At 43.7% G+C, this 71,091-nt stretch overlaps 6 protein-coding genes across 7 annotated transcripts in view; 3 read left to right on the plus strand and 3 right to left on the minus strand.

Annotated features, from left to right (window-relative positions):
* Nucleotides 1-4,067: 4,067 nt before the first annotated feature.
* Nucleotides 4,068-5,979, minus strand: LOC131286260 (amyloid protein-binding protein 2). Its single transcript, XM_058315192.1, has one exon. It carries the CDS (start codon nt 5,737-5,739, stop codon nt 4,327-4,329), a length of 1,413 nt encoding a protein of 470 aa, XP_058171175.1. The 5' UTR covers nt 5,740-5,979; the 3' UTR covers nt 4,068-4,326.
* A 5,749-nt stretch (nt 5,980-11,728) lies between these two features.
* LOC131285385 (Ig-like and fibronectin type-III domain-containing protein 1) lies at nt 11,729-37,377 on the plus strand. The gene is made up of 11 exons (XM_058314239.1): nt 11,729-11,834; nt 21,519-21,692; nt 27,862-27,996; nt 28,589-29,464; nt 32,583-33,673; nt 33,754-34,212; nt 34,723-34,969; nt 35,032-35,210; nt 35,285-35,781; nt 35,856-36,303; nt 37,177-37,377. The coding sequence occupies exons 1-11, from the start codon at nt 11,729-11,731 to the stop codon at nt 37,375-37,377; spliced, it is 4,413 nt and encodes a 1,470-aa protein (XP_058170222.1).
* Nucleotides 37,378-59,346: 21,969 nt separating this feature from the next.
* Nucleotides 59,347-65,628, minus strand: LOC131285386 (uncharacterized). Its single transcript, XM_058314240.1, has 6 exons — nt 65,503-65,628; nt 65,390-65,428; nt 65,040-65,315; nt 64,797-64,943; nt 64,692-64,723; nt 59,347-59,350 (listed from the first exon to the last, which is right to left on the minus strand). The coding sequence occupies exons 1-6, from the start codon at nt 65,551-65,553 to the stop codon at nt 59,347-59,349; spliced, it is 549 nt and encodes a 182-aa protein (XP_058170223.1). The 5' UTR covers nt 65,554-65,628.
* A 1,829-nt stretch (nt 65,629-67,457) lies between these two features.
* LOC131286987 (signal peptidase complex subunit 3) lies at nt 67,458-68,704 on the plus strand. Of its 2 annotated transcripts, none has more exons than XM_058315998.1 (4): nt 67,458-67,573; nt 67,630-67,841; nt 67,940-68,206; nt 68,268-68,702. In XM_058315998.1, the coding sequence occupies exons 2-4, from the start codon at nt 67,699-67,701 to the stop codon at nt 68,395-68,397; spliced, it is 540 nt and encodes a 179-aa protein (XP_058171981.1). In that variant the 5' UTR covers nt 67,458-67,573; nt 67,630-67,698; the 3' UTR covers nt 68,398-68,702. The 2 variants fall into 2 exon arrangements, with proteins under 2 accessions (XP_058171981.1, XP_058171982.1); XM_058315999.1 differs by having other exon boundaries at nt 67,487-67,573; nt 67,648-67,841; nt 68,268-68,704.
* A 226-nt stretch (nt 68,705-68,930) lies between these two features.
* LOC131289954 (methylglutaconyl-CoA hydratase, mitochondrial) lies at nt 68,931-70,267 on the plus strand. The gene has a single exon (XM_058319307.1). The coding sequence runs from the start codon at nt 69,082-69,084 to the stop codon at nt 70,024-70,026; it is 945 nt and encodes a 314-aa protein (XP_058175290.1). The 5' UTR covers nt 68,931-69,081; the 3' UTR covers nt 70,027-70,267.
* Nucleotides 70,268-70,305: 38 nt separating this feature from the next.
* The window catches only part of LOC131289956 (phosphomannomutase), an 847-nt gene continuing 61 nt past the window's right edge, over nt 70,306-71,091 (minus strand). Inside the window, exon 1 of the mRNA XM_058319308.1 lies at nt 70,306-71,091. This exon is cut by the window's right edge and continues 61 nt beyond it. Within this exon, the coding sequence (XP_058175291.1) occupies nt 70,313-71,071 (759 nt within the window). The 5' untranslated portion in view covers nt 71,072-71,091 and the 3' untranslated portion in view covers nt 70,306-70,312.

The raw sequence follows: 71,091 nt of genomic DNA on the forward strand, positions 1-71,091 counted from the left end.
ATATGCATCCTGGGCTTCGACTATCCGTTTGAACGGTCAACCTTAAGGCATCATGGTTTGCGAGGAGGCGCGGGGTATTGGTCCTAGCCCTCACCTGATATCAGTTTTGTGATAAATGGAACATGAATCAGCAACAACAAGTGGACTTTAGCCTCAAATTACGTCAGTATTTCCAAGGATACATTTGTAAAGTGGTAACATTGTAATGTTCTTACATTCGCCATTGTCAGCAAAGTTGAAGTTGAAGTCAATCAAGGGTTGATTGCATCAAACCGATGTATGAAGTTTGTCAAACCGATTCTACTGGCTTGACATGCCACCTCGCAAGCAATCCGCAGTGTTGCCGTGATGTATGCAACATCGCACCATTAGATAATCCACGTCATAATTAACGCCTAAATGTAGGCAACACGCAACATTTTCACTTTGTATGTGCAGCTCGTGGAGCCGTGGAGTTTCAATTTTAATTTACAACAACGGTTGGTTGTTAAATGGTTTGGGACCCGGTGCAACCTGAGGTCCCATGTCGATCTTTGATAGTGGTCATGCAACCGGGATACGAGTAATCTTTGTGAAGATCAGGTAACCAACCCTAGCGGGAACTTGGGCCGTATGCTGGCAGGGATCACAGAGGTCGCCTACAGAGCATGGTTCTCCAATAAGGGCTCGGAACAGCGTCGGATTTCCAGTGGAGCGGCTGAAGCTGAAATGTGGAACCTCGTCAGCTATATCGAAGGTGGCAATCCCATCACGAGATGTAGGCTGCACATCCTTAGCAAGGAAGCCAGCCGAATCAACACCTATTACGAATGAACAACTAAGGCAAATTACGTATCGGAACAACGGATCAAGAACCAGACTTCGTTCAAGTCTTGTAGCATCGATTTTTTGTTTTACTTAATCTTCAAAAACCTAAGCCATTTGTTTGCTTACGCTGTTGTTTACCTTCATATGATGACTTTAAGATGCCGTGGAAAAGAACTGTCTTGTACTTTTTCAAGCAGGGTGTCTGCAACGCGGAACCACATGCGTTTCTCCAATCAAAGAAACGTAGTAAATTTTTAATCAAATCGATAACGCTCTGATTTCCTTGAGCAGATCCAATCAACTTCTCTAATGTACTTCAGTTGTCGTTAGTATGGCGTTCCGACTGGCTCTCTGCACGTTCAGTCGGTCTCGGCGCACTGCTGTACGGTGTCGGGAAAACCCACCACCAGCTAACCAGCTGCAGCACTATCGTTGGCTATAACAATTGATCCTGTCTTGCGAAAAGGAACAGGATACAGAAACCGTGCCTTCGCCAGCTAATTCCTTCCTTGCTTGTGGTCAACCCTCTCGTACTCCATGGCGATGTGGAAGCTCCACGGCGAGGCAAACATCGGTGAGAAAACAGGAAACTTATAGCACACACTCACACACGGGTTCTTATTCTGCGGGCGAACACAAACCGATGATTGCGCAATCGAATCGGGGATCGATCTGTACTCCCATATTCCCAGGCCCAGGAAAGACGGTTGAATGGGATTAAATTATTCAGAGGAAGGGACGACGCCACCAACGTCTGCTCCAACGGTATGCTACGACCCGTTCCCCTTGCATCGCCCCATGCTCGCCAGTTTAGCCCATTCCCGGGTGTAAGCGGGAGCAGGAGTGCATCCGGTGGTTCGGTTTCCCGTACGATCCACGTTGCAGTTTCCCATCGTCTGATGCAACTTTCGATCATTATTAGAGCATTTTGTTTGTCTGGAAAACATCGAACCCGGCGGAGTGCATTCCACGGTGAGGATATGGGGCACACGTGCTGACGCTCATTTGCGCACATAGCGCTTCAAACTCCCTGGCAGACGGTGTTCCACGTGTTTGCCGAGTTATGAGGGTTTATTAGATTGTTCCACGTAGAAACCTAATCATGTATTTATCTAAGCTGACTATGATTGATTTTTCCTCCTCAATTAAAATATTGAATGTAAACATAATAAAATGTACTCATCAGTCTACGTTTTGAAAGTAGCTTTTTCCGAGAACTTTGCGTAGTTCAACTACGCCACAGTTTGCTGAAGCCAATCTGTGGACAACATCAATGTCGATGAAAGCAACTACCCCTTTGGCACGAGATTAAATGCTCCACTTTCATCGTAATAATTACCCTACGAAGTCAACATAGCCATAACCGCTCAAATTACCATCGACCCATCAGTTTAACTGCGTCAGACTATCACCACTTGCAACACCGGGTCCGGGTCAAGTTTAGGTCGGCTGCAACCGCAACGCTGCAGGTCACTTCGTCCCGCTTCGATTAGCCTAATTGTTAATCAATTTAATCCTCCGACGCCCTTAGGAATCCTCCCCTGGAATCACAATTCGAGAGTGTTTACCAAGCGCCTGCCATAACGTTTATCGCCCAGTTCCGACAAACGTTAAATGGTGATTTTTGGGGAGTTTTTGTGACGTTGTACTCCTACACCATCGAGTACAAGTGGCGCGATAAGTTTCATCTAGTGGTGAACTATATTTTTCTCATGATAACCGATGAAACCCACAGTCAATGAATGATGGGTGACACCTGGTTTGGCGTTTAATTTGCATAAACAGTGTCACCCCGGGTGCAACCATTTGTGTCAGTGGATACCCACCGGGGATCGGGAAGCTACCGCTATTTAACTAAATCCACACGGCCAATCAGGTCCATCATTGCTAAAAGTGTATGGAAACCACGAGGAAACACCGGAAATGGGGCGAGATAACCAAGTACACGAACCTGAGTACGCTCCGGGCGGGATTGTACAAATCATTTCAACGCCAAACAGCAACCAGCTATTGTTTCACATCTGTTTGCCCTAAACATACACCGAGTCCCGGGGTTTAGTACATAAGGCTCGTATGGATTTATGATGCTTCAAGCGAGAGAAGAATTGGAGAGCATAATTTCAGTGCAATCTACCGGACTCAGCCGTTGCAGTTGTACCAACAAAAACCTATATCGCCACCGTATTCCGGTTTCGACCACGAACCGCCGGCGACACCATCACCACCGGACACTTCATTGGGAAGGAAATTGAATTATTAACTCCCGTTCGACCGTAAACGGTGGCCGTAATTAAAATGATACCACTCTGGCCCCTGTTGGTTGGCAAGAACAAGTTTGTGCGCACGTTTTTAGAGAAGTTCCGTTTCCGGGTGAATGCGTTCTCGGCTCGTGCGTCCTTCCGGACCGGTGTGTGTATTGTGTGCCCTCGCCGAAGGCCGGAACGGATACATCTGTGTAGCCTCTAAAGCGGACGGAGCCAGTTGCTGGAGGTATCCGTCACCCAGCACAGCGACTAGTTTTGCGGCCATTTTTGCAACGAACTGTGGGGAGAAAAGTTTTGCGAGTCTCCTAGTGACAGGGAGCACATTCTGTCGATGATGGAGCTGAACGGACAGCATGGTTTGTCTGCAAAAAAAGAAGTTGTAAAATTTCCCCTAGAGGAAACTACACGGAAGAGAAAGTTTGTCAGCATCCTGCCTGACTTGTTCACATCCTAATGCGACAGCCAACTAACCGGATGGTTTTTGAATGGCCTCGACATCAGTTCATCCTCCTGTCAACGGTAAACAGTATACAATTGAATTTATATCCATCAAATTACCATACTTGTTGTTCATAAGTTTACATGAACGATATGTCTCATCATCTCACTGTTCTTTTTATAGAAACTTAATAATTTTTAATTAAATACTGTACTTGACACGCATGATTTTTAAACACAATCATAAATCTAAATTTAAATAACTTCTTATGAAATTTGCTATTTCACTGTGTCCATTGGAGAGGGACATACCGGTTGTTGAAACCTTGACCATTCGCTCGCCAAACGAGCGTCACATAAAAATAAAGGCAAAAAGCAGAAATCTTGTTAAACGTCTTGCACCAAACAAGGAGTTTGCGTTGTTGAGGTGGCTTGCGAATTCTAGCTCGCAAACTGCTCCCACCATCATCGAATGACGTCGTACCGTCGGGATGATTTATGACCGGACAAAAGGGAAGAGGGTGCTTTGAAAATAAAGTAAACAAATAATCGTTGTGTAATGTTGATATAATGAAAACACGTTTTTTATTGTATATTGCTATCCTAAGCTATATCTCTCGACGGGTGGGCACCACCACTGTTAGTCTGTCTGACCTTTCCGCGCGCACGCCCTGGAAGGCGTTAATGACTTCGCGGAACTCTTAGGTGGTACGTACTGCAAACTAAAAACAAAACACGGAAACCTTACGCAACTTAGTCTTGGATGGCTTATGGTGGTATGGTTTAGTTCGACGGAACCGATGCTGGTTCGCTTCCCTTATCCGCTGCAGGCGAGCCCGTCACGCTCAAAGGACGAGTCCAGCTCGAAGAACTTCTCTTTGATTTCGTGCAGCGAGAAGGCACCGTAGTCGCGCTCGCGCGGCGGTTGGCACTCTTTGGTTGACCGGCGACTGTCCGGGCCGCGTAGGATCAGGTCGCGGGTGCGCTCCAGCTGCTGGCGCACCTGCCGGCTGCCGGGCATGAGCTGGTGGGCGAGGTCGAGGGCGGCCTCGGCATGCCGGAGCGCCATATCGAAGCGTCCGGTCGTGTGGGATCGCAGGTAGAGACAGTGCGCCAGGTAACCTTCCAGGACGACCGCATGCGGGCTGAGCATGCCGTACACGCGCCCGGTGATGTCGAGACACTCGGTGAACGCGGTGATGGCGGGCAGGATGGCGTTGGTGCGCAGCAGCACAAAGCCGTACTGCTGCAGCACGTCGGCGTACCGGCGGTGCAGACTTCCGTACTCGGTGCGCGCCCGGCGCACCGCCTGACTGATCAGCATATTGCCAAGGTCGTGGCGCTCCTTCGCGATGCAGAAGAGGGCGATCAGCTGCAACACGTCGATGACGTCACCGGTGGAGCTCTCCGCCGACTCCCCGCCGACCGCGGTGAGCGCTCGCAGCGCCCAGAAATGGCACCGGTCGTAGTCTTGCACGTGGTAGTAGTAGCTCCCGAGCTGCAGGTAGGCCTTGACTAGTGGGGAACCTGAATCCGGGCCGCCCGTTCGTTGGCTCGACGCGTCGACGAAGGTCAACAACTTTTCGACAGTGCCCGCCGCCTTCGAGGTCAGGCAGGCTCCGATTTGGGCGCGCAGCAGCTGCACGAGGCACTCCAGCTCAAGATGCGGTCGTGGAAGCTGCCCCTGCTGCACGGCGAGCGGCGAGATCAGTTCTTGGGTAAGACTTAGGACGTCCGCCCCGCACCGGCACCAGCCCGCTTCGTACAGGTAGTCGCCAAACTTGAGCGACTCCAGCACGCGGGCCCTGATGTGCGATGGGGCGTTTTCTTTGCGCAACTCGGCGCGCAGCATATCACAGTAGTTACTGGCCAGGTCCTTGAGGACCTGCGGACGCCCGCTGAGGGCCGCTTCCCGCAAACACTTCTCCAGGGTGCCATAGTCCGGTGCGTAGCCGTTGAACAGCTTCATGAACTGAACCGGATCGGTCAGCTCGGCACGCAGCAGCGGACGTAGCTGCGGATATCTGCACATGCGGTCCAGGGTAGCGGTCAGCAGCGACGCCGGCAGGAACTGCAGCTGCACGATCCGCTCGTTGCAGTCCTTCGCCTCCACCACACTCTCGACGAACGCACGCACACAAGACGCCTGCAGGGATGGCGAGTTTTCTGGCACAATGCGAATGCCGCTAAAGCGTGCCTTGTGCATCGTGTTGAACAGTTCCGAAATCATCTTGTAGCGTGTGTGTGTCTTTCACTTTTCCTGCACAACTTTTCCACTCTCTCAACGTTGCGGCATAAACACTTTTTCCTCGCTTTCTTCACAGCAGACTTATCGCAAATAAATCAAAAAAGTTTCCGTTTATCCAGTGGCGCTCTTGCACAAAACACTCGCGTCTTGCTTTGTTATTCACGATCAACTGACCTCTGCTGGGCCTCCGGTACTACGCTTTATATTGATGCTTTGTGGCGATCCCTCGCGCACACCAGCACATCGCACTTCTGCTGCGTCTCGTTCGCACCCACACCACGCTAACCGGAATCGTGAGGTCCAGTGTACACATAGCAGTTGTTGTTTACAAGATAACTTACACCGTCCGGGCAAGATCTTGACGACGGTGACGCGCCTTCCTTTTCGCTCCATCTCTCTCCCTCCACGGGTATCGATCGCTCGTGCCTCGTCTCGCAGCCACCGGTCCGGCACGTTTTGTTTTGTTCGCGAGCTTCTTGGAAAGCTCCTACCTGCGGGTTGAAGATCATCATCGTCGTGATCTCGGCGAAGCTCCTCCAAGTAAACATCCGCGCGAACGCACACTGGCGCGCACCCGTCTTGGCACGCACATTGCCGTAGTGCTGCCACGATCGAACGTCCTCCTTTTCACCTCCTCTCCTCCGGCCCGCCCGAGCCCCAAGGACCGGTCAATGTGAAGTGGACGGCTTTTTTTTGTTCCTCCTGCTTTCGGTCAGGTTTATAAGAATATAGTTTTCTACGAATTTTACTCCTTTTCTTATTTCTCTTTCTCGTGGTATTTTGGGAAGGATCGTAAACATCATGCCATCGTGTCCTGCGAAGGTCAGTTACCGTGCATGATTTGCACTTTTTTGGGTCGCGTCCAACAGACGAACCATAAATCTGTGCACAGTGGTCAGTATACTTTTTTTATCGGCAAACAATTGCTGCACAGTGTGCCAGCTAGTGGGGCTACAATGTACCTGCAGTTCTGGTATATATTCTGTAAAATATATTAAAACAACAAGACTACGTTAGAGGATCTAGCGGTCTATCCAGATTTCTGTATTATTAAAAATGCTAAAAAATAGTCTTTTCTATATTGCATCCGTTCTGGTGGTGACTGGTTTTCAGGAATCTTTAAAACATGTCAACCGATCCACTGTACGCCACCGGAGTGCATATTTTGCATGCTGAAAGTTCACCTTCGTAAAGTTTGTTCACCTATAAGACACCAACTTGGAAAGAGAAAGTGAAGTCGAAAAGCGGGATTGCCAATGACAAATGTTATCTACGACGATAAATATATTGTTAAATATGGTACGCAAAGATTTGTTAATGTTAATTTTTTTAAACTCCCAAACTTTAACGTATAATATATTTAAATCCCAATGTCCAGTCCTTATTTTTATAATTTAAATATTTTTTTTCCTCATAAAAGAAGCACGATAAGTGATGATTCACGAGGTTGAAATGTTTACGATACACGCAGTTCACATTTTTGTTTTTAATTTAATCCGCATGGAAGTGTCCAATGTCTCCGTTTTGGGTCACTTTCACATCGTGCAGTAAAACATCTGACATTGAAATGCTCGCGGTAACCCTGGACCCAACCCCGTGGCGGAGCGTAGCTTTCTCGTGAATTGAATAAATCAATAAAAAAGGAGCGGATACTGTTGCAATGGCAAAATATTTGTTTCAATGGCAAGTTTCTGGTTGTATTCGAAAAAAAACGACGTTAAAGTTTATCATACCAAAAGTACACAAACAAGGTTTGTTTACTCTCTAGTTCGTATGCCACGACGCGTTTTGTTTTGAATCATCGTTGTGTTTTTGCGCATCGTGCCAGATAGAAGTCCGACTCCATTTGGTCCCTTCACTTAGTTCCGGTCGCAAGGAGTTGGTAAACACCCGCGCACGGCTATTATTGGAATGTTCGGCAGAAAGAAGGAAAAAAATGTAAACAAACAAAGTAAGGCAGGGAAATAAAAAATAAAAAGTCGCGCCTATAATTACCAAAGACACGAGGCAACGCAAAAAGCGAACCAGTTCGAGCCGGTTTGACAGTTGTTGCGTACGGCGCCGCTTTTTGACGCGTTCCACACCAATCCATCTCGCCGTGCCGCCGCCACGTGGGATCGTGATTAATTTGATCGGAAATCGTGTTACCCCGTGCTCCCGCCGCCTAACCGCCCAGTCAATCATGCTTTAAACTAGCTGGCGTCAGGCTGAGCGGTGTGGGTTTGAAAAACAATGAGCCAAGATTTACCAGAGACCCCGTTGACGTTACCCTCACCGATCGCGTAGCTGTTAGCCTAGGGCCCTAGGCGCCTCCAGTCGAGATCCAGCGCGTGTTTCTGTCTCTGTTCACCGCGTGGAACTATAGTTCGCGTCGGGGTTCGAACACTTTCCGGTTCTTGGTGCTCCATTTATCCGCACGAGGCGGGGGATTTTCCCCGATAGTGGAACCGATAGTGCGGCGATGGCAAAACAAATGACGACACTTCTGTAGACCGTGGCATCAGCGATCAGCTCCTGGGACGCAACAACCAGAATTAACGCGATAGGGCAGATAGTCCCTCTACCGTCGCAGTATGACCAAAGATAGCGCCAGCGCCATCGAGAATGCACTTTAACTGGACTTTGTTGCCCATGTCTAATGGTCGAAGGAGGAAACATGTCAGGCGTCCACCGCAACCGACCGGTTTCACTGGACCAGAGCTCATTTATCAAACGATGATAGACATCACGATCGTTAGTACGATCCAGTAGGCTCTGTGTGACGTTTGCTGAGGTATGAAACTTGCAAATGCAAGCTACTGGTGCTAAGAAACGAACACGAACACCAACCAACCGGCAAATCGTGTACGGATCAATGTCGTCATCGAACGGTTAATTCTATCGAGTCTCTTCATGCAAAGTGTACTTGGATGCATTTTTGCTACCAGTCGCAGTAACGGTAAATGGACCTACTTTACTCCGACAGTAGCTTTGCTCCTTTGATCCTATGCAATCGGAAAGCTGTTATAATCTGTTATGTTCCATACTGTTGTTGAACTATTTTGTACTTGTCTATAGAATGTAAATTTATTCTACCGATGAACGTGTCAATAATCAGATAATAAGAACGTTTTAAACAAGTCTTACCCGCATAAATTGACTGTCTAATGGATTGAAAGCTACCGTAAAGCTTACATTGTTAATTAAGAAGGATTGCTTGGAATAAGGATTGCTTGGATATTTCAATAACATCTATAAAAAGTGATACCAGGAATAATTGTAATGTTCTCAGGAAATTATGTTTTAGTTTAATTTAAGTTTTTAATCTAAGCTCAGCTACCTTAGCACAGTTCTGAAGTATTTTATTACTTGTTTATCTGAATTCCACGCGATCGTACCTAAAACATCGTTTATACATAAGCTAGCCTGATTTATTGACCTGTGTGTGTAAATCTACAATATTGAACTATGTTTGTAAAACGATGACATCTTTAAACTTTAACTTTTACAAAGTATACCTCATAAATATACCTCAATATTGTAATGCTACTGTTCTGATGATATCTCTGTATGTTTTTACAGGTAATTGAAGTAAAACGCACGATGCAGGTAGAACCATAATTCATACTTGTACAAACAAGATTTTAAAATATACCCCACAGGTTAGAAATAAGAAGAAAACGATCTTTGTGGTAGGGGTTTTACTGAATAGCTAAAAAAGCAAGACTTTTGATCGTTCGCAGAGATAAGCACAGAATTAATCCCTGACGTATTTTTCGACTGGCTTGACGCGAAAATACGTCATATGTTAAGAAGACAAGCCTCTGCACAGCAGACACTTCAGAAAAAAGTTTTTTTCACGCTACAACGATTCAAAGTTGTTGGAGTCCGCCGATCACGATGCCTGTCCATTTATGGGAGCAACGTCTATGCGGTGGATTAGGTTCAATGCTCGCGTCGGAAATTGTGAACACGTCTCGATCAGCTAACGATGACGCATTAGAGTGCACGAATAGCGGTGACAATAGACGCAATGGCCGCAATGGTGATCGTGTTAGTCTACGAGTAACAACATGGCCGACGAAGGTCAAAGAAGGCACCGCAATGCATCCCGTTTGCGAGAGGACGTGGTAGTGACGTGAGATCACAAGATCGTCGGCGACCTATCCACCAACCGACGTTGGATTATCGCGATGGCCTTCGTCGGTGCTGTGATGCGAAAACCAGGAATTAGAACTTTAGGCATCGGTGTACGCTCGTGAGTGGAATATTAAAACTCGTTGTGTTTGTCCCCAACAGGCTCCACGACGTTTAATAGACACGACGTGGGAGCTACTGTGAGGAGGTGTGCCGCCTCCAATTATTCCGTGTGGCGTCAGGTTTTGTTTTCTACCCCGGGCCCTCCCCGGCTAGACCCGTCCAGGAGGAGCACGATAACTTATTCCCGAATCGTAAATTTATCCACTAACGTGTCAAATTCCACGTGGCCAGCAGTGGGGGACCGTAACTAATCGCGCACCAAAACAGGTTTCCGGTACTAGCAATTGAGAAAAGAAATTACATCAGCCAATCGGGCAGGATTCAACCGGTTCGCCTAACCAAGGGGGATGTGTGGACACAACCCACGGCTTCAGGAAGAAAAAAGGGTAAAATTCTGTGGCACGGCGAAGTGCGCCATGAATTTAAATGTGCCTGATCACACCAAAAGCCTGCGACGGATTATAAGGTTAGTTTACACTCACTTCAAACTGGGCGGTGTAACTTGGATAAATTGTAGGTTGCGCATGATGGAGGGGTCGGGACGGTTTTACTGGATAATAAACAAGCTAATGTAAATAGGATCGGTGGCATCGATGATTAAAATGCGGTTCATTAAAATGCACTATCGTTCGAAAACCAATAATTTGTATCATTGAAATAGTAATTTACCGCACAAACTGGTTGTTGGTGTAAACGCTCCTGACCTTTCAGAAGATATTGCTAGAAATTGTTTATACAGATTGCGCATATTGCTATTCGTTAAAATTTGGTCCAATGTTCAAACACTCGAATGTTTTTTTTTTGTTCGTTACAAAAACTCGTACTCACCGAACTCTGGACATTGGTACGGAAAATGGTTTTACTACCAAGAACCAGATTCGGAAAGCCGGCCCGCGGGGCTCACGGAAGCAGTTCGGTTTTGCGCCCCGAACATTTGCAACAATTTGGCGAGCCTAATTCACCCGAATCCCGTTTTTCGGCCTGCAAAAACCGGCCTGCGAAATCATTGACCTTTACCGGTCCCGGGATCCTCGGGAGTAGATAAAAGTGCAAACCCAAAGCGAGGCCTACGTGCCATCGTACACACCGACACTACCGCCAAAAGGGACCCAGGTCACGTAATTGGTGTCCGGGTACACATCTCGGAACCAGTTCTCCCGGTCACTTCCCGCTTCCTGGCGGCTAATATGGCCGCCAGACTAGACGCAAGCAAACAGCAAACGCGCTCGGCACATTGCAAATCAATTAGCCGCGGCGGACGGTACGTTAGGGAACTCACGCGCACCCACACGTCCCGAAACCGTTTGCCAATTGTCTCGTAATCGAATTGGGCCGCGGCTTGGGTGGAAAATTTTTGGCAAATTTCCTACAACCCATGCGCATGTGGGACGCTAATTCGAATTTAAATTTCATACCGCGGCGAACCGGTTGAGAAAAAGTAACGTTTCCTTCAAATCCCCAAAATGTCATCCCTTTTTGACGTGTGACGATTTCGTTCTGTTTTCTTTTAGGCACTCGAGCGTTGAATGAATTACCACGGGATTGATCCTCGGTCACCGCAGCCCACCGTCCCTCGGAAACGTGTTCCGCTTGCCGTCGCTTGATTCCGACGCTCCAGGCACCCCCCCGACTCGCACGCACATCAACACACGAGCTGTGCAACACAAACGGAATCGCACCGAAACGGCGGCTCGCAGTTCGTCCTGCCGAAGGACTCGCAGTGGAACCGGCGATGGCGTCCGACCGGGCACGTTTCTCCCTGCTGCTGGCAGCCCTACTCCACGTTCACCTTCTGCTGGCCCTTGGTGGCGGTCGGGTCGATGCCGCTGACCCCGTCGGTAAGTCAATTGCTTACTTCGTTAAATATTTATTATACGCGATCCGCGATCCGGCGTGCTTTTGCCGACCGGTGTGAAGTTATGCTTTTCCCGCCGGCAACGACCAGTTTTTCCAACAACGCGCCTCCCTGGGGCAAATCAACTTAAAATTAGCAATTTCCGTCCAATCCCGGCATGGCGGAACTTTCGCCAAACGCGACCGAAATCGCCCTATCACGAGTTTTCCAGCTTCCAGCGCGAAAATCCTGCGCTATCTTCTAATCGCCGCCGGTATCGAAAAATGCCTGTTGTCAAACGGCTGATTGATGGACGAGCGCTTCCCAAGACACACTTCCACTTGACACCGTGGCTAATGAGATGAGAAAGTCAATTTGCTCACTTCCTACAGCAGAAATTGAGCCTGCGGTCAGTGAGAAGTCCCGCGCGATAAAGCAATAACCGTCGCCTGGTTTGGGGATTTCAATCACTTGTTCGGCCCCAATTTGTCATGCTAATTTATTCACGCGAATCACATTATCGCCCTTTGACCTTGTCGTTGTATGTTTCCGCTGAAACCACGCGATACGGAAGGGGATTTTAAAATGTTTACCGCACGTGTTGAACGGCACGATACAACTGAACGCTTGGTCGTCGTCATGTGCGCTGGCCTGGGAAAAATCCAAACCGACATTTTGCGATTTTTAAGTGCACACTAACACATACTGGTGCAGTATGGATGCTGTTGGCACTGACACTGGTAGAACAATCTGCACTTTGGGATAAACTTGAAACCCAAAGATATGCTATTTGTCGTAGATTCTGCTTACTTTACTGATTAGTTCGCAGTTCAAGAGAAGAGAACTTGAACCTCTCTAGAACTCTTGAAGAACTTTCGATGAAAATATTTCATTTCAAAATGTTTAAGCAAATTAACTCATTTTTGAACTACGAGTTTTTGTTTCATTTTAAATAATGCTCAGTACAACGTGCGTTAGATCATTGAATGTGAATTATATTGTTCATTTTCTTCGCAATTTATCTTATGTCTGTTCCACTTCATCAAATTTTACAGAATTAGATTCTTTCGGTACTTCTACAATATCTCCAACAACTCAGGTTAATTCTTTTATGTGTTTTTTTTTGTTCTTGATAGTACGGTTAAAATATATTTAATTCTTGATTAAGTTTTGTCACAATATTTTGAAAGTTTGCTTAAAGCAGCATTTTAAAATTCAATTCTCTTGTAAAATAGGGATAACGGTAATCTGCACGCTAATATTAACCGAAGTATTGTCATTGTTAGCTATTTGGCAATGAAAATTTCTAAGTAGTCAACCAAAATAGTTTAAATTTTATTAACTCATTAAAACAAATTTTAACAGACTTAAATGATGCTTATTTACAAATAACTCAAATTATTATTCGAGATGGTTCCAGATCGAAGTGTATCAATCCATGATTTTTAAGACAGAATCACGGCAAGTCGTTTTGAATCGACTTCATACATTTTCTATATGACTTTATCACGATTCAAACTACACCCAACGTGATAAACTAGCCCCTATGCATTAATTAATGCTTTGTTTTAAACCCCATAGTTGCAAGCTTTAACTTTCCTAATCAGTAGACAATGCTTCACTTCTGCAGCATTAAACGTCTAAAGTTGTACTAACTACCATCATCCAGAATGAGGCACGAAGCTTCGTGGTAACATTTCCCTAATCTCTGAGCTCGAGCGCCCGCCGCAACTCGTTAGCAACACGAGTAACTCAACATTCGCGGAACATTCCCAACCACTGCGTCGATCCTATCCCAGGAAGGAGGCCAGTTTGCCAATCAAAAAGTCGCTCAACTCTGCGGTTGAAGTCCTCGATTTAAAGGCCTGACCCAGGGCCAGACCAAAGGGTGCACAATAAAACGGGCCTCCTTTAACCCCGAGGCGTTCCCCCCGATGCTCGATATCCGGATGAATATACACCTGAAGGGATGTACCTCACGAACGTGCATCGCCAGCAGGAAGAAAAGTTCGTCGTTTTACAGCACAATAATTAAGCTGGTTACCGAAACCAGCTGGGTGGAACCGAGAAAAGGATACGGTTTAAGCGAGAACACACCCACCGTCGGCACACACTTTACGATCATTCGGGAATCGGCCCGTTTTGTTGCCACGAAATTAAAAAAGTTTCATCGCCATCGCCAAAGTTAAACACAGCTGCCGGTACGGCATCTCGGCCGATGCACAATCGTGTGTCGTGTTAAATGTACAAGCAGTGAGTTTTCCCACACACACATACACACACACACACGCAGCACCGGGCGCGACGGAAGTACATGAATCGATTTTTACGAATTCCGGAAAACATGCACCAGGACACACGGTGTTGGTAGGATTTTATTAACTCCCACCCTCTCGTGTCAGTATTGCCGAACGATCTCCCCCTCTCCCTTTCCGCACGTGGACAAGATTGTCTTGTCGCAACACAAACTGACACCGGATTATTACATCGGTTTAAAATGTTCCAAATGAACCCGAACACTTTCCCTTCCCACGCGCCAACTGGAAATAGTTTTTAAACGTTCGGCATTAAAATACGCCCATTCGTTTTCCGTTGTCAGGTTGTGATACGTGTCCACCCACGTGAGGGGAGGGCTTTTGCTAAATGACAGCATTTGGCACAAAATCTCTGTGTGTGCCATAGGAGGAGTGTTTTAAGCGGTAGCTTAATCCCGAACAGGCGAAGCGGCCGGGAAACATGGGTACCAAATCACCGGGAGTGTAAAGTGTTGACTTTGCGAAAACCCTAATTTCCCCGTCGAGTGCGGCGAACAAATCGACCCTTGTCAGCAAAAGCACGCCGAGCATGTTCCGTTCCACCGGGTCCGGTTCAACTCCCCGTCCGAGTGTTCCTTTCCTATCACAATTCGAGGTTTAATTGAATGTGGTGGAAGAATCTTTTGGAGAGAATTTTAATGCCTGGTTTTTTCCTCATTAGATCTCGGTCACAATTACATAAGAAAAAGGATTGGGATACTAGATTCTGATCGTGCTGGATGTCTGACAGTAGTTTCCCATCCTCCAATGCGCCCAACTCACCTAGACTTAGAGACTCCGGTACTCGACTCCCTTCAACGCCTTCTTTGAGATACAGGATGAGGATTTTCAGACAATTCCTAGTTAGTCCTTTTAAAAAAATTACAAACAAAAACGGTGACAGCATAAATCCTACAGGAAGATTCCCCGTTGCGACGGATGAAGGGTTCGTGTTCTCCGGATTTGTTTCCTCTCACTTCCCGGGAGGCGCTCAGAAGCCAAACGGAAGCCAGAATCCCGCCGGGAAACAGTAGAATCCACCCTTGGGGGGGAAGAGTAAACCGGGATTTCGAGGGGAAATAATTCCTCCGGCGCGATAAGAGCCGAAGATATTTATGTAAATTGGATTGCTCACGGGTCGGGAGGAAAGCGGTCAGGTTTTGGGGAAAATCCCGTGGGATATACTCATCGCCGCCGTGAATGCCGATGTCTTTCCGCCTTCGTCCTTCTTGTCGAGTGCCGTGCCTGCGTATGCTTTTATGTGTGCGTGTGTGGGTCTATAGTTATTTTAGGTCGAGGGTTTATGAAATAGTAATTTGTACTTGTTACCACTCGAATCCCGGGGCACGTTCGCCGAGAACGAGAAAGGCCCTTTGCAAGATTACACCCGCCGCCATATTGGACGGTCCCGTACGTAAGCGGCATGTAAACTACTAAAGTGTAGTTAAAAAATGATCGCAATTTCCGAAAGCAGACTTCCCCTTGCCGCGCCCAACCTTTCCATTCAGAAAGCCACTGAACAGACAGTGCTCTCCGAATTCCCGGGGGGAGGCGTCTGGAGGATTTAACGGCGCAGGTACAACCGTTAAGGGTCGTTACTTCGATCAGGTTTGGCTTATTATGGGTCGTGCCAGGGGTTGTAAAGCTAATTACAGTGTGAGAACCAATCCTGATGGTTTTGTAGTTTGAACAAACGTACAGATAACAGACGAAAAAAAAAATTCTTTGAAAGTAGGTAAGTGCCGGGGTAGAAAAACAGAGTAAGAAGAAAAGGGTAAAAGTAATAAAAGCTAGCTTTCTTTTACCTGTCCTATTTTGGCAATACATGCGGAAAGCTATCGCAAAAGTATTATAGTTCTCAGGTACCCAAAGGGGCATTGCAAGCGTCATACAATGGGAATCGAGGGCGTTAGCTTAACAAATATTTGCAGACGGGTTATTGTTTTTTTCCTTGCCAACTTATTATCATAAACATAGTTTTTATTTTCAGTTGTGACTGCAATTTTCACCTCTACAATAATGTGCTATTGTTAGGTATACAGGAATGGATTGTTGAGTAAATATAATGTAAAGAAAGTATCCATAATGTCTTATTAAAAAGTGTAATATATCTTATTATATTTCTAACTTTTATTTGCTGCCGTTTCCTAATTTCTTTTCGCTTTAAAATGATGTTAACCCCTTCACAGTAACAGTGTTTTTTTGAGATTTTTTGTGATTTAGATCAGTACTGTGTTAAATGTTGTTCCATTTCATCGATTAGTATCGCATAAATGAGTTAAAATGTACAAACATGTAATGACGTGTTTTTGAAGCAGGTGCACTTAACGTCGCACAACGAAAATAGAAACAAAACAGGCGACAAAAACTGCCAGGCTCGGGAAAAACTGTAAAGGGGTTAATATTGTTCCTTTGCAATCGATTGTAAAACAAACTATGTGATCTTATATAATAATAACAATAACCAGGAAAATATTAATTTTAGTTATCTTCATATTAAGTTTCCTTCGTGAAACTACCCTTACGGAGACTATTTAATTCGTTTGAACAATTACTTATGGAGTAGAAGAAAATTGCGTTTTCTAAATAATTTTGGAGGTCCACTGTGTAAGAAAATTATTCGATAGAGCAATATGCCTCATCATTTGTTCACTTTTTGGTATGGTTGTGTTGTAAATTTTAAGTGGTATTTTATGAAATTTTTATCTATACTCTATCTAACTTTGGCTGTAACTAAAACAAAACGAACAAGCCTAAAAGCGCTCGTGTTATTACAAAGAAATGTCATATATCAGCATGAAAATCTCTGTTAAACGTCATCTCAATACTGAATTGAATAGTCCATTCAGACGTTCCCACCTCATCTTGTGTTATCACCTTGCCCATTTCATTAACGTCTTATTCGCTGCGGATGAGTAAACCGCTCTTCAGCGCATTATTCTTGCTAATCGTCGGTGAATGTTCCCCCCACCCTTCCCCCAGCGCTCCCTCGTGTGACCCCGAACTTTTGAAATCTCGTTTGTAAGCGGAACCCGAATTGAGAAAAATCGTTTTCCGGCTCCCCATCTTAGGATGAGCTTCTCCTTCCCAACGATTTTGCGGCTAATGGGTGGAAATGGATTGGAAAGTGGAAAAGAACGAGAAGGATCAGTAATAAGCACGCCCCGAACGAATCATTGACGCCATTGATTGGATCGTTTGATTCGTTTCCGTAATTAGAATGATTGAAAATAACAATTTTCTCTCGGCCGGGCGGAAAAGCGCGTGAGCTCGCCCGCGGGATGAGCCAGGAGCGGGGACACGACGTACCGTGGAAGGAAATTAGCTGTATTTTCACTCCATTTCCGGGACTTCCGGCCGGGGCTCGTCAGGGATCGTCCGAGTTTGGCGTGTCACATCCGGGCCGCTCGCCTGCCGGAAGCTTGGAATCAGTTCCCCCACAGGCCCATCCGTTCGGCTGGATATTATTTATGTTCACTCATTTTTCAGCCTGTGCAAAGCGATAAGATTTAATTTGTTATGCCACTCCAGCATCCAGTATCACGCTCGCTTTGTTAATGGTACCCATGGCGTGTCCTTATTTTCTTTGCCTTTTTTGTTCCTCTTCACGGTATCCTTTTTCCTTCCTCCTTGAAGATGCACGACCGACAAGATTGACAATTTTCGGTCCGTAGCACACTCCCTCACGTACCGCAAAGCACCCACAAACAAAAGGAGGCAAAAGCTCCGACGAGCAGAGCAGAGGAAGATTGTGGAACATGTTGAAGCACGACAAAAAAAAAAGAAGCAAAACCCCCGATGGAAATAAAACATTTGACACGCCGGGAAAAACCGACGGCACAGGGAAAGGAATGCAAAATATATATCAAATGGAAAAGTTGTTCATCATCCGGCTCCTTCCGTTCCCGCCACGACTTTGTTCGCAACAAACGAACAAGTCGGCCAATCTTATGCTAATGTTGGGTTTTCTCGCGCGCTGAAAAATCATTATTATTGAAAAACAAAACAAAACACCGCCACAACAACAGGTACAGCAACATCAGCTCGCGGCGGCTCAAATTGTGGTTCTTTGAACGCCTTGCGGTACAACGAAAACTCCCTAATCGTTTTCGGTTCCCTCGAGCGATCGAGCTCCATATTTTATGATGTGTGATTAGACGGCTTTTCCGATGCTTTGTGCAGTCAAGCAGCTTGACAAATTTGATGCCATGTGACGTTTAACGTTTTGGGCGAAGCGTTTCCTTTTTCAGCTTTTTGAGACTGAACAATAAAATGAATTAATGTTTCGGGATTCAAAGAAAAAAGGTTCAGCTATTTTTGAAACAAATTGCTTGAAATCGTAAAAAAAATTGGGCTTACTACTTATTTTACAAAGATAAAAAGTGATTCAAAGTTTAAAATTTGCTTTAAGTTATGTTAGAAAATTCAATTAAATGCTTAATTTTTCCAATGCAAGATAGCATGAAAATGCATTTAACACTTTATATTTGCCGTTTATTTAACTATATTTGATGATTATTCAACTACCGTACAGCAATAAGTCAAGTTTCGTTTGCAATCGAAGAAAGGTAAATATTAACGCGAACAAAGTGTGACATCGAAGAAAAATGACAAACGTCATCCAGCATCCAGCTCGAAGATTTATGTACTCGTCACGGAAACAGGTTGTTTCGTCACAGTTGCTTGCCCTCACGCGCACACACACACACACCCACCAACACTAAGTACTTTTACGCATCAACTCGTTTAGTGCCTCCGTTCGGAGTAAACTTTCACGGTTGGGAAATCAACTTCGCTGCTGCTGTTAGTGAAGCAATTTCGTTTTCTTGTGCCCTTCGGTTTCGCTCGACCGCGGGAAAACGTACGTACGTGCAGCAGCACCTTACCGGCCTGGGAAATAACATACATAGCGAACGGTTATATGTTTGAAATAAAAATACAAGCTGCTCGTGCGGCTTTTCCGACACCGACATTCCAGCAATCAGTGCTTCGGTAAGCTAGGGCCGGTTTTTTCTTTTCTTCCTTTCACTACATCGTTACACACACACACACACACAGTTGACACGGAAAGGCGTCGAAAGATCCGACATGCGGCTAACGGATGGCATGCCGATGGTTTCCTCCGCCGCCACCGAAAAAAAACACTTCGCCAATAGCAAAGTCTACACTCTTTCCGTAGGCTTTTCATCCGTAGGAGTTACAGCCGTCGAAACGTCAGCGAGGTTTTATTATTCGCCTCTTCTTTTCCCTTTCTGTCGCTCCATTTATTTTCCCTTACCGGGAAAATAATAATCCTATCAAAGGACACCATGGCATTTGGCCCGGTTGGCGCAAGACGTTACCGATCGCACCGCACTCGGAAAGCGGAACACCGAGAACCGATTCGAATCGCAACGGACTAAAAACAGACTTCCGGGAGACTTTTACGGAGGGGGTTGAGAAGAAGAGGGGAAAGTATAAAAAAACGGGAACGTTTTATGTGTTTCCGCCCCCTTTCTGCACTCACTCAAAACGTCTCCACATTATTCGGCCACCGGCCCAAGTCGGACGGCTGTCAGCAGAAGCTGGAAAATAAAAGTTCTTAAAGCTGTCCAACACTAAAATAGCTGTACACTTTATGTTTTTTTTTTTTCGCTTTTGTTCCTCTGTGCTCTTTCCGTTGGACTTGTCTTCCCTTTCTCCGTTTTCCTTCGGTTGTTTTTTATTCCATTTCACTGGTCGTTATTTTTATAGCAGACGCTAGTTGCTCCCAATATTCCCATCTTTTGTCCCGCTCCGAATCCCGTCCTTCCCGCGGCCCCCTTTCGGCGGCCCGTGGTTGTGAAATTCATTTTATCACTTTCCACACCTTGACGGACGGAAAAACCGAAAGTAAAAAAAAAATAAATGTTAAAGAAAAATTTCCCCAACTCAAAACCTCCGAGCTTGCGGGACAGTCTGAGGGGTTCAATATTTTTCCAGCAGAAAAATAAAACGCCACTCCAAAGTGCTGGCGACCAGGAGGAGCAGATCGGACACTTGGCCTCGGCGACGTCGCTGGACGACCGTGTTTACCCCTTTTGCCGACAGTCGTCTGCGTTCGCCCACCATCGGGTGAGAAACTTTGCCAATTTCATGGGAAGCATTAATTTTGGAATCAATTTGGAAAACTTGAGCCACTCGTTCGGGCGGCGGTGTTGCGTCCGCCCGCAGCATGATTAATCTTTCCGGTGGTTTCGGAGCGTGCGGCAAAACCATTTATAATATTCCCAAGCGATCCGTAGTGGTTTACCCGAGCATAATCACTCATTAATATTATTTTTATTGTTTGGAAAATATTAGTTCGCTGAGCGCTGCGCAGCAGGGCTCATTTCTAGATAAGGAAATTTAAGTTTTCTACTCGAGTCATTGAGTCTAAGTTGGCTATGAATAGGATATTGTTGAGCATTAATATTATCTGGGTTGGTAAGTCTTAAGTTCTGCGTATGTACTACGTATTGACAAATACGTATTTTTAAAGCATCTCATATTTTAACATATCTACTTAACAGATGAATCTCTCAACGTTAATGTAGTTCTTGGTATTTGAAAACCTGATTAAGAGAAAATCTATTTCTTACTTTCATTTATTCGTGTTGCTTTGTATTTTTCTTCTTTCTGAACAAATATCAAGTCTTCAGCAGAAAATAGTTCAAACGTAAATGTAAAGAAACATGTAAACAAACGAAATAATCCATAAATCCGAGAAATAAACTAAGAAGGGAAAAACTTATTAAGCAACATTGACATTTTACTGAAATGGTAACAAACAATGACCCAAAATTCGGATGGATATCGAAGCTATAAATTCAAAATAATGTACAAACAAATGATAACTGCCCTTTTATTGTTCAAAAGACATTATGTCAAAACAAAACAATGTTCCCTAAACAAAGCTAATAGTAGTAATTTAATTAAAGTATACATCAGCATTATCCCGATTGCAAAAGAAACTAGGCTTGCTGAAAAACACACTTACCATAAGCCCAACACCTTCGGCAATCCTCGACGGACATCCGCTTCGGTAGGGGCATCCTGGAATTTCCGGAGAATTTTTACCGAAAAACCAAAGTTCCATTCCATTCTTTGCTGCAAAGGTGAGCAAAGACTGCCCCTTTTCCCGAGCATGAGGCATTTTTCCGCTGTTTAACTGGCCTCTGGTGTGCTTATAATAAACATTTCTTTTTATTGTGATTGTCAACATTTTCGAACCCCCCTGCGAGCCACTATTTCCCCGACCCCCCTCACCTGTCCTTCCACACCGGGCGTCCGGTTGTAAAATATCTAATTATGACAGCATTCTAGAATGGGAGTGCGAGAACGAGAGGAGTTGTTGTACTAATACCGCGCCGTTATCCTTTCGCCCTTTTTTGCAGGAACCGGTGGCCCCTCGATGGTGCACGTTGGCGAGGACGCGCTGCTGACCTGCGTCGTGATGACTCCCTTCAACAACGACACCGTCCTCTGGCGCAAGGGCCCTCACGAGATCCTGTCGGCCGGCATGAACCGGGTCACTGGCGACCGCCGGATCAGCGTCCTCCACGACGACTGTAAGTATACGAAAGCACGTCACACATACACACACACACACATAAAGTGGGGCAAAGTTTTTCATTAGTTGGCAGAGAATTTTCCTGCCCAGGAAAGGGGAACAGGGAGGGGACATTTGTCGCAAAACATTGAAAACATTTTTGTCGCTCATTTACCGAAAGTGATTATTTCGGTAATAATCTCCGCTCATTATCAGTCACCTTGGCGTGTTGAGTGCGGGCGGTTTTTTGGGGGGTTCCCGGGGCACCAATGTCGATAAACCAGCTTAACGAGAGGCCGACCCACCACCTCCCCACGTTTCTTCCCCGGCTGATCATCATCATCCCTGGTGAACCCCTTTTTTCCTCGGGTGCGTCTTCTTCACCTGCTTCAAAACATCGCGTCTTCAATAATTCAGCAATTTAATTAAGAAACGGTGAACAACGAAGGAAAGAAGGCGCCGAGGACGAACAACGTCTTCCGTAGGAGCAACGTCTTCCGTCGGGGCCACCTTCGGAGGGGCGGTTCAAGATTCAAAGACATTCCAAACGGGTTTGGAATGTTGACCGTGCCGAAGACGACGGGCAATGGCAGCGTGTCAAGATGGAACTTGGTTGGTTTTTTTTCTTCTTTCTTTTCATTCCTCCTCGCTTCTCGGGGAGGAAAAGCCGTTTTGGGAGAAATATTTTCCTTCGTTTTGCTTTCCTTCCGTTCCGCTTCAACGCCGCCCTTTCTCGTCGAAAGGACATTTGTTCGCGCTGGGAACGCAACAACCAAACGAGAGTGTTGCTAGTGAATGTCTGGAATGTTGGCCGCATTCCACACGCGCTAGCACGCGTCCCGTTCGTTGTGTGGACGTCGTGCTGGCACGTCGAGCTGGCACTTGGGGGGAAACCCGCCCACGTGCACCCCCAAGCAGCCCTTTTTCCGGCACGAAACGTCAACCGAAAACTCACCTGCCCACTAAGGGGGGAGGGTACGGATCATCTCCACCTGCGCCGCCCGCCCGAAACTCGCCCGAAAGAGTAAATAAAGTGAAAACAATTGAATTTAAAATTGTTTCCCAAAGCGCCACACCACTGGCGCGTTGTGGAAACCGTTCGTTCGGTCGTCCTCCCATTGCTCGGCAAGTGGAAAGCGCACGAAAAACCCGAAGCTCCTTAGACCAGCGCCGTGTGTCGTCTGAACCCCGGGAAGCATCGTTCCTAATTTTAATTAGAAAGTTTCGAGTAATTTATGCTACGCTCACTTATTAGGGCGAAATTCGTAAGCACAAAAGTTAAGGAGTGGCTCGCATGGTACTGTTTGCCTGCCAGCCACACATGCATCCATCCCCACCTTTCCCCTGCCGTTGAGACGCTGCCAAACTCCCTAGGAGACAACCAAGGGAGAAGTATTTCGTTTCGGAAACACCAAGGACATGGTGAAGCTCGCATCCCATCGGTATCAATTTATTGTGCGGATTTGGTTAGTTGGCGCACCCATTTGTAAATTCACAGCCGCAAAGGGAAAGCTCCACGCTGTCGTGTTTTTAAATGTGCGAAGTTCAAGTTTATGTGCAGCTGACTTTTGGGACTAGCAGCGTTGCTAACGATTTGGTAGTCTTTCTTTGCATTTGTACACCATCTCGACTGTGCGGGAACGACTTAAAGGGCGTCGCTAAATGATGACTACAACTCTAGACCAAATTATTGCTTTTCATTACTTTCGACATTAAATTTGCGTTCGTAGTTAATGATATCGCCCAAAGGAAAAGGATTGGGACGAACAGGGTTGAGCGGTTGCTTTGTTTTACGAGCAGCATCGATTGAATATTCGGTGTTAAAACTTTGATTTTTCCGTCGATTAACTTCGGTTTTAATTTGTTGTTTAACATTTCTAACATAACACCAACTGTATGTTAAAACCCTTATGTTATTTAGTGTCAGATAAAGTTTACACTTGAGATACAAATGCTCAAACATTTTTATCCGTGATGATATTTTCCATCAATAATAACAAAAATCTAGAACACCAAGAAAGCTTGTTTTACATCTTTTACCAAATTTCAACAACTGCATTAGGTTAAGAAAAGTGTTATATTTTGGTACATAAAATACAATACGGCCTGGCCGTCCAAACATATATATATAAAACAAAATTTCAACAAATTTTGTACATTGAAAAGGAAAAAAACTGGTATAAACTAACTACAATAATGAAAAAATATGATAAAAGTGCAAATAATGAATATTCCTTACCACATAAATTTGGTTTGAGACAAAGACTGTTGACTTTTTTAACGTCAGGTTACTTCCGAGGCTTTAGTTTGACGCAATCCTGGTCGTTTTCTTATATCTCTGAAACGTGTTGATACATCAAATACAAAAACAAATTTGTTTCATTTTAACTAACGGTCCAATTTTGGCGAATTTATAATTTCTAAAACCTTCCAACACTTTGCACCAACCATTTGAGGATTTATTTTTAACTTTATTTTGTTATCTTAACCTGCTCTTTGTTCATTTCAATCTCGAGTTTAAATCACAGTTTTACACAAGTCAGTGTTAAATCTGTTTTAACATTACGCGTCCCCAACGGTTGATGCTAAACTTAGGTTTAATTTGTTCAATTTTCGCTTTGTATTTTCCACTGAAAATGCTATTCTCTTTTTCCCGACTCGAGGTGATGCGCAATTTTATTACATTGTACCGGTGTATGTGACAGTATTACGAACGTCCATCTTGAAACGAAGTAATTTAGGAACAATAGTTGCAAAAATCCGTTGGGTTGCGATACGGGTCCCAATGCCGAGCAGAACATCGTACAATCGCACCATTTCCATTCTCGCTTCATTTCCATTGGCACAAAAAGGAATTGCTCATTCCTTTTCTCACGGACAGACAGTACCAAGCTCACTTGCCAGTCAGGTGAATTTTCCCACTCCTCCAGCAGGACGTTCGGGAACGACAAGGTCAACGCACATCAAAGGATCATCGTCCGTTTTTGGTGCAGAAGAGAAAAACTCCCGGTGTTACACTTGGATTTCCAACGGGCGATGGTCGCGCTCGCTCGGTTGTTCAGTTTCCGTCTTTCCGTTACAGAATACTATTTCCGTTGGCGGACCGGAAACGAGCGTCGGACTTGCACATCACGCTCTTGAAAAGCGCATGAATGTGCATGGCGTACCAACTTAAGCAGGGTGTGTGCAGGGCTGCGTGTTCCTCAGTAAATCAACACGTAAGACAGACGACTGGCAGACAAACAGATAGTCGCATTCATCGTTTACGGGATGTCTAGTTGGTTCCGATGGTGCCGGTGCCTGGCGGTGTCACTAGAGAAATATTGGACGCAGTGTCGCGAACGGTTCCACGTCCGGCCGTGTCCTTGTTAACGACCACGGCATGTTTATCTTTCACTCAAACAGCACCATGAATGCGCCACTTCAGGAGTGCCGGGTGCAGGAGAAGGTCACCGACTAGCCGTCCAAAATTTCGTTCTCCTGAACTCTTTACAATTGAGCTCAATTGCAGATTTTCGGTCTGGGGTAGCTTTGTTGCTGGACCACGTCTATTCAGGATTGTCTGCACAACAGCTGGTATTGTAAAACGGCATTGTTTGTTTGTAGTGAAATGGGCAGTTTTCACGGGATGCACATTTTCTCTTTGTTTCTCTCGTGCAATTCTATTTCTTTCTTTTGCACTGATAACTTGGTCAGTTTCGTTTGTATGAACAGTTTTTACAAGATTTGAGTATCATCCTTTTTATCTACATTTATTCGTAACTGTTACACAGTTGACCATTAAATGTCTTTCTCCAAACGTAAAGATGTAAAGTTCCAAATGTTTCCATTTTATACAAAAAAAATTATTTTAGTTAGTGATTAAGCGATTGATGGAAAGACAATTTTTTAAATAATTTAAAAGTTACTAGGAAACTTACAATGGATTTATCAATTAAAAGAGCGTAAATGATTTCTAAAACTTTTTTCTTTTCTAAACTATTAGTACAACCAATTAATGTATGAAGTTGCATAAAGGCTGTAGGATACGTAAATTTCATTAACTTACCTTAGTATACTGTTTTTTATTTTACTTTTGTTCGAGAGTATGGATTTAAACATTATCTTCTTATGCAAGTTCAAATACTCTTATAGTACAATCAATGACAAAAAGTGCGAGAAAAACTATTTTCAATTTAGTATATGAAGTGCATGGAAATCTCCACACAATAAAACGGTGTATGAGAAAATCACTGAATTTATTGAGTTTCTGAATTTTCTAGCAGCAATGTTCTACGCAACTAAGAATAAACATTCAGTTTTCAACAGTTATTTTTCTAACATACAAATTTACATTGAAAAGTAGGATTAACACTACCCCGTGCATAATGTTTAAATTTGTAAATCAAGGTTGTTAATACTTGTCTTATTAGGTGATCACCGTGTAAAACGAAAGACTGATGATGATACTAGTTTATTGCTAGCTAAATATCCCGTTTAGAAGTCTTTAGCTAATTGTAATAAAATAATGGTTAACAACATCCTTCAAGTAAACGGCTGGTCTCTGCGAATTACACCTGCACCTCATTTTATTTGCGTGTCTTTTTCTTAAACATAAATACATCGCCTTATAGCATCGCACCCTTAAGCCACCAACCTGGAAACTGGAACAACCTGATGAAGCCATTCCGCACAGAGTGTACAAGACGGTGATTAAAAGAAAGCGCAAGCTTTCTTTTCTCAATCTGACTGTGGAGGAAAGCAAACAAAAAAGCTGCTACCACCTGACTTCTAAAGGGCACCGCAGGCACGTGCAGCTTTAGAAATGTGTTCAGATGCACGTTTTTGCAGCAATGTTCGCTAATTATTTTGCCCCGCCCGTAGGTATCTCCGCGTCCTGCCCACGTTACAACCTTCCGTTTGAACGTCCGTTTCGTTCGGGGAAAATTGTTCGCCAAGCAACCAAGCACTATTCCATCCTCGACGAGGTGGAAGTGTAACCAGGCTTCTGCATTTACACACACACACACATATACACGGCATCCCCGGAGTGCGCTTCCGGTGAAGTGATACCTTTAGCCTTCACTCGAGCTCCACGATGTGATGAGTCCTTTTTCACCGGAAAATGCCGCGAAAGGGCGACCTCAGGACGAAATCTACTGCTGGCTCTTACATTCGCTTCGCTCGTGGAACTGCAATGGCCACGCAGGCGGAAAGAGCAAGAACCCGAGCGAGCTTAAGTACTTCAAACGAAACCATTTTTCAGTCTTCCCGAACTCTTCGGGAAAGGTTTTCGTTGGTTTGGGGTTTCTTCTTGCGACTTTTCCGGGCGCGATTATTTTGCACACAACCACCCCACACCATTACCGGGAAGTCCGGGAGCCCAACCCGGTCGGGACTCCCGAGCAAAACCGTGCGAAACCGGTGGCGGTGCTTTAAGTTTTCCCCGGGTCCAGGGCGCACTACAGCCGGACGGAGGAGACCGGCCGGCCGTGTTTTGTGCAATCCACCGTTTACGGGCTTTCAAAAGTGAAAGTTACATTTCACTTTGATGTTGTCGGTTCCGAGCGAGACGAGTTGCTTGACGTTTCGAAACAAATGTAGGAGAAAAACACAAACCGTTCCACTTACAAGCATATAAAGCGAACTTTTTCTCCCAGAACGACAGAACGTTTTTATTTATTTTCCACAGTCGGTTGAAGCCGGTCTGGAAAAACAAACTTTTTCACTCGCGCTGTGTTATTTGCCACTTGTGCTGCTGGAAAGTTTACGCTTTGGACGAGATGGAAAATGAAGGCTTCACTGATCAAGGATTTTGATGACATACATTTGGAGGTTGTTGGCGTCCAGGCTGTATTAATTTTGCTTTTAAATATTTGTTATTATATCGAATTGAGCTCATGCTAGAATAAATTGAAACATTTTGTCAGCTCGAAAATTTGTTAAATCAATTTAAAGCATTGAAACGGGCATATAAATATTAGTAAATTTGTTAGAATGTTCTTCCAGTGAACTAATTTTAAGTTTAGCCTATCTTTCCTAGATTCTGCTCTTCCAAGATGTTAAAATCCTACATTTTCTGCTTTCAATGATGACATACTTCTGAATAGCATAGCATATCAAAAGAACATTTGCAACAATACCCCGCAAATTAGCATGTATTAGCTTTCTCACGTTCTCATTACTGTTGTCTCGTTTGTCTATTTCAGCCCCCAAAGGCAGAACTCCCCTCGGCGGTGACGTATGGGTGCTGCTCATTAAGGAAACACGTGTCAACGACTCGGACGTGTATGTGTGCGAGGTGAACAGTGACCCGATCGTAAGGAGTTTCCACCCGCTGACAGGTAATTATAGCTAGCAGTAAGATTTACCGAGTTCTACAGCGAGTCGGTACTTCAAGAGGGTTACTCTTTGTTTGAAGCTCTGTAACTGAAAGAATGCGAGCTAGACTAGCGAGCTTTATTGTTATTGCACGAGATTATTTGACTTTCATTTAGATTGGTAGCCTACAAACCAAAGCTGGTGTGTATTTTCACCCATCGGAGAGATTCACTTAATGGAATAGTATTTTGGAGTTCACCCACTCGGCTTTAATGATAACCATTCTAGTTCGGGATGGCGTCACGAGCCGAAACGAGCGAGCGAGCAAACAATCAAAGAGCAGAACACCATTTTCGATGTTCAAGAGCCACCCGGTGTCGGATGAGTTCGGAAGGAAGTTCGGCCCCAGTTTACAATGATAAAGTTTTACGTTCTACGAGCATTGAAGAGTTTCTCCATCTTCTTGCAAAAACACCGTGTCGAACTTTGCGTCGAGAAGCGCGCTGACAACTTTTCCCATTAAAACCGATTTCTTGCTCGTAAACTATCGCCCGCGCCGAGGGGAAAATTACGTCAACACTAATCCGGGATGTTGTTGTTTCAACTCGTCAACAGTGCGCCAGGCGAAGAAGAAAACGGCCTCCAGCCGGAACGCCACGGATGCGGCCGGTGCGTCGACCACGGCCCCGCCGGAACACTCGGAAGCGGGCGTCACCTCCGAGGAGGAGGAGGACTCCGACTCGGACACGTACGCCGACTCCGAGGAGGACGTCAGCCCGGACGGCGTGCCGCTGGTGACGCACGACTTCACCGACTGCTGCCACGCGAACAACGTGTCCGCCGGCTGCATGGGCTTCTGCGTGCTGCACAACATCCTGGACGGGTCGGCCGGCGTCGAGCCGGAGCAGTGCGAGCGCGACTTCCCGAACATCGTGCGCTGTATGGCGGACGGGCGGAATCACGTGCCGTGCTGCGTGGAGAAGGGCATCCCGGACCTGTGTCAGGACATGTGCCGGGGCGAGTACACGCCGTTCACCGATCTGCTCAAGTCGCGCGTCTCCTGCGTGCAGCACACCCTGCCCGGGCTGCAGTGCATTCTGGACAACATCCAGCGCCTGCCGTCGGAGCCGCAGTCGGTGTCGGTGGAGCCGCTGACCGAGCGCTCGCTGCAGGTGAGCTGGATGGCGCCGGAGAAGCTCGGCGGCAGCGTCAAGTTCTACCAGCTCAACGCCACCCGGCTGCACGCCTTCGACCAGGACGCGCTCGCCAACGCCACCGACGCCAAGGACGGGCTGGTAACGCTGCAGGTGTCCGCCGACCAGACCACGGCCGTCCTGTCCAACCTGATGCCGTTCACGATGTACACCGTCACCGTGAGTGCGCACAACGATCACGGCTCCAGCCTGCCCAGCATGCGCATCCGCGCCCTCACACTCGAAAGTGGCGTCGTCAGCAAGCAAACCAGCGTCGCCGTGGTCCCGGTTCTTCCAGGTAAGCTCCCGTTTTGTAGCTGGCCAATTACCAGCGTTGGGAGGGGGCTGCGAGAAGTCACGTATTTACGGAGAATCTTCCGTCCCATGATCAATCCCGCAACGTGACCTTTAAGTTATTTACTTATTTCTTGTTCCGATCACGACTCATTTCTTTTTGCTACTTTGCAACCTTTTTTTTATTAAAATATGCAAACGTCGAAGTCTCTAGCAATAGTGACGTAATTAACATTTTCTTGAAAGAAGGAATCAGATGTTATGCAAATGGTTGGTTTACTTTTAGCTTCTTCATCGAAGAAAACAACCAATCTGATCTTTGTGACTTTAAAATAAGATTAACTTATACAAGAAATTCATATATTGATCGTAGAATTAAACCGATTATTGGATGAAATTAAGCAACACTTCTGATTGATGCTGTTCTGTTTCATTCAAAACAGGGTTAATTTTTCTCTATTTTTTAATATAAAGTCATAATTTTCTAAAACATATTTTATTGGTGTTATTCACCACAAAGTTAACAATTTTCAGCACTTGTTTGCTGCTTTTACATCACTTCTCAATGAAATGAACCCTCAATGAAATTGTTTCTTCATTGGTTGTGTAGTGTTAGTAGCTTCTAAAATAATATTCATACTAAAAAGCAAACAGTAGTTTGGATTATGGTTTATGATTTATGGATTTGAAGAATTTTGACCCATCAAGCAAAATGATTAGCTTGGACGAAAAACATTTAACAATAAAATCTCACACTCTGTTATTCGTCACAGAATATTGCCGTCTCTTGTCCATCGGATTTACTTGCACGTATTTTTTATTACGGTTATTTTCAGTAACCGAAATAACTATTTATAGTTTCTTAAAAATTAAATAGATGATGGGATAATAAACGTGCAGATAGATGATAGCAACTTTCATTCATCGGAAACTTTCGGTCGTCTTTGTTTTAGTTGACTGAAAGTTTCCGAACTCATCACTCGTTTACACGACTCACAACAAATTAACTGTAACTGGCAATGATAAGCCTGATGAGCAAGCTATGCAGAATTGTAAATGAGCTTTATTATTTTATCTCTAACATTAATAATAATACCCCTTTAGCGTTGTGAATCATACAAGTGAACTTAAAACGTATAAAACGGCTTTCTTTATTTCGTTTAACGATCATTTTAAATGGTTTTATTCTATTGACTCCTTCTAAAGCTTTCCATTGAGCAAGTCGTCAAATAAATTGCGTTGCTGGGAAATACATTTCTACCCTGGCTACGTTAAGTGAAATTTTAGTTACGCAACGAAACTTGCTTTTTTATTTCGCGTTTAGACAACTTAGTAAGTTGGGTTTGAGTTGGGGTTGGACAGTTCCTGTTAAGTGAAAGTTGGAATTATTAAAAACTCCTTTAAGATTTTCACAATCTTTTATAAAATCATTATTTTTTTTCATTTTGTCGACATTGTCTGTAATTTTGGACAAGTGGCAAAAATGGTGTTGAAAGGCAGTTGGGCTAAAATTTTCAGGGTTATATCAATGGAAAACGAGGTTTCATCCTTAAACAACTTCCTGATGGCATCAATTTTGTAAATAAATTTACAAATACAAACCCAAACGATCCTAATGTATAATCCTACTAATTGGTCGCTTTTATTACTAGTGCCGGATGGAGGACAAGATACTTCGAAAGACTCCAACGACAATGGTATTGTCGCCTCCTGCCATCCTCGACGGTATTCCTAATGGCCGACTCGTGTTCCCAGTAACTTGCGCCAGCTCACCATGGCTTGCGTAAGACTGGCACGTGAAAAGACCGAGTCACTGTGTGTCGTCGTAAATGTGTGCCGGTCAGTATCACGCGACCATTTCCGGAATCGTGTTGACTTGCAGATTGAAATGTCGCTTTCGCTGACACGATGGACGAATCAGTGCTTAATGTCAGACTTGCTTCATCCCCCTCATAGGAATCGTCAGCTGGACGAATCGTGATAGAATTCTTATTTAACGTTTTGAGCACTTTTTGTGCTGCGAAAAATTGGTTCCAACCACCTTTTCATTGGCGGGGCTTGACATTTCAATTCTGTGCAGCAAATTGTGTTCAAAATGAAACTCCAAACCTTGTGTCCAGGCGAGCCAATTCCGTCTACGTATGCAGCTGCCCAAGCTCGTTTGATCGATTATTTATCCATTTTGTTCTCGCGCACACAGTCGTCCTCGAGATTCGGCTTCTTATGACCGGACATTTGTCGGGGCAACCAATCGGTTTACAAACCACTCCACAATTTTACAAACCACCATTTTCCTATTTCCTTTTTCCTCCCGAGCCAACTGCAAACCCGCGCGCGCGGAACATTGGCAATTTATATTTCAATTACTTTTCCCGTTATTTGTCACAATGAGTTCGGAAGTTTTTCCTCCTTCGCACCGCGCATCCGGGAGTGATTTGGTTACAGGAATGAAGAAGAAAAACAGGAAAATCATCGTCCACGAAACGACGGACGAACCATCCTGTACCACATCCTCGAATGAAGCGGGAGAGGCTGAGCGAATTATTTATAATGTTTTCCAACTTTCAATATCCGTCCAAGCTTCTTTTTTCCCCCCTCAGCCTAGTTGATAAGTGGCCGGGTTTTCCGTGATCCCATTCGCTTCCAGAGAAGCGATGCTGATGTTAAGGGAAAATGAAAAATCGATAAATAAATTATCGACATTCCATGTTGCGACTGATAGCGGATGAGCAGCCAGATTTAGCTTTTGTCCACTTCGCGGGAATCGTACTTGGGGTTTAAACTTTACTGTTATCATATTTTCAATTCACACGATGGAAGCGACCTTTACCAAAAGCTTAGCTGTATCATTTATTTAACATTTGTTGTCTTGATGATCTTTTCATGATAACTAAGCATGGATAATGGTTTCCTAAACACTGCGTATGAAATTCTTTTTAATTAAATATATGTGCACTGTTTGTAAAACTGTACAGGGTCTCTTTTTGATGCTTTTAAATAATAAAAATAACCTTATATATCGTAGGAATACCGTATACCAAGCATTTTCACAAAGTAAACCCGAAAACCGAACTGTAATGCAACTGAAAATATAATTTAAACGATGGCTTCTTTTTCCGCAGATGTTCGAGGATGTTGCGTGAAGAAGGGCATCACCCACAAGGTGTGCCTGGAGAAGATGTGCGACCCGGTGAAGGCCGACTTTACCGAGGTGCCGGACCTGATGGTGTGTGCCCCGTGGGCCAACATCACCTTCGCCTGTCTGGCGAACAACATCGATCACACGCCGTGCTGCAAGAGCCGCGGCATTCCCGAGGGCTGCCTGTCGTTCTGCTCCGGCACGGTGAAGGCACTCAACCACAACTACTTCAAGTGTCTACAGTACATGTCCGAGTACAGCAGCTGTCTGCTGCAGGGTTACGGCGTGCTGTCCGGGCCTCCGTCAAAGCTGAAGGCGCCACTGATCGCAAGCCACTTTGTGGTGTTGGAGTGGAAGCCACCGAAGATCCTACCCGACACGGTGACCGCGTACCACCTGCACTACCGGAAACTGGGCAGCGGCGAGGAGTACACCGTGCTGGAGAAGGACCAGGCGCCGGTGATTGTGGAAGATCTGGAGGCGGGCACCTACTACGAGGCGTTCGTCGTGGCGGTGAACGCACACGGCAAGGGTGGACCGTCACCTCGGCTGGTGTTCCAGACCAAGCGTGATCTGCAGCTGGATCCGCCTCAGGCGTTTTACAACATTTCCGCCTGCTGCCACGCGTCCGGGCTTCTGCCCCAGTGTAGTCCACTCTGCAGCTACGACGCCAAGATGTCCGATATCCAGAAGTTGGGCAACACCTGCCGCGGACAGATCGGAACGATCGTGCGTTGCAGCGCCGGTGGACGCGATCACACGTCCTGCTGCAGTCGCCGAGCCGTGCCACCAAAGTGTCAATCGCTCTGTCGAGGAGTGATCACCAGCTCACCGGCCGATTGCCTACCGTTCGCTGGGAACATCATCCAGTGCTTCGAGGAAGGCATCGGGCATATACCGCCGCCGGTGGAGGATCTGCACGTCACCTCTGTCACCAACACGTCGATTTCGCTCGCCTGGGTCCCGTCGGAGATGGAGCCGAACAACACGGAACTCAAGGCGGCCGACTACCTCGTCCAGTACGGCAAGGTGAACAACATGACCATGTACGAGACGGTGATCAAGCTGGAACACGTAAGTAGTCGCTCTCACCGGGGAGATGTTGGATCCCAACTGCCAACTCACGTCCTACCATGATCGCTCCCCCCACGCAGGAACTCAACACCACCGAGACGGACATCGAGCTGAAGGATCTCGAACCGAAGGCACTCTACCGCATCACGGTTGTCTCGCGCGGTGAGCACGGCACCTCGTTGCCCTCCTCGATGCTGCTCATCAACACCTCGCGCACCGACTCGGCCAGCACGGTGTACGGAGCGCCATCGCCACCGCACTCCCTCACAGTTTCTGCCCACAGCGCCACCTGGATCACGGTGGCCTGGCAGCCGCCAGAGTTCTCCCATCCGCACGAGAGCATCACCTACCGCGTGATTCACAAGGTCGCGAACAACTATACCGTCATCGACACGCGGCTGCTGTGGGTGCGCGTCAACAACCTGCTGCCCAACACGCAACACATCGTCTACGTGGTAGCGATCGGCGCCAAGGGGACCAGTTTGCCCTCCGAGACGCTCGTTGCTTGGACGGACCCAGCATTGCCAGCGTATGTCGATGTAAGTTATGCCACGCAAGCCTGCCATAACGCTATTTCCAACCCGTTATTGTTCTACCGGTTTCCCGCGATCTAGATTAAATCAGAAGTTGGTCAAGCCTATCATCTTTATCGATATCTTAACATGCTGAAATTCCTTTGTGTTAACTAATTAATTAGTTAATTTGTTTGTTTATCAAACTCATCAAGCATTGGTTGTCTACATGAACTATTTTACAAGATAAAGTTAAACGATTCGCGTACGTAAAAACTCCTCAAAAGCAGGTTGGGTTATATTAACCGCTTATGGCGTGAATAAGAATCAGATTCTTGGTTCTCGCGGATTAATTATTGTCCATCCATTGCAAATCTATCCCGGTTTTAAGAGTTCTAGAATGTTTTATCAACAAAGTACTTATTATTCCGAGAAGCATTTGGGTTTATGTCTCAACACTTCCTTCATAAAATGTGTGGTGAGCTCCCAAACATTTAATTGCATTATTACATTGTCTATACCTTCGTCTCAACGTAGCCCCCAACGGTGCACCCATCGGACATCATCTCCGAGGGTGGTTCGATGACGATCCTCTGCCTGGCGATGGGCAACCCGGCGCCGACGATCTCGCTCTACGTCGGAGGTCACCTGGTACGGCAGGACACATCCCGGCACATGATCACCGTCATCCACAACGTCACCACCGACATGGAGCACATCTCCTGCTACGCCGACAACGGCTACGGCATTCCGATGCAGGCGGCCAAGAAGGTCAACATAAGCTGTGAGTACGCTGGTTCGGTTTTGGGCGCTAAGAACCCGCTTCAATGTCCGTCTCTTCCACAGTTGCGCCACGGATACAGGCGTCGGGCATTTTGGTCGCCTCGATGGGTGACTCGGTCGATCTGAAGTGTACTATCCGCGCTCGACCGATTCCGAAGACGATGTTCTGGCGCGATCATGATGGACGGGTACCGGTTATACAGGGTGGTAATTACGTCATGTCGATGACGAATGATGTCGATGTAAGTGAAACCGTCTTTGTGGGAGTTTTATTGCACTCTTCTCATCGTTTTGATGTCATTTCTCCCCCCGGCAGGATAACGCACTGTACGTGATGACGTTGACGATCAACAAGCTCAGCCCGCAGGACGTCGGTGACTACTTCTGTCACGCGGAGAACGCACTCGGATCGTCCACCCGGGCCGTGTCGGTGCGTATACGCAATACGGCTGCTTCGTTCAACACCTCGGAGTGCTGCGTGGCGCAGAACGTGTCGTCCGCGTGCATGAGTGCGTGCTCGTTCTACATCGACATCGAGAGCGTCATCGATCGGCCCGAGTGCATCGTGGACTTTGACAAGCTGATGCGTTGCGCTGCCGACGGGTCCGACCATCGCGGCTGCTGTGCCTCGAAGGAAGTGCCGAGACGCTGCCTGAACTGGTGCCGAGGCGAACCGATCACCCCGCCCGGCATCTGCGCCCTCCAGTACACCCGCACGATCGTCGGTTGCTTCCAGGAGAACCGAGACCGACTACCGGGTCCACCGCAGAACTTGAAGGTGCAGGTCCTCAGCGACGAGAAGGTTCAAATCCGGTAAGTTCCGACCTGTCCGTCCGTTCGATTCCACTTCATTGATTGTTTCTATTTCTTCCTCCTCCTTCGTTCAGATGGGATCCACCGGTGAAGAACCCGACCACGGTCGAGGGTTATCGCGTGTTCTGGCATGACCTCGAGCCGGTCTCCGACAACCTCTCGAACGTGATCAACGGCCTCGCGACGAGTCGGCTCGATGCGAAGGAAACGAGCATCGTCCTCGAGGGCCTCAGGCCGAACGTCATGTATGAGCTGGTGATCAAGGCCGGCAACCACCTGGGCGCCAGTGTCCTGTCCGAGCCGCTCCACTTCACGCTCGGAGACCACCACATCACGAGTGCGTCGCACGCCACCAACGCGGGCGTCGTCAGCGGCATCATCGCCGGGCTGATCGCCATCGTCCTGGCCATCGCGGCTCTTTTCGTCGTGAAGCGGCGAAAGTTTGGCCAGAAGCAGGCGAACGGAGGTGTCGCGTTCGAAAACCCGAGCTACCTTCGGGAGATGAACGTCGAGCACGTGCAGGTTAGTCCGTTGATCCGAAACTCCTATTAATGGTGTTTATATGATTCTTCTAAAACATGGACAAGTAACACATTCTTTCACTACTTAAAGTGATGAAAGACTAAAACACAATTGCATGGTGGTATTTTTGTAGTTCATTTGAAGGCATTAAGACCCATTACCTGTTCCTTTTCTTATACAAATATTGGAAATAATTTATATATTTTTTTATTAAACAAAATTATTCACTCCCGGTTTTCAGTTGTCGATTATTTCATTACCTTCAGGGTTTGTTTTACTTTATAAATTATATGACTAAGGGGTTCGCAACGCCGCACATAAATTGACCTTTCTTCTTCGACAAAGAAAGGCATACTACTAGGAACTTATCAAACAGAACTTTTAACACCCTTTGCACGTATCGTTTGACCTTATCCACTCATTTAACCTGTAGTTGCATTCAATTGTTTGATCGTTAGAGGGTTTGTTGGTAGTTAGTTTAGTTCTCTACGCTATCTTTGATTGGGTTCTCTATCATTCGTGAACTATTTCTTTTATTGCTTCAAGTTAGCGATATCACATGAACTATTCGCGCACATGGTAAACAATTGGTGTACAGCGTTATTATCCTAACATGGAATGAAATTGGAAAATAATGATGACAAAATTTATTTACTTACAATAGGTTTTAATAACGATTTGACCAACCTTTAATTATTTTATTGTTTATGGCTGTAAAAAGTAGACTAAGCACGTTTTATGAATATCTTTTCCAATTGGTTTACGGAAAACTATGAGACTTATTTGCTTGTTTACCTTCAAAATTGCAATCTCAACCAACGGCAATGCCGTCCAATTTGCGCCGTGCCAAATTGTGTTTGTTTGCTTCCACAGATTCCCGCCGTGTCCGGGCAGACCGTCGGCAATGGGGCGGACTGGCGCCAGGAGTCGCTGCACGCCGCCAACGGAACGGCCACGACCGGGCTCGGCCACGACAACGCCGTCGTCCCGATGGCGACCGAGGTCAACCCGTCGCTGTACGAGGAGCTCAAGCTCGGCCACGATCGGGCCGGCTTCAAGCGGCTGGTCTCCTAGGAAATGGCCCCCGGGAGCGACCGGACCGGAGTACCGGCCACGGTACTTGTACATACCAGCGGACAGTTTTAGATGTGATCGTCGGCGAAACCGGGACCTCCCCCGTCTCCCGGGAAGCCGATTTGTATTTTGTACTAACCGATTAACTCTGCGTATGTGTTACTGTGGAATGGAGGGAATGGAGGGAGAGAGAAAGGGAGAGAAACAGAGACACAACAAAAAGGGAATCAGCAGAACTAGAGCACACACCACAGAACCAGATACTAGAATAAGAATGTTTTTGGAGCAGGAGGAGGAGTAGGAGTAGAGGTCAGAGCTAGGTGCTGCAATTGGATGAAACGAACTGTTTTAGTGCGTGGAGGAACGATGTAAAATTTGCACCAACGCACGACACGTCGAAGGGACTATTTTTTTAAACATCGATCGCGCTCGGCAAGTTGAGTATTTCATTCTCCTCCGATGCCGTGGAATGTTTGGGGGTAATTCGATCCAATCAAAGCAAGAGGACCCGCTCTAGTCAAAGAATTAAACGACAACGATACTAGCATAGCTACGAGCTTGCGATGATTCTTTTTTAATATTCGGAGCAGAAACTCCTCCGGGCATCATGACCGACGCCAGTTGGCAACACTGAATCTCGTCCTACAATAAGTTACCACCACAGTTTACCAGTGCAATCAGTGGAAAAACGCTGCTGAAAAAAGGGGAAACACAAGCCCACAAACAGTGCAATGTACGCCCTAAGGACCGATTCAAAGTACTTAAGCCTTGTGAGGTGTGTGTTGTCGTGTTTACATTATTTCCTTTCATAAAAAGAAATATGACATATATCATTGCGCACACCCAACTGACCCCAAACGCATCAAGACGGGCATTCTCCTTGGAACGGAAAATCAGAACAAAAAACAGAAACAGACTCCACGCACCAGCACCAGGAAAACCCTGCTCCCGTCGGTTCGGTTTTGACCGATTTGGTATTCCAACGTAACAAGTGCAATGCAAATAGAAAATTATTTAATAGGCAATGGGTGTGAGGTCGCAAATTAACCATTGTTAACGAAAGTAAAAGAAGCTCGTTATCCTGCGACCACCTGGACGGTGGAGTTGGGCATGAGTTTAAATGTTGAAAAATATTTTTTCAACAACAACTTGTGAAGTTAGTGAACCGTAGTGCACACAACACAAATAACTAAAAAAAGAAGAACACACACTATAAACACGTACCAGTAAAATGTGACCCTTGAGTAAAAAACAAAAAATGTGAAACACACAAACCAGTTAATTTGTTCAAGCCAGTAACGAACCACGTTTGTATAGTTGTAACAGTTGCCGCGTCGAGTTGGGAAAGCAAACGGTGGCAAAGCAAAGACGTGAACGACGATAAGGGGCGACCGAAGGAGGAGGGAGCGTAGCGTAGCGGATTGTAAAGCAATAAAATTTGAGAATAGTTTTATAATAAAAAAAAAATGGAGTACATTTACTCGCAACCGGTTTATTTGATCCCTTGACGCTGTTACTCGACACGACATATCACAAGCATCGGTTGGTTGTTTGAAAGTCAAATTTCACTAAATATAAGTTTAATGTTTTTCCTTCCACCATTTCAGACCCATTTCCACCCAACGTGAGAAGAAAAAAAGTGATTGAAAATCTAATAAGACACATCAAAAGAAAATCTTCACAGTATCTTACCCATCGCTACCGACAAATGATGGATTATAAAGACAAAAAATAGGCTCGTCAGCCAAAGGTGTGGGGGCTGGCTAACTTTAGGGTGGACTGATTAAAAATTACCTCGGATATTACCCGCTCGAGATCCATTTTCACGAGCAATGGAGCGAAATTCGCGGGAATTGTTTTAATTACTCGTTTCCCGGGAAGGCAACGGAAGGGCCACTTTTGGATAATTCTTAAATAGGGCCGTCCAGCGCCGCACGAGGATGCTTAAGGCGTTAGCTAATTGGTTGCGAAGAAATGCCCGAATGGTTTTTAACAAAACCTAAACGCTTATGCTGGTCGACAGATTGTGATTCATTTGGTGAAATGGTAATCATTCGTGATATTGGATTGACTTTGCATAACTCTCTTCATTTACCCAATGTTTTTTTATATGTTCGGTTGGCAATAATGTAACATGAAAAATGTCAAAAACATTAGCAAACAAAATGAAGCATGGTTAACTTGAAATAAAATATAAGAAGAAAAAGCGTATTGCAACATTTGACACTAGAATACATTGCTTTGGAAACTTGCCCTAATGGTTTTTAGAGGTCATTTTGACCCCTAATTTTAAAAACCTATAACATCACTATTTTTGAAGAATTTTCAAATCTGTAAACTGTTATTTTTTAGTGTATTTGTTGACTACCTTTCGGTTTTGAGAAAACACTTATTGTTTCAACCGTTTTCGAGGTATTAAAATCGAAAACTACGTTGGGGACGAAATAACCCCAATTTAGACTGTAGTGTTAAAATTGCCCATCTAACAACTATGGTTTCTCTAACCGGTTTCTAATTATTTCTTGTATCACGCTTCTATTTTGACCCCTAATTTTAAAAACCTATAACATCACTATTTTTGAAGAATTTTCAAATCTGTAAACTGTTATTTTTTAGTATATTTGTTGACTACCTTTCGGTTTTGAGAAAACACTTATTGTTTCAACCGTTTTCGATGATGATGATGAGATGATGAGTCCCACCGCTTACCCCTACATAGGTTTGAGAGGGACGAAAGTATCTTGCGATATTGAATATAAATCATCAAACGAGAGGGGGCATTGGGGCATTACTCTCCAGAACAATCGCATCCATCTCTGCTCCATTCATACAACGGTCGCCATCAATTGCACAAAGAGGTACATCTTAGATTTCCCAACTAGCAAAAGGGGACCACTTTCCGGAGTAGGGCAGGTATTTTCGCACAGTTTTGGTTAACACCGCCAGCTATCAATGGTTGATAGTGTGGTGAAACCCACCAGTACTACTTAAGGGACCTGATCTTGTTCCTTGCATACAACGGTCCCGAGCAATCACCTCGAAAGGCAAATCGCCGAGTCCCCCAAGGTAACGAGGCACCACCTTCCGGAGTGTAAAAGGGTATTTCTGCTCTGTTTGTAGTTCACACCGCCAATTACCATTGGTTGATAATGTGGTGCCACTATCAAGAACAGAAAGGGACCCAACTACAGCGAGATGTGTAGATACTACTAGTTCTTTTCGTACAGCCATGTCCACCAATTGTCCTCATTTACGCGCGCGTGTCTCAAAACTATGTAGACTCATTCATTCTATTAAGTTAAATTAAATAATAAAAATAAAAAGTCCCTGTTCATTTTTTTACTCATCATCACCATAGTCAAAGACCGTGTTGACAAATGCAATACTACGGGGCTCAAAAACTACAACATTTACTAAATACATTACAAGCACAGCGTCAGACCACCTGCTTCACGTATACGGCGCATAGGCGTTTGAACTCCCTTAGATTTCGCGCTTGTTTAATCTCTCTCGGCATCCTGTTGTACCATTGTACTCCTTTAAAAAACAACGAATTTCGGGCGTTTCCGGACAGATAGCTGGGAAGTCTCGGCTCACCGGCACTACGAGTGTTATACCGATGCACGTCAGACCCAACCACTATCCTTTCCCCCAAATACGTTGGTACCAGGCCTTTCAAAATTTTGTACACAAAGACTGCAGTTTGGAACACTATCCGCTGCTTGACCGACATCCACTGTAAGACGTCGAGCATAACAACCGAAGGAGTATACCAGCCGCAACACAAAATCATTCGCATGACTCTGTTTTGCAACCTCTGCAGTCTCTGTAACTGTGTTTGATTGCCGAGAAATAAAATTGATGCACAGAAATCAAAGTGCGGTGCTATTAACGATTTGTAGAGCTGAACTTTTCCGAAAAAATTCAGATTGTTGCCCAATCTACTAATCACACCACACTTTTTTGCCACTTTTGAGGTGACATTGTCAATATGAGGCCCAAAAGACAGTTTTTCGTCTAATATAACTCCCAGATATTTTATCTGGGAGACTCTGTCGATTGGTTCCTGATTGATGACAATAGCTGATTGGTCAGTAATTTGTCTCGAAGACAATACCATGAATTTGGTCTTCTTGATGTTTAAGGCCAATTTCTTGTATTTTAACCAACCATCTAAGGCATCTAAATCGACATTCAAAAGCTCCTTGGTCTGTTTTAAATCTTTCCGCGAGACGAACAAGACTGTATCGTCCGCAAAAAGATTGATTTCACATGACTGTAAAACCTTTATCATGTCGTTTATATACATAATAAACAACACTGGACCAAGAACACTTCCTTGTGGAACCCCAAGGGTGTTTTCGACAGGGTTTGAACAACAGTTCATGAAAATTGTTCGTTGCGTTCTTCCACTGAGATAAGATGCGAACCATTCGAACTCAACTCCATCGATACCGAACCTTTTGATTGTTTCCAATAACAAAGGTCGCGATATCGTTTCAAACGCCCGTTTCAAATCCAAGAACACTGCAACAATCGGTTGTTTTCGCTCCATTAACTCCTTCCACTTAGCTAATAAAAGGTTCAGCGCAGATTCACAAGAATGTCCTTCTCTATAGCCCGACTGTTCCTCCACCAGCAAGTTATTCCTGTCAAGATACTGGACAAGTTGTTGTTTGACAACAAGTTCCAACACCTTTTCAAGTATATGAAGCATGTTAATCGGACGAAACTCCTCCGCATTGGTGGCTCCTGACACTTTAGGAATTGGCACTACTAGAGACTCCCTCCACGAGTCAGGGAAAATTCCCTCCTCCAATGATTGGTTGATCAGTGAAAGAAGGACCCCCCCAACTACATGGAAACAGTCACGCAGTACCTGAGCATTCACTTTGCTAATTCCAGCCTTGTTCTCTAAGCTAAAACAAATCGATTTGAGCTTTTCAATCGATATTGGTTCGAACTTGAATTGTTGTCTTGGGTTACTATTTGGTCTCAATGTCAAAGGTTCAGCCACGGAAGGAATACTTTGATGAATAGAGTTGACACTATCAACAAAAAAAGTGTTAAATCTTTCAGCAATTGTGCTTTCCTCAAAAATGGCGCATCCTTCAAATGTTACACTTAAACCAGGCTTATCCTCTGGCTTCAGCATAGACTTGAGGATTTTCCACAGTTCCCTGCTATTACCTTGGTGGTCCCTGATCTGGTTGCTAAAAAACTGTTGCCTTGTTTCTTTCAGACGCTGTGTATATTCATTCCTCAAAGCGGTGTATTCCCACCACTGTTGAGAAATGTTTGTCCTTAAGAACTTGGCATAGGCACAGTCCCTTCTGCTCTTAAGCCTTGCTAGATCTGTGTTATACCACTTGTTTGAATCCCTACAGGCAATAGTTCGGTCCACTGTGAAGGCTTTCATGGCATTTTCCAGAGTATCCCACAATATTTTAGCCGTTTCGTTAAAACCAGAAATTGTACTCTGCAAACCCTCTCTAACGAAATTGCAAAGAGATGGTTTGGAGTATCCGGTCAAACAAGAAATACGTTTTTGGACTATGTTGGAATGCTCATTACGAAGGCTCAACCCTAGAGTCTCGTGGTCAGTTATCTTGAGAGCCGACACCGTAGCAACTGACAAAGACTCGAAATTGCAATATACATGATCAATCAGGGTTCTACTCAGCCTCGTGATGCGAGTCGGCTGGTTAACCAGTTGTTTCAAGTTGACTGCTTCCATTGCTCTTTTTAAGGGAACCGACTTTTCAGTGTTCAACCAATCGATATTAAAGTCACCAACCACAATATTACGTTTATTGAAATCGATGAATCTGTCCAGCCACCCCTCCAAAACACCCACGAACCCAGAGTCACTAGAACTAGGTGAATGATAAACAACTCCATAGTTCGCCGCTGTCACACCGCGAGCAACCGCAATACCCAAAAACCAGTTGCCCTCTTTCATTTCATTTAATAAAACTTTGAAAACAACCGAATCTCTGGCATATATTGCAACTCCTCCAGTATGTCGCGAGTTAGACAAACAAGATTCGACACGGTATCCTGGTATGTGAAACTGATCAAAAGCTTCAACTTCCGTGATATGTGTCTCGGCAACTAGAACCATCAATGGTTTAACTTTTTCTACTGTCGTACGCAACATTGCATAGTTGGTTGGCAGCCCAGCAATATTAATATACAATATTTCATACTGCCGAACAATATCCCAACCGTCTTGCTATTGCGTAGACTTCTTTTTTTTGTTCAACTCCTTCTGGAACATTGGACACACACTACTATTTGCAGCATGGTTCGTGTCGAAGTTGTTGGTGCTCACATTATTAGCCCGTTCGCAGTTGACACACTTAAAAACAACAGACTTACAAGTTGCTGTTTTATGTTTGTCACCGCATTTTGAACAGGCCAACTCATTTTTACAGTCATTGGTTATATGTCCAAACTTTGCACTACTTCGAGGTATTAAAATCGAAAACTGCGTTGGGGACGAAATAACCCCAATTTAGACTGTAGTGTTAAAATTGCCCATCAAACAACTATGGTTTCTCTAACCGGTTTCTAATTATTTCTTGTATCACGCTTCTATTTTTCGTCATCAGTTATTGTTTCAAATAAGAAAGGTGATATGATATGTATTTAGGAATAAGTTTAACTGTTATGTTTTTGAACAAATTTACTGTTTTTCCGCCAAGTACATATTTTCTTTTTAAAATTTTTGTCGTTGACAATTTTTTAAATACACTTTTTTCAGTTTTAAAGAGGTACGAGACAGGTTTAAAGTGTTTAGATTTCAGATATAAAACTGGATGTGGATAGAACTGAAATTAAAATTTCCGATTAGCTTTTATTTGATAATGATTCAAGAAGGGGACGAGAGCGACAGTATCTATTGCAAAATAAGCATAGGAAAGGATGTTAAATTGCTTGTGCAAATCAAAGAAATGTTCTAAATTGTTTGTTTTATTTGTTTCAGATTAATTATTTATATTTTGCTTTACTTATCAAACAGTCTGGGGGTTTGTTTAAAATTGAATGATTACCATTGTTTCCATCGAGTTATGAAAAATGATATTCTTAATGGAATAAAAGATTTCATCTCGCAAACGACGGCCAAGGCAAGGGATAGGATGGAGTTGGATTTTATTCATTTCCCACCGCTTGAAACCGGAGACGCTCAATAACTTTCGTCGCCTTTCGTCGTCGGGCGAGCGAGCGAGAGAGAGAGAGAGAGAGAGAGAGAGAGAGAGAGAGAGAGAGAGCCGTCAAGCTTGAGTGAACACACCTTGTGGTGCACCTTGTATCCTTTTGCGACCGCTTCCTTCCGTCGACGGAACCATTTCCTCTTGGGACAGAAGTGCACAATGTCGCACCGAAAAGAGAACAACCACCACCATCGCCAACACCAACACGAAAAGGGGCGGCTACGCCGTTGGACAATAATGCAATCGCCGGCACAAGCTGTGTCCCGCAGCATACCGGTCCCACGAAATGGAACAACTTTTCCAATCCCAGGGAAAAACGCACTCCAGAGAGCCCTGGGTGGGAGGGTGTCGGAGAGGAAGAACACGGGGGAAACTCGTAGAACCAATCCAGAAAGAAATGCAACTTTCTCGCCTATGGCCGAGATGGAAGTTTAAAGGTACTCGGGTCCCCTTCCCAACGTGAAAATGGAACGGAGTTTTCCCCCCGCCGGGGGGAAACTACTCACCAACCGACAGGGGATAGACCCGGATAGACGCTGGGGAAAACTTTTGCGCTTCACCAAATGGAAAGCGTTCCACCCGACGGTATGTCACCGGTGGGCAACTTTTTCCGACAGTTTTACCAGGGGTTTAGCTAGATTTGAGTGCATCTTGTTTTGGATACCGGGTTCTCCTTTTTCTTTCCCTGTCTTAAGCTTTGTTTCGTAGTTTCCCTTCCGGCTTTCCGACTTGCCACAAAACCCTTTTTGCATTTGTTCCATATTTTTGTATTGTTTCTAGTTTTGCGCGTGTGTTTCGGTATCAATATTTATATGCGTGACTTTTTCCCCGGACCGGAACAAACGGAAAGCGAGGGAAGGAATGACAATATAAATATGCATCGAGAGTGACGCACATGTGATGCGCCGCCGGCAAAGACAAGAGTGTTTTTCCGAGTGGAAAATGTGTGTTGCCGAAAGTTGAAGCAAAACACTGTTGGCGTGGTGATGTTCGTTCTACGTATGCTTTCTAATTCTTTTTTTTCAGTTTTATGAAGAAATTTTGTGCACCTTCGGACGCATTTAATCCATCCGGGCTCAGTCTGTGACTTATGTTTGGGTCGTTTAGTGTCGAGAGTGACACGTTGGTTCATTTTCATAATTGCACCGTTCGAGCAAATCATTTTTATTGAGCAAAGCATTGACTAACAAAACCTGGTCTACCAAGCAACGGAATGGCATTGGAAAAATGGAATTGTTTCCTGGTAATCGTTGGATTCGCTACTGGATGTTGTATACCACAAGCCAAGATCTAAAGTAGCTAAAAATCGGATACAATTATAAGTAGCCCAAGTTGTTAGCTTTTACTTTTAATCATATGCTATGCTACTGACAAATTCTTTGATTGGTTTTGCTGATTTCTTTTACTGTATGTTAAACTGTATGTTACTGTTTCTAAAATTGCACAGTTTTTATTGGTTGTGTCTCACTCTTACTTCTTGGCTTCGATGGATATGATATAAAATACTGTTAAGAATAACAGTAAACTTAAAAATCACCAAGTTCGTGATAATTTGCTCAGAATATTGTTTCCATGGTGATACCATGATGGCACCTTAAGTAAATGTATACAACCGATTCGGTTTGTTGATTTTTGTAGCATTAACAATACTACATTTTATTTTATATTTCATTTTTGCCGACAAACTGTATGTACCGAAGCCGATGGTAGATATTACAAACTCTTTTGAACCAATGGAAATCCCATATCATAAATGGATTAGGTTAGTTTTGCTTTGGATGAGAACCAATCAATGAATTGTTGAAATGATACAACAGAGTTGGACGCAATAATGATGTTTTCTATTGCGTTGAGCCTGTAAATCTACGTATTGGCAAACCTTCCTGGATTAGTTTTTAGATGTTTATTTTTATACCACCACATTAAAAGTTCCGCAATCATATAATATATAATGGTATAGTTTGTTTTGTTAAAATGCACAAAAATGCTGTTAGGACCCTTTTGTCGACTTGCTTGTTGGATTTATTTAAAATAGCTTCAACATCATTTCGAAACCACCAACTCAACTCAAACGACATCTGAGAAGATGCACGGCGTCTCCTTTCCTTTCAATAGTTTCTGGCGATTTAATTCCGTCACACGAATAAGGTCGGTAGTTGTATCATTACAATGTTTCAGAAAATGAGTGAAAAACAAAAGCTTTTTTCACTCCTCGCTGCACAACAAACAAATTGTGAAAGTACGTTGAAAACTCTCGAAAAGAAAAGAACGAAATGAAAAGAAACAACTGTTCACGGATGTACCCATTCTGTTTCGGAGCGAGTAACTTTACCGGGAAAATCGTTCACGTGCATGTTGCGGTTGCCGACGGGCACGTTGTATCACTTGTGGAAGATATTTTTATCGCCACGAGGCAAAAGGACCGCAAAAGCACCGAGCAGGTGCAAAGAGCAGCATCGTTCGCATTGCTCGATTCTAAACGACAAATGGTATGATTTTCTTAGCAAGCGACTTGTTTTCCACATATTTCTAGAAATTCCTATATTGTAGCATCGCTGTTTGTGAACACAATTCATATGTAGTTATATTTTATTAATAACTCTTTGTGTGCAAAATTCTTTGAAGCGAACGGTTCTTGTTGCGGTTACGGATTGTATTGCAAAAATAACAATTCCTCCCAATGATATTTGCCGGTGTAATGATGCCATTGACCAACCATTGCATATGGTTTCTTCCGAAAAACCCCGCAAAAGGCAGCATCCCAATGTGCAGGGAAAGCAAAGCGGAAAACTTGGCAGAGAAATATCTGAGGAAACTTTACACCGGCGAACACCAGCTGCACCACAACAGGTGAAAACGTGCGAAAAGCGTCGAAAACTATTTTCTCTTTGCGTGTGTTTCCCCAGAATGTAGGGCTTTTCCTTTCGTCGAATACACGTACCCTCGTCAGGCGAGTGCTTTCACGTGCAGCGCCACAAACTCTTTGGCATAAAGGGGGTTTTTCGGTGTCGGTAATTCGGAACGGTGAACTTGCCGGAGGGGCACTTGAGCGGAAAAACCCGCACCGGCACAATCGATATGCCAATTTATGGGCGAATCCGCCGAATCGGTACGTGATTGTGGTTTTCATGCTTTGCATCTTTGTAACAGGTCGGTTTCACTGTCTTCGTAATGATGGTTTTCACCGAAATTGCATCACACTTCTTTTGAGAATTTCACATATTCGGCTTCCGAATGGCATCTGGTAACGCTTGCTAATAGCTTCGATATTTTTCGACAATCGTCGGCAGCTAATATCACTTGCAATGTCTACACTTATACCATCAGGAATTCGTTGTGTTTCGTGGTAAACATTACACCAATAAATGTTTTATTCTCACTTTTAACAACCACAATTGGTTCAGTTAAATATTTTTAGATTTGATCCATCATAAATATACAACACACAATGGTGCATTTTAATGTTTTATTTATTATTTATTTTTCAGTCAGTTCAGGCATTTTAATTTGATACATATAAATTTGTTTCGTGTTTCGTGACTACTCTCTGTTGTATTAAAGCCAGAACCATTGTTCATGCATGACTCACCAATAATCCATCGGTTATCCCCCGATGCCGCATAAATCATAATGATTTGATGCTCACACCAGCTTAACCGATATCCGACCGCTAATCTCTTTATGGTCGTGGTGGGTTTTCTTCGTCTTCTCCGCTTCACTATCCGGCTTTGAAATGCAAACCAATTACTCGTCCGGCAAATGGTCTACCGATCAGCATGCCATGGAATAAATCTTTCAATCCATCGACGGTTAGCTATGTTTCGGTAATTTCTCCACCTTTTCGATTTCAATGTATCTCTTGTTCTTCAAACGAAAAGTACACAGCATCATTTAACGACGTGAGATAACTCTATTTTACCATTATCACTTTGATTCAAATAATTGAAAGAGGTTTGTAGCAATTTCATATCGAATAATAAATCCAACCTGGGCTTCGAATCCATACTGAAGTTAATTTAGTGACTCACTCATTTATTCAAAAGAAAAAGAAATTTCTAAAACTACCATGGTTCATAAAAAAATCAATCATATTTTAAAATTTATTTAATAAAATTTTAATTAATTTAAACACGTTACCTGTCAAGCGTTCTTAGCATTTCTGCTGTCACTCACTTTTGGGTGACATGGCAGTTAACGTGTTAAATCAATTTATTTTTATTAACAGATTAACTCTACCCAAATGATACCTGGAATGTACCTAATTCTTGATGTCACATTGGTAAATTTAACCTGTTTTATCGATTATCATTTATCGATTATATAGATTCTTCAGAACACATGTTACTACTTCAATTCATTTTAATCTATTATGAACGCTTCAGAAAAAAATTACTTATAGAAAATGTTTAAGTTACTCTACTCTTTTATAAGTTTTACGAAACTAACCAAATACTAATCACTCTTCCAAAGACACAGAACAGGAAATGAAGACTTTTGTTATGCAGTTTAACTGTGACAGTGTGTAAAGTCAAGCAAATGTTCTGATGTAACTGTTTCGATTTTTTTCAATTTTTGGCAAATTTGGTCTTTTTAGTTTCTTTTTAACTTCTTTGTACCTAAAATTTGTTTCAGTCAACAACCGTATGCATTATATTAACAGTTTAACTATAAATTCAAATGGCACAAAGAGTAAATAACGACAAATGCGGTTCGTAACAAGAATATTTGAATAATTTCCTCTTCAATGGAGGCGCCTGGTGTTTTATGATTGAAATGATTTAAAAACCGTGTAAAGCTTTACATCCTTTGGTCCAGTTAATTTACGACACATTTGCAGCAATGTTTCAATGCACAGCATTATAATCCCACCATCATTATCACCTACGCAACCCTCTGCCCACCACAAACCACCTTCGTGGCCATTTTCCCGATTCGATACGATCCTACCAACGTCCCACATGCATGGCATCGGCAAACTTTTACAAAAGGCTCACCATCGCCGACGATTCTACCGTACCGTCGTGGCATCGAAGTCCAAGCACGCCGTAATTAAGCTCCCACCATTGTCTTCCCACTCCCCGTGGGGTTCATGGAGACGCCCAGTCGTTCGTGCGGTTGATTAATGGGTGCTGCGCGCCTTAGCCGTCCGAGCGCGAACCAAACACACACACACACACACACACTCACGCACGGATATTGTGCATCGCATTTACGGACTTTCGCTCCGCTAGCTTCGCATTTGCATCTGATCATCATTGCACCGTCCGTGCCATAAATCAGCGACGCGGGCTCTACCGATGCTGCCAATAATCGATGCAACATTCGTCGACTTTGGCGTGCATCGGCATGTGCCAAAGGCTCTCGGGCCCCAGGGCGCGTTGCATTTCCCCCGAGGAAATCCTTCGAGGAAGCTAAAAAGACGCATACAATTGCCTGCTGGAGTGCGGCGTAAGTGAAAAAGCCAACGATGGAAGATACATTGCGCAAGGAACGATGTCGACGTTCGATTTCCTACCCAACGAAGGGCCCCGTTTATGCATGCTCCCGTTGTGTATGGTAATTTCTTTCCACCGGCAGACGCACACGCGGCACTGCATCGCGAGCATCGCCGAACACAACACAACAATTAACCTTATTGACGACTTGATGCGGTGTTTCCGAACCCCTTTACCCCGCGCCTGCCCCAGGCCAGCGAAGCGAGGACATTAAAATGCAATTCTTCTCCATTTGCACGAGCATTAAATAAAGCGCCTCGATACATGCGAGCTCGCGTCTCCCTTTGCGTTCCCCGCCTTTCTTCGATGTCGGTCGTCTTGACTTCCTTTCACTGCACCTCTAGCTCGTAGGCAAAAAAGGGAGAGTCTTCAATTGGCTCGATTGCACCCGGTTCCATTTTCCACCGATCCGTTTGGCGAAAACACCAGCCGAAGGAAAAAAAGGAACGCGAGCGAGCGAAGAACGGATTGATGCATTTTATTACAGTTCGCTTGCGGAAGCTGTGTCCTGTCGGGCTTCGTCGGGAAAACTCCGTCGCGCGGAGCGGGAAAATGCGGCAGGAAAATGGTGCAGCGTGTATTGTAAAATACACACCGTACGTTGAGATCGAGATCCCTCGAGGGATGGGTACATATGACGTTCCGAACGGATGGACAGCAGGTAGGATAAGGGGAGGACATTTCAGAAAAAAAAATCGAAAAAGCCTTAGTATCAATTCAATACATTGCTCAATGTTCTTGCTGTGCTAAGTCAAAGTTGAAAAATTGAAAAAGTATCGTTTTTTAAATATTTTTATTGCAATTTTAAAATACGTGGGATTTAGTCAATTCAAAACCAATTTGAATTTTGGATTTTGAAATTGCATATTTAATAAAAGTAAATACAATTCTTCTTGTTTTTTGTTCTTGTTTGACCAACAGACCCAATTAATGCTAGTTTCATCACATGATAGACATCATGAAAGACACATTTGATGTTTGAAATTAGATTTGACTGGAGTTTGTAGAAAAACAAATATTCAAAGCTGAACAAAATGTGACAAACCCATTGACGATGCGTTCCACCATCGATAGGGATTCGAAACCCACGGCCGAAATCGCTAACCGGATCGATTTTCACACATTTTATAATTCTTGCCTTCTATATTAAACTTTCAAGAATACATAAGAGTAGAAAAAATGAGTCCGTATTTCTAAAACTACCAATTCTGGATTCTGGGTCATCTATCTCGCTAGCGCTCTTAGTTTATAGAAGCCATTTAGGTATAAAACATGAAGAAATTTGGAATAGAATCAGACTTTCATCGGAATCCAACCGAGGCGGTCACCTTGACCATCTTGGTACTAGGCTCGTGGATGTTCTCATCATCTCAACCTCGACACTTGTGAGGAAAGGAAGTACGATAGTGTCAATTATTTCTACTCTTTCAGCCATCCGAAAATTTAGCGGACCCATTTCTCTCCCTGCCCGAAGCACTTAAGAAAATTAGAGAGCTACCTAATAACTAATAATACTAATAACTATACTTTTTACTTATAATATTGTTCAAGTTTTGGGGTTATGTTGCCTGCAATTACTGTGCACAATGGCATTAGGGAGCGTAGTTTTTCAATGCACTCCTTTGATTGAGCATTGCTTTCCACCAAGTGAAGGATTCGGAGTGACGGAAAGACTGCTGGAATTGACAAGAGGGTATTCTCATCCTTAAGTAGAATGCAATCCCAATTGAAAAAATAAAAATAAAAATAGAAACATAAGCATATTATCACCATAAAGTCATCTACTATTGTCTACCTACCATATAAGTGATCGCAAATGTTTTAATTTTGGTTGATGGAAAATTTTGAAGAAAACGATCACAATTAGACACTTTATTCAACCTCAACTCAGTTAGATGAGGCAAAGTATCCAAATGTACGCCGGCCCCAGACATCTGAAATGCAACAAACAAGTTTCAATTTGTTAAAATGCAATTAATCGAATTCAATAAATATTTGAATTGGTTTAGACGATGCACGTAAACCGTTGAACACACCCAACCATTTTTTAGCTCCAAACATTTGAGAGATACCATGTTGTTGAAGATAAATTGCAGCCAGACCTCATGTATATAAGTCGATATGCTTAACCTGCTCAGGTTTGGCATCACCGCAGGTAATCCTTTTAAGAACTTCAACGTATCATATACCACACAGTATTCCTCTAATACAAAAAACAGATGAAGTTCTTGTAAAGAGGCAATTGGTTGGCATTCTTCAAATACGTTACGATCTAGTCCTCCCTCCAATGTAAGGATCTGCAAAAAAACAAACGAAACATACTTGTGTAGTGAAAATCCTGTTTTTCTTAGCTTTCTATGTGTTTTCAACTTACTGTCAACTTGGTAAGGTTTGCTAATCCATTTAAACATTGATTTTCTAGCTCGTCCGAACAGATATGAAGAAATGTAATGTCCCGACAATGTTCCACCAAAATGTTCACGAACAGTGCAGCTTTAGCATATTTTAGTGTAGCACGTTGAAGACGTTTTGATTCGGCAATGAATGCGCAATTCGAGCTCGAGACAATAAACTTATCCGAGTAACATAAATCAACCTCGATTTCTAGTAGCTCCGGAAAACTTATCTTACAAAACGAAGCAACTAAGTCAACTTTTTTAAAGTATGCTTTAACCGATTTCAGTTGATGACTGAAGTGTTTGAACACTTTAAGAGCGTTTTCTGTATGACAGTCCATATTGATTCTCTGAAGATTAGGAGCGATGCTGCAGATATCAAACGTTTCCTCGAGCAATGACGAATAATGCCACATTTTAAGATCATACAGCTGGTGGAACACTGGCAGCATCATAACACCATCAAATCTACGGCTCCGTATGCGAAACAGTCCTTTTAACGAAAGCGCCTGCAGATTTGGAACGTCGTGTAAGATGCACTGGATTTGCGACAGATCAACTTCCCCGTGGACACCCAAACTCGTTACATTTTTTTTAAACCCCTTTATAGCTTGAATGAACTCTATGTGAATATTTTCATCCTCACTGCCGCATCCTAACCCAATATGACGATACTGTCGTTTACCTTCTCTGAGGGGTTTTTTCTCCTGATTTTGTATTTGTACTACAAAGCGGACGTGATCCATTCTGCGACCAGAAAATGCCAAGTGCGACCACTGGCGGCACACTAAAGAAGCATTTTTCAGATCGGCCACAGTCAGATAGTCGAGGATTTTCTCAAGAATCTGAAATAAACCAAAATTAATAAGGGTCGCGAAATATATTGCAATGATTGAAAAAACATTCACCTCTATTGGTAAATCACTAATTTCCTTCCGTGGTTGGGTTATCGAATCCATCTTTTCAAATTTCTCGTCGTAGATTTACGACAGAGAGAGAGGGGTCAGCAACGATGATAGGTATACAATTTAAATGTAAAGGAACAGCTTTAACGTTTTGAAAAGCACGAAGTGATGATTCTTCTGGGTATTATATTCGACGGTAAAACAAATGGAAACTCGAAACAAATGGAACACCGCAATGCCGGTTCAATTCATACGAATGACACGAATGACAGCCCAAGGTTGATTTACATAGCAGGTGGGTTCATAACGAATGAAGCGCTTCGATTTCATTGGAACGAAACTGCTTAGGCCGATAATAGACGGCGCGCGTCCGACGCGTCCGCGTCCTAAATGTAATCGAACATCAGTCAAAATGGCATCCAACTGACATTTAACGAATTGTCATCTACCCGCGTGGGACGCGCATCGTCTAGGTGACCACCCGCCATTTGGAACGCGCGTCGCCAGCTTAAAGAATCTTTATTCTCAGCGTGCCAGGTGTGATGTGTGTTTTTATACAACATCCACTCAACGAATTAACTATAACGGAACATTTATATTGTAACGTCAACGGACGCGCTAGCGCGTGGAACGCAGAGTTGCTTGCTCGAAGCAACTCTGCGTCCAAGCAGGCGCGTCGGCTAGCGCGTGCCGAAAGTGTCCTAAAATATGTCAGTTTGACAGATTGTAGATCACATTCGGGACACGGACGCGTCGGACGCGCGCCGTCTATTTTCGGCCTTAGGCCTACGCCGAATAATACGCGAGACAAACACAACCCACCCAGCCTAAAATTTTCGGCCAGTGCTCGAATCTCTCGCTCTAATCTCGCATTCGCTCTTGCTTCCACTCGTACTTGGGTAGACAACACGCGATGAGAGTGTGTGCGGTGCACGGCGAGCTGAGAGCGTGTGCGTTTCAACGCGTAGAACTTGCACCGCGCCACACACACACACGCTGCGTCCCCACGCACCGCGTCCATAAGCGTATGTTATTTTTTATTCTTCATGCACCTCTGGATGTCTATCATTTAGGTTTTGCTCTAATTTGTTATCTTTTTGCTACTTGTAATTCTGTTGCAGATCGATGAACATAAATCCATAATATATAACATGCTCGGATATTTGAATTTTAGTTAGTTACACTCTTTAACTTTTGAGCGGATTCAAGGTGGAAAGAACGGGATTAGAGCCATCCTGTACGAGTAAAAAACTCTCGTATTGTTTCGAACTCACATTTTGTGGAAGACCGCAAGATCGTTCCAGCTACCGTTTGTGTGTAAGGACTATAAATCATCTTCATAAGGTCCCAGATGAGCCATCGGCATCAGAAAGTTATGAGATAATGCGCAAACGGTTTTTCAAATAAAAATATGTCGGTCAAAGAAAACCCTATTTTGTGGAAAAATGTACGATCCTCAATTCATAGTGGTCAAAACACATTAAAGAATGAACGTTCTTCATTCGCAATGCGTTCACGAAGCGAACGGCAGTCGGTTTCAAGCGCTTCGGCGTGTCCCTTTAAAAAAGTTCTTATTAGAAGCCAAAAAATTGATTCTCTTTGACTACCGTACGGCAACGTTGCCACTTTTACGTGTGGGTTGCTCGCTCTTTGTGTTTGCCTCGCGTATTATTTCTCCGTTAGGCTGCTAATAGACGGCGCGCGTCCGACGCGTCCGCGTCCCGAATGTTATCGAACATCAGTCAAAATGGGGTCTAATTGACGTTTAACGAATTGTCATTTACCCGCGTGGGACGCGCATCGTCTAGGTGACCACCCGCCATTTTGAACGCGCGTCGCCAGCTTAAAAATATTTTATTTTAAGTATTTAAGAAGAAAAACTCATTCTTTCTTAGCGTGGCAGGTGTCATGTGTGTTTTCATACAACATCCACTCAACGAATTAACTATAACGGAACATTTATATTGAAACGTCAACGGACGCGCTAGCGCGTGGGACGCAGAGTTGCTTGCTCGAAGCAACTCTGCGTCCAGGCAGGCGCGTCCGCTAGCGCGTGCCGAAAGTGTCCTAAAAGATGTCAGTTTGACAGAGTGTAGATCACATTCGGGACACGGGCGCGTGGGACGCGCGCCGTCTATTTTCGGCCTTACACGTATTTTTGCTTCTCTTCCGACAGTCATGACTGCATTGCTAGGGAATAGACGTGCTCTCCCTCCACTCTAGAATCATGCGTCGTACTTGTGGTGCGCTGTTGGATCCAACGCTGTTGGAATCGACTCAAGTCTCGATGTTCCGTTCAATGCCATGCCTGGGATCTGAAAATAAATAGTCGGTAATATCTGGGCTATTCCTTGCCTCGAAAACGGACACGTTATACACCAAATATTAATCGATGCTATGTGATGTGCCGTTTGCTTCGTGAACGCATTGCGAATGAAGAACGTTCATTCTTTAATGTGTTTTGACCACTATGAAGTGAGGATCGTAAATTTTTCCACAAAATAGTGCTTTTTTGACAAACATATTTTTATTTGAAAAATCGTTTGCGCATCATCTCGTAAGTTTCTGATGCCGATGGCTCATCTGGGACCTTTTGAAGATGATTTAAGGTTTTTACACACGAATGGTAGCTGGAACGATCTTGCGGTCTTCCACAAAATGTTAAGCTGCGGATAGACGGATGCAATATTTCACTGCAATGAAATAAAATTTGACATTCCTACCAAAAATGACAGTGAAAGCAATATTTCGATGCTTAAACTCCCCGTTTGGATCTTTGCAATGTTGCAATGAAATACGCATAGAAATATTGCAATGACTGTCATTTTAGGTAGCAATGTCAAACTTTTGAGGGTATTATGATTGGGTGCGCGGAAACGATAAACTTCTCGACGCTGGCCCATACAAAAGGTAAACAACACTTTGAAAAAAGCGAAAAAATGGCTGGGCGTCTCGACGATCCAAAACGACGCCACCTGCGTGTCGAGACGATGCGCGGATACGAAACGACGCGCGTCGTTATCGTCGAGCAGTTTCAAGCACCTCCTGGTCGATGGATCTCTATAGACCGTATGTGTCCGAAGCATATGTGGGTTCTATGGATCTTGGTATTTACCAAGAACATGATAAGTCAGGATGCACTTTTCATATCAACGTTGTGTTTAGACAAGTCACTTTGATTTATTTAGCCATTTAGCCATAGTATAAAACACACCAATAACTCGATCGTTTTGAAAATTGATTAAAAATCAAAGTGCTCGAAACTTGTTAAAAACTATGTATTTATATACCTTGAAATACTTGTATAAATACCCAGGTTGCTATTAGAGCAAATATGCGGAAACTTTCGAGCAATAACACGGAACTGGATCATAATACCCTCATTTATTTCATTGCAGTGAAATATTGCATCCGTCTATCCCCAGCTTTAGTTCGGAACAATATGAAAGTTTTTTACTCATACAGGATGACTCTTATCCCGTTCTTTTCACCTTGAATCCGCTCAAAAGTTAAAGAGTGTAACTAACTAAAATTCAAATTTCCGAGCAAGTAACATATTATGGATTTTTGGTCATCGATCTGCAACAGAATAACAAGTAGCAAAAAGATAACAAATTAGCGGCAAAACCCAAATGATTTACATCCAGAGGGGATTGAAGAATAGAAAACAACATGAACGCGGGGCGGCGCGGTGCAAGTTCTACGCGTTGAAACGCACACGTTCTCAGCTCGCCGTGCACCGCACACACTCTCATCGCGTGTTGTCTACCCACGTACGAGTGGAAGCAAGAGCGAATGCGAGATTAGAGCGAGAGATTCGAGCACTGGCCGAAAATTTTAAACTGGGAAGGGCTGCGCGAGCCACCATAAGGCCTCTTCGCGATAAGTTGGCGTAATAATTAGATCGGAATGAAAGCACTAATTTTGTGGTTCTTTCACCGAAAAGTTCCGACAAATTTTATTAAAAACCCCCCCACCAAGCTTTTAGGGTTTCTTTGCCTACAATTACTGTGCACAATGGCATTAGGGAGCGTAGTTTTTCAATCCACTCCGTTGATCGAGCATCGTGATTCATCATGTGAAGCATTCGGAGTGACGGAAAGACTGCTGGAATTGACAAGAGGGCATCCTCATCCTTAAGTAGAATGCAATCCCAATTGAAATAAAAGAAGAAAAGTAACATAAGCATAGTATCGCCATAAAGCCATCTATTGTATACCTACCACACGACACGAGAAGATCCAAAGTGTTTCAATTTTGATTGATGGAAAACTTTGAAGCGAACGATAAGAAATATCAATGTTATTCAATTTTAACTCAATTAGATGAGGCAAACGATCAAAATGTTGTACGCCGTCCTCAGAAATCTGAAATGCAACAAACCAGTTTAAATTTGTTGAAATGATATTAATCGAATTCAATAAATATTTGAATTGGTTAAAACAATGCACGTAAACCGCTTAACATACCGAACCACCGTTTAGCTCCAGTCGTTTGAGAGATAAAAAGTTATTGCAGATAAATTGCAGACATTCATCATCTTCACAATTCGATGTGCATAGCTTGCTCAGGTTTGGCATCACCGTAGGTAATCCTTTTAAGAACTCCAACGAACCCGGCTCATATTCTACTAGATAAAAACCCAGATGAAGTTCTTGTAAAGAGGAAATTGGTTGACATTCTTCAAATGCGTTACGATTTAGTATTCCGTTCAATCTAAGGATCTGCAAAAAAACAAACGAAACATACTTGTGTAGTAAAAACCCTGTTTTTCTTAGCTCTCTATGTTCTTTCAACTTACTCTCAACTTGGAAAGGTTTGCTAATCCATTTAAACATGAATTTTCTATGTCCAATAAAAACATGTCAAGAAATGTAATGTCCCGACAATGTTCCACCAAAATGTTCACGAACAGTGCAGCTTTAGCATGTCTTAATGAAACACGTTGAAGACGTTTTGATCCAGTAATGAATGCACAATTCGAGCTCGAGAAAATAAACTCATCCGTGTAATCGAAATCAACCTCGATTTCTAGTAGCTCCGGAAAACTTATTTTGCAAAACGAATCAGTTAAGTCAGATTCGTTAAAGGTTACTTTAACCGATTGTAGTTGATGACTGAAGTGTCTGAAAACTTTAAGTTCGATTTCTGAAAACACATTGTTCATACTGATTTTCTGAAGATTAGGAGCGATGCTGCAGATATCAAACGTTTCCATTATGGGAATAATGGAAACGTTTCCATTGTGGGAATAATCCCACATTTCCAGTTCATACAGTTGGTGGAACACCGGCAGCATCAAAATACCATCAAATTCATAGCGCCGTATGAGAGCCAATCCTACGAACGATAGCGCCTTCAGGTTTGGAACCTCGAGTAAGATGTGCTGGATTTGCGAGAGTTCAACTTCCCCGCGGACACCCAAGCTGGTTACATTTTTTTTAAAACCCTTTATAGCTTGAATGAACTTTATGTGAATATTTTCATCCGCACTGCCGCATCCTAACCCAATATGACGATACTGTCGTTGACCTTCTCTGAGGGGTTTATTCTCCTGATTTTGTATTTGTACTACAAAGCGGATGTGATCCATTCTGCGACCAGAAAATGCCAAGTGCGACCACTGGCGGCACACTAAAGAAGCATTTTTTAGATCGGCCACTGTCAGATAGTCGAGAATAATCTCGAGAATCTGAAATAAACCAAAATTAATAAGGATCGCGAAACATATTGCAATGATTGAAAAAACACTCACCTCTATTGGTAAATCACTAATTTCCATCCGTGGTTGGGTTAACGAATCCATCTTTTCAAATTTCTCGTCGTAGATTTACGAGAGAGAGAGAGGGGTCAGCAACGATGATAAGTATACAATTTAAATGTAAAGGAACAGCTTTAACGTTTTGAAAAGAACGATGTGATGATTCTTCTGGGTTTTGTGGTCGACGGTAATGTTTTACCTGGAAACTCGAAAGACAATTTTTATAGTCACACCGCAATGCCGGTTCAATTACGAATACGAATTATACGAATGACAGGAATGACAGCCCAAGGTTGATTTACATAGCAGGTGGGTTCATAACGAGCTCGATTTCATTAACCAACGTGTATAAATTAGAAGGTAAAGTCGTCCAGTTTAAAATGACATTTCATGACTTGACATAACCAAGATGATTAAATATATCACAACCCAAGGTGTATACATTAGAAGGTGAAGTCGTACAGTGTAAAATTACATTTCATGACTTGACATAACACTTCTGGGGTATTCATATGGGTTTTGAGGGGGGGTATCGGAAAAGGATTGGGCTTTTGACATAACTCTTCTCAAATATGGCACCCCTTCCAAAGCGACATAAAGTCACCTTCTATATTTATACACCTTGGTGCGAACCTTGTAGCTGTCAAATCCCATACATTTTGACACCAGCCTCAGGTTGGTTCATCTCGCATGAATCGCTTTAATTTCATTAGAAAATGAAAGGAATTTTCAAACAAACAGTGCTGATTAATTTTCATGTTAACTGCATGTCATTTTTTTACTTATTTTTCTAAGCAGTTTCGAATGAAATCGAAGAGCTTCATTCGTTACCGGGCCGCTACACGAACCGAAAACTCCAACCGAGAACTCAAAAACCGTATAAGTTTACGTCAAAATCTTCTCGGTTCGTGTAGCCGCGTTTTGTGGTACCAATTCTGTGAGCCACGCTACACGAGCCGCAAACTCAAAAACTTTGCGGCGCAACGAGGTTTTTGTTTTTGATTTTTCAGTTAACTCAAAAATCTTCCTTCAAAGCAAACAAGATCTTATTTCAATTCACACAAAAAGTAAAAGATGGATAATCTGTTGAAGTGTGGCTAACTACCCTATCGCGGGTCATCGAGTTGAGTACCCAAAACTTGCAACAACGCAACAGGCGTATTGTGCGGAGGCAAGAAGATGGCAACCGTTTGCTGGACAATACTGTAGCAGAGCAAGCAAATGAAACTATAATTAACTTTCTTCGCATGAAGAAGGAAGATTTTGATGTTCTCAAGTTACATAAAAAGTGGTAGAATAAAATATTTTAATCTTTATCATTAAACTTTTTGAAACTTTTAGATTTTGGAATCAGTTGGTGGGCCGGACTTTGCGAACCTCTGATCTATAGTGAATTTATAATTGATATTCTAGCTATAAAATAACAAAATATTACCGTAACTACAAAAGAAACACGTAAATTTATCACCATATGTTCGTTTATTTTGTTTTTGAGATTTGTTATGTTTACATTTATTTCTTTTTCGTCTTCTTCTTCTGACGCATTTGAGTTTTCGGTTAGCTGCCAAAAACTTCTCGGGTGCAGTTTTCAGCTCACGGAGCTGAAAAGTTTTTGACGTAAACTTCTCGGTTGTTCCCCTCTTCTCGCCGAAAAGTTTTTGAGTTTTCGGGTCGTGTAGCGGGGCTCTTATGAACCCACCTGCTATGTAAATCAACCTTGGGCTGTCATTCCTGTCATTCGTATGAATTGAACCGGCATTGCGGTGTTTCATTTGTTTCGAGTTTCCATTTGTTTTACCGTCGACCACAAAACCCAGAAGAATCATCACATCGTTCTTTTCAAAACGTTAAAGCTGTTCCTTTACATTTAAATTGTATACCTATCATCGTTGCTTACGCTCCTCTCTCTCGTAAATCTACGACGATGGAAATTAGTGATTTACCAATAGAGGTGTGTTTTTTCTCAATCATTGCAATATGTTTCGCGATCCTAATTAATTTTGGTTTATTTCAGATTCTCGAGATTATTCTCGACTATCTGACAGTGGCCGATCTAAAAAATGCTTCTTTAGTGTGCCGCCAGTGGTCGCACTTGGCATTTTCTGGTCGCAGAATGGATCACATCCGCTTTAGAGTAGATATACTTTACCAGGAAAAAAAAACCCTCAGAGAAGGTCAACGACAGTATCGTCATATTGGGTTAGGATGCGGCAGTGCGGATGAAAATATTCACATAAAGTTCATTCAAGCTATAAAGGGTTTTAAAAAAAATGTAACCAGCTTGGGTGTCCGCGGGGAAGTTGAACTCTCGCAAATCCAGTGCATCTTACTCGAGGTTCCAAATCTGCAGGCGCTTTCGTTAAAAGGACTGTTTCCCATACGGAGCCGTAGATTTGATGGTGTTATGATGCTGCCAGTGTTCCACCAGCTGTATGATCTTATAATGTGGCATTATTCGTCATTGCTCGAGGAAACGTTTGATATCTGCAGCATCGCTCCTAATCTTCAGAGAATCAGTATGGACTGTCATACAGAAAACGCTCTTAAAGTGTTCAAACACTTTAGTCATCAACTGAAATCGGTTAAAGCATCCTTTAAACAAGTTGACTTAGTTGCTTCGTTTTGTAAGATGAGTTTTCCGGAGCTACTAGAAATCGAGGTTGCTTTCTGTTACTCGGACGAGTTCATTGTCTCGAGCTCGAATTGCGCATTCATTGCTGGATCAAAACGTCTTCAACGTGCTACGATAAAATATGCTAAAGCTGAACTGTTCGTGAACATTTTGGTGGAACATTGTCGGGACATTACATTTCTTCATATCTGTTCGGACGAGCTAGAAAATCAATGTTTAAATGGATTAGCAAACCTTACCAAGTTGACAGTGAGTTGAAAACACATAGAAAGATATGAAAAACAGGGTTTTCACTACACAAGTATGTTTCGTTTGTAGATCCTTGAATTGGAGGGGGAGCTAGAATGTAACGTATTTGAAGAATGCCAACCAATTTCCTCTTTACAAGAACTTCATTTCGTATGGACATTTGAAGCAATAGATGTTGAGGAATACTGTGTGGGATATAATATTTTGGAGTTCCTCAAAGGATTACCTACGGTGATGCCAAACCTGAGCAAACTATGTATATCGGAGTGTTTAAATGATGCCTGGCTTCAATTTATCTTCAATAACATGTTATCCCTCAAATGTCTGGAGCTAAACGGTGGTTGGGTATGTTCAACGGTTTACGTGCATCGTCTAAACCAATTCAAATATTTATTGAATTCGATTAATTGCATTTTAACAAATTGAAACTTGTTTGTTGCATTTCAGATTTCTGGGGGCGGCGTACATTTGGATACTTTGCCTCATCTAATTGAGTTGAGGTTGAATAAAGTGTCTAATTGTGATCGTTTTTTTCAAAGTTTTCCATCTACCAAAGTTAGAACACTCTCGATCTTCTTCTGTCATCTGGTAGGTAGACAATAGATGACTTTATGGTGATACTATGCTTATGTTACTTTTTTTCTTCTTTTTCAATTGGGATTGCATTGTACTTAAGGATGAGGATGCCCTCTTGTCAATTCCAGCGTTCTTTCCGTCACTCCGAATGCTTCACTTGGTGTGTCGCAATGCTCGATCATCGGAGTGGATTGAAAAACTACGCTCCCTAATGCCATTGTGCACAGTAATTGTAGGCAACGAAACCTCAAAACTTGTTCGTCATTATTATTAGGTAGTTAGTATCGAATTGAAAATACTCGACAATTATCTGTATTTTTATGTTGAATTATTCCCGGTTGACGACAAATGTCAGTTCATCCTGGTTTTGGGTCCCCGCATCCAAAAATCCGTACTTCTCCCCCCCTCAACTCTATGATTAGAAATGAGAATGTGTGCGTTGGTCGTTTTCTTAGGGAGAGAGAGGGTGCGAATGCTTCCTATTCATATTCTATCCTTTGCAACCATGCAACGCCAAACTAACCCCAATATGCTTACTGTGTCGTTACTCGCGTATACGAACGTACTTACGTACGAAACCTATTTGAGATATGTGAGTGTGTTCCTTGTTGGAGCAACTACAGCATCATGTATTTGCGCAGTCTGGTCTTAGCAATTTCAGAGTGCAGGCGCAAGTGCATTGAGCAGCAAGTGTTATGATTGTGCCATTAAAACTGTTGAGGTAAGAAAAAACTAATAAACTTATGAAAATGATGGAAATGTTGGTAATTTAAATCAGTAACATTCTAACTTTTTTTACTTTTAGGAATGAAAAGCAAAGCTAAAGAATGCGTCGAATGATGCATGATCTGGATCGCATATGCTAATAAGTTAATTAGGTTAGGTTAGGTTAGGTTAATTAACCCTTCTTTTTCGAAAGGTTGACTATATATGTATGTGTACACAATTTGCATCTATGAAACCCAAAACAAACCAGCTTTCAATCTGACAGAGCGATAATGAAGTTTAAGGATATCATATTCGAGTTTAAAGAATCATTAATGAAGGTGACAAACGCGATGAAGGATTGCAAGATGTCATATTCCGGTTTCAAGGTGCGATAACGAAGTTCACAAAGGCGATCAACGCGTTTCAGCTTACGCTATCCATCGTAAAAGGCTGTATCGCTCTGATAAGAACGATGCAAAGCACATTCTGAGTTGCGTATACGATAGGGTACACAATGTCAATCTATTTTGGTGCATTGGTTCAGAACCAAATTGGATCAACAGACGAGGTGGGTTAATCCCGTACAAATCACCTTGATTTCATGGTTGAGGATGATGTAAAGATGATGAACATTGTAAATCACAAAGATAACTGCTATTGCAGAAAATATTACATGTACAAATTCACTTGAAACTGTGAGTGGTTCTTCCATAAATTATGACACTCTATGGCCATATGGGATATGTATGGTCTTAAAGTATGTTTGTTTGGGTGCGTTTTCTGGTTTGAGCCTACCGGGACGAGTCTGATCTGTTTCCATTCAAGTTACATTTTTTAAACTGAGCTCAACTTTCATGCTCCTTTTTTCAAAACTAGCTTTAGATATTGGTTTATTTTTCAAATTTTATTAAATTTTTAGTTGAACGCATGATGTTTTTATTATTATATATTTAAATATCCCGGTTGACAAAAATTCAAATTTTTTGCAGCTGTCATGTAGTACCAGCAAGTTTTTCCATGGCAGATTGCTGGGACTCTTGCTGGAAGTACATAGTACCAGCAACAATGTCAATTTCTGTCAACCGGGATGAATTCATAATATTTTTTTTTTGTCACGATGATACTTTCGTTTGTTTCTTGTAATGACCGTGTACCATGGCAGTCGAGAACGTAGTGATTCGAGGCTGCTATCTGATATGCACTCATTTGGGTAGATGTTAACCATTCGCAGTGATGGAAACAGTATATCACCCGGTTGACAAAAATTCAAATTTTTTGCAGCTGTCATGTAGTACCAGCAAGTTTTTCCATGGCAGATTGCTGGGACTCTTGCTGGAAGTACATAGTACCAGCAACAATGTCAATTTCTGTCAACCGGGCAAGCTCCAAGATGTTACTTTCAGTCACCTGGAACGCCAAGAAACATAAAAAGAATACAATTACCATGGTAAAATCTTACAGCAAACTGTGATCTACCTACCCCTCGACACTCGTAAAATGAGAGTACACTTAATTTGGGTAATTCGGGTATATTTGCAATAACACCATAGGAAAACTCAATATATACAAAACGCAACTCAACAAGATTACGTAATTGCCCCAAATATCGAATAACCTCACGAGAAATCTGAAAAATAATAACAAAATGGTTCATTTTCAAACGTCATCTATAAGATTCAATAAAATAATGAAAAGAAATGTGAATATAAGCCGCTTCACGAACCTGCTTATCAGTCGACTCTGTAAAATCCCCCATCAACACTAAACATTTGAGAGTTGGCATGCTATAGCAGATATTTTCAACAGTGCAGGGATCTAAGAAATGTTCACCTAGAACCACCTTATCGAGATTTGGCATCACCTTACATATTTCTATTACGAAGTCAAACCTACAATCTTCGAACGGATAGCATGTAAGAAAAAGTTCTCGTAAAGAGGGAATTGGCAAGCAGGGGCGAAAATTCCTTGGTGCGCCATCCCATTTTGGGCAACTTGCAAACTGCAAAAAAAAAGAAACACACTGTTATTGTGAACAACCTACTTTTCATAGCTATAGAATTTTGTTTAACTTACTGGGCAATTATCCCCCGATGTGCCTTCCAATTTTAGGATCTGCAAAAAAAAAGAAACATACTGTAATTGTGAACAACCTACTTTTCATAGCTATTGAACGTTTTTTAACTTACTTTCAGCTTGGTAAGCTTTGCTAATCCATTCAACGAACTATCATTTAGCATGGTAAGGTCTATAGCAAGATGTGTAATGTCACAACAATTTTCCACCAAACTGTCCACGATCTCTTCAGTTATAAAACAGTTCAGTGTAGCATGTTGAAGACGTTTTGATCCAGTGATGAAAGCGGAATTCGGACTCAACATACAGTGTAAAGCACCATCAATAGATACAACGATTTCAAGAAGCTCCGGAAAAATTATTTCACAAAATGGATCTACAGTATTAGTGTGAGAATATATAATGTTGAAGATCACTTCCACTGATTTCAATTGAAGTCTAAAATGCCTGAAAACTTCTAGAGCGTATTCTGTATTACAATTCATGCTAATTTCCTGAAGATTTGGCGCTATAGTGCAAATATCTAACACATCCAATGTATTTTGCCTTAAAAAAGCTATGCTGACTGCAGAAAGATGGTGGAACACCGTCATCGGCATAAAATCATCCTCAACCTTCGGATGATTTTCAAGGCAGGCTAATGCATGTTCCTCAACCCATAAACTCTCTACAAATTTGTATCTGCTTTGTAAAAACTGAATTAATTCCCTGTGCATTCTTTCGTCGCCGACTAGGCAACCTATATGACGATACTGTCGCTGACTTGCTTGCAGAATCGAAAATCCACTGCGAAGACTTCCATTCCGTTGTATTTGATATCTGATGCGATTCATTCTCCGCCCAGAAAATGCCAAGTGCGACCACTGGAGGCACACTAAAGAAGCATTTTTCAGATCGGTCACGGGCAGATGGTCGAAGATTGTCTCAAGAATCTGAAATGAAACATAATCAATTAGGATCGCAAAACATATTGCAACCATATAAAGAATGACTCACCTCTATCGGTAAATCACAAATTTCCATCCGAGGTTGAGTTATCGAATCCATCCCTTTCAAATTTCTCGTCATAGACAACTTTAACGTTTTGAAAAGAACGAAGTGAAGATTCTTCTGGGTATTATATTCGACGGTAAAACAAATGGAAACTCGAAACAAATGAAGCACCGCAATGCCGGTTCAATTCATACGAATGACACGAGTGACAGCCCAAGGTTGATTTACATAGCAGGTGGGTTCATAACGAATGAAGCTCTTCGATTTCATTGGAACCAACGTGTATAAATTAGAAGGTGAAGTCGTCCAGTTTAAAATGACATTTCATAACTTGACATAACCAAGATGATTAAATACTTAATAGGTGACTTTTTAGGAGGTATTTTTTGGTAAATGGCAACCGTGGCTTTTGACAGCATGGCGATAAACAGCATAGAATTTAAACAACTATACAAGTAAGTAGAAGATTCGTGAGGTGAAACTTCGCCACATTTGCTCTAAAAATCGGTGACTCACTACAGCCGACGGCTTCTACTACGGAATAGACTGGTCGTGCCTACTTGGAACATCCACGCGACAGCTTTCATTCTGGTAGATCCTAGAAAGTAATGAATTTTCTACTTACCCGTTTGTGTTGCCAATTGTGGGTTTTGCGATTCAACATTAAATACTCTGCAGTAGGCTCTCATTCTTGATGTTCTACATACACTGCTGCGGTTGCTAGGTGAGATGTAAAACGCTGTAATGAACGTTTGAACTCAATTCTGTAACAAAAAACAGCTAAACCAGGATGTAAAACACATTTATACTGATCGACTGCTACCAACCATAGGATTCTTGTATCAGAAAATCTATTTTGTTGGAACTGTAAGACAAACACCTATTTGTGTATCTACAACACCCGACAATTCTAACCTCAAAATTGGCTCATTTTGGTCATCAGTACCAACAAGGTAAAGAGACATGAAAAGCTGTGGCGATCCAACATGTAGTTTCAGTAGTCTTGGTCATCTTGTGGTAGTGTCAAAACACGAAACGGCCTAACCTGAAAATGTGAGTAGCCTTGCATCGCATATGACAGTTGTTTGCGTCGTGTCGTTGTGTGTCGAGAAAAGTACCGAAAGCCGATTCGGCGGACAATTTTCTATTGCTTAAAGTACTTGTTTGGTCTGCTGAACAACTATCAAATAGGTAATATTTCTATTATGTCGCATGGCAAGATCGTTATTGAACTCAACATTTTACAGTTCACCTGGCCGCAACAGCACGGCCCTAACTTCGGCTTCCAGCGACAGTGATTGATAAACACATCCAAAATGCATACTGTAATGACCCGTGGTAACGCTATCCTTGCGTACTCCCTGAGCGTCCTTTCGGTCCTTACGTTCTGCTGTTTTGCCTCCACGTTCTTCTACGACTATCGCACGGATGCTAAAATCAACACGGTCAAGGTGCTGGTGTAAGTATTGATAGTCTCAGCGTCGAAGCCTTAGCGCCGGTAAGACGGAATCGTTGGGCCACGTAATCGCATGCAAATCGTTTGTTTTGTTTTTTCAGTAAAAATGTACCCGACTTCAGTGCTTCGCGGGAGAAGAATGATCTCGGTTTCATCACGTTCGATCTCGGGACCGATCTGAACCCCTTGTTCAACTGGAATGTGAAGCAGTTGTTCCTGTATCTCACTGCCGAGTACACTACGGAGCAGAACGCACTGAATCAGGTTGTGCTGTGGGATAAGATTATCCTTCGGGGCGAGAATGCGAATCTGGACTTTAAGAACATGAACACAAAGTACTACTTCTGGGACGATGGAAACGGTTTGAAGTAAGGGCTTTCCTGTTTCTATTAGCCATCAACTTCGAAACTGATGGATTTAATTTTTTAGGGGACACCAAAACATAACGCTCACCCTGTCGTGGAACATCATCCCTAACGCGGGGCTGCTACCGAGCGTGTTTGCCCACGGCCAGCATTCGTTTAAGTTTCCCGAAGCCTACATCGCGTCACCCGTCTAGTCGTCGAACGGACGCCTGCCGGCTGAGCGAATACTTGCAGCGGCAGCAGGAGGAAGAACGAGAAACGGAAGAGCTAATCCAGCTCATACCATCATCAACTAGCTCGATTGTATTATCCATCTTTAACATTTTTCAGTGCGAACGTTAAAAAAGGATGGAAAACAAACTCTAGCACGCGAAAGACGCCGTACCGTTCCAATCTCAATTGGGTCCGATCGCAAGGCTGTTCACTTTGGTACAACTTTGGGCAAAGCAAATAAAACACACACTAGGAAAATTATGTCTTGGCGGATAGTTGCTTTCAAACGGATAGTGGCGTAGATTCAATGCATTACCGGATTACCATGCTTTGAAACGATCGTTTCAGACGACGTGACTTTCCGCACGAATCGAAAACATTGATTTTGAAATACGAGTTTCTTGAAAATAAATGCTGGACGAAAAGTTTACTAGCTCGCGGATGCAAACGTAAACATCATTGTTTTGATGTCACACTCCTTGACGGCAGGTCTACGAATCGACATCACTTTTGTTTTCTTATATAACCTTTAACATAAACTGCACGCGGCAACTTCGTTTTTCATTGCTTTCAAGTGAATTAAAAGCGTGTAAAATATAGGCAGGACGTTGATTGGTTGAATTGAATGTGATAGTATTTAAGTTGCTGGAAAAAGATCCATCACCATGCTGAAGACGGTCGCATTGGCCGCACGTTTCGTGAAGCAGAGTGTGGCGAAGACAAACGGGTTATCCCGTTCGATTGCGACGACCGCACGCTGCAGCTACATTGATGACCAAGGGGCAAAAGGGGCAAATGTTGCCCCCAATCAGGAGCTACAGCTGACGTATCTCACCGAGGAGGACAAACAGGGCATCGCGGTGCTCGGATTGAACCGCCCGAAGGCACGCAATTCTTTCAGCAAATCGTTGGTCAACCAGCTGCTGGACGCCATCGAGGTGCTGGCACACGACAAAAACGTACGTGTGGTGATCGTTCGCAGTCTCGTGCCGGGCATTTTCTGTGCCGGGGCGGATCTGAAGGAGCGGGCCACCTTCACGCAGCAGGAAGTGAGCCGGTTCGTGTCGAAGCTGCGCCAGATGATGGTGAACATCGAGCAGATGCCCACCCCGGTCGTGGCTGCGATCGACGGAGCGGCCCTAGGGGGAGGGTTGGAGATGGCATTGGCGTGCGACATGCGCGTTGTGGCCACCAACGCCAAGCTGGGGCTGGTGGAGACCAAGCTAGGAATTATCCCCGGTGCCGGTGGAACGCAGCGTCTGCCACGCATTCTCAACCCGGCCGTTGCGAAGGAGCTCATCTTCACGGCCCGCCAGTTCAGTGGCGAAGAGGCAAAGGGACTCGGTATCGTGAATCATGCCGTTCAACCGAACGAAACGGGCGATGCAGCGTACCAACGAGCGCTCCAACTCGCCATGGAAATCGTCCCCAACGGCCCGGTCGGGGTGCGGATGGCAAAGAAAGCGATCGATAAGGGACTGCAGGTCGACATCGGCACGGGGTACGCTATCGAGGAGGCGTGCTATGCGCAAGTGATTCCCACCAAGGACCGTCTCGAGGGATTGCGTGCCTTTGCCGAGAAGCGGAAACCCAATTTTATTGGGGAGTAACGCACACGAGCTCAAACTACAAAGGAAATCTGACGTAAACGAACTGCAAACAGTAGGGTATGACTCACTGTGATAGAGAAAAAGTGCATTTATATTCCATATATATACCATAATTACCGTTTTTTAACAACTCAAAGTTCTTCCATTAAGCACCCCACAGTACCTCTCAGCTGCGCCAACCGTCGCGTTTCAGCCGGTAAAGACAATGTTAATAAAACGGATTCGGATGGTTCGTCGTCCACTTTTTACATCTCAGTCCTTCCTGTTTTGTTCCTTTATTTTGCCATTATAGCAACAATAGTTCAGTCAACTGTTTTTTGGTATCTTCCGGTGAAGTCACACGATGGCCGATCGTCTTTTCATGACTGTAGATTTCGTAGTCGTTGCCGCCCGGATCAGTCTTATCGCCGAAGAAATGTATTTCGCGGAACGCTGACGGGCGCTTGAACACGTGACGCAAGCAGAACGTTTTGTCCCACCCTACCGGGTACACATCGAAGCTTATCTGCCCCCCGATGCTGTACGTCAGGTCCACTTCAGCGAACTCCACCCGCAGTCGGTCGATCATCTTTTGCCGCACCTGGTGCACATTGTCGTACGCGTAGAACTCGTTTCTTTCCTCCTTCGAGCAGTTGCGCCCGATAGGGCAAATGTTCAGCATTCCGTTGCGAAACTCCACAAAAGTGCCCCGCTTTACCGGTATGTCCAGGTCGGCTATGTAGTGCAGGCAAAAGTTGATGAACCGCGTCAGCGTGTCCTCGCCGAGATGATGAATGATGGACACCTTGCCAATCTGTTTACCGCCCTCGTACTGCACCAATCCATTTTCCGGGAATACGTAGTCGAACTTCTGGAGGAACTCCTGTCCGTTCAGTTGTTCACACATTTTCTCCAGATCGGAACCACCAACCACGCCGAGCGTTGCCCGTGGTAAAACCTTTTGGTAAAGAAAATTCTTCATCTCGTCCGTAATGAGAGCCCGTGGCTGCGTGAGCGTTCCATCGACGTCGAAGAGAAGCAAAATTTCGTCCCTCTTAAGCTCCATTGTGATTGGGTAAGGCACAG

This window comes from Anopheles ziemanni, chromosome 3, assembly GCF_943734765.1.
Source record: "Anopheles ziemanni chromosome 3, idAnoZiCoDA_A2_x.2, whole genome shotgun sequence".
Taxonomy (NCBI): domain Eukaryota; kingdom Metazoa; phylum Arthropoda; class Insecta; order Diptera; family Culicidae; genus Anopheles; species Anopheles ziemanni.

What these genes read in the sequence shown, in the direction of transcription:
- LOC131285385 (XM_058314239.1), top strand. Translation starts at nt 11,729, where the DNA reads ATGGCGTCCGACCGGGCACGTTTCTCCCTGCTGCTGGCAGCCCTACTC. An exon ending in CGATGCCGCTGACCCCGTCG is followed by an intron (nt 11,835 to 21,518) that starts GTAAGTCAATTG and finishes CCTTTTTTGCAG; the next exon opens with GAACCGGTGGCCCCTCGATG. An exon ending in CAAGAAGGTCAACATAAGCT is followed by an intron (nt 34,970 to 35,031) that starts GTGAGTACGCTG and finishes TCTCTTCCACAG; the next exon opens with TTGCGCCACGGATACAGGCG.
- LOC131289954 (XM_058319307.1), top strand. Translation starts at nt 69,082, where the DNA reads ATGCTGAAGACGGTCGCATTGGCCGCACGTTTCGTGAAGCAGAGTGTG.
- LOC131286260 (XM_058315192.1), bottom strand. Translation starts at nt 5,739, where the DNA reads ATGATTTCGGAACTGTTCAACACGATGCACAAGGCACGCTTTAGCGGC.
- LOC131286987 (XM_058315998.1), top strand. Translation starts at nt 67,699, where the DNA reads ATGCATACTGTAATGACCCGTGGTAACGCTATCCTTGCGTACTCCCTG. An exon ending in AACACGGTCAAGGTGCTGGT is followed by an intron (nt 67,842 to 67,939) that starts GTAAGTATTGAT and finishes TTGTTTTTTCAG; the next exon opens with TAAAAATGTACCCGACTTCA. An exon ending in GACGATGGAAACGGTTTGAA is followed by an intron (nt 68,207 to 68,267) that starts GTAAGGGCTTTC and finishes TTAATTTTTTAG; the next exon opens with GGGACACCAAAACATAACGC.
- LOC131285386 (XM_058314240.1), bottom strand. Translation starts at nt 65,553, where the DNA reads ATGCTAAATGATAGTTCGTTGAATGGATTAGCAAAGCTTACCAAGCTG. An exon ending in CAAAGCTTACCAAGCTGAAA is followed by an intron (nt 65,429 to 65,502) that starts GTAAGTTAAAAA and finishes TTTTTTTTGCAG; the next exon opens with ATCCTAAAATTGGAAGGCAC. An exon ending in CATCGGGGGATAATTGCCCA is followed by an intron (nt 65,316 to 65,389) that starts GTAAGTTAAACA and finishes TTTTTTTTGCAG; the next exon opens with TTTGCAAGTTGCCCAAAATG.